Source organism: Aphelocoma coerulescens, chromosome 3 (genome assembly GCF_041296385.1).
Source record: "Aphelocoma coerulescens isolate FSJ_1873_10779 chromosome 3, UR_Acoe_1.0, whole genome shotgun sequence".
Taxonomy (NCBI): domain Eukaryota; kingdom Metazoa; phylum Chordata; class Aves; order Passeriformes; family Corvidae; genus Aphelocoma; species Aphelocoma coerulescens.
In genome coordinates this window covers 7,950,811-8,003,219 of record NC_091016.1, presented here as the reverse complement: position 1 = coordinate 8,003,219, position 52,409 = coordinate 7,950,811, and the positions used below count along the sequence as shown (strand labels likewise).

The 52,409-nt window shown below is 38.4% G+C and overlaps 2 protein-coding genes across 7 annotated transcripts; one reads left to right on the top strand and one right to left on the bottom strand.

Annotated features, from left to right (window-relative positions):
- Positions 1 to 1,681: 1,681 nt before the first annotated feature.
- On the bottom strand, positions 1,682 to 19,243 carry NDUFAF5 (NADH:ubiquinone oxidoreductase complex assembly factor 5). 4 transcript variants are annotated; one of them, XR_011149631.1, is made up of 14 exons: positions 18,995 to 19,243; positions 18,409 to 18,449; positions 18,121 to 18,184; positions 17,398 to 17,445; positions 17,193 to 17,296; positions 16,648 to 16,687; positions 14,731 to 14,928; positions 14,075 to 14,135; positions 12,759 to 12,842; positions 12,303 to 12,385; positions 11,099 to 12,167; positions 9,914 to 10,013; positions 8,079 to 9,157; positions 1,682 to 6,352 (listed from the first exon to the last, which is right to left on the bottom strand). XR_011149631.1 is itself a non-coding variant. In XM_069009012.1 (11 exons), exons 1-11 carry the CDS (start codon positions 19,241 to 19,243, stop codon positions 12,081 to 12,083), a joined length of 1,059 nt encoding a protein of 352 aa, XP_068865113.1. In that variant the 3' UTR covers positions 10,045 to 12,080. The 4 variants fall into 4 exon arrangements, 1 of the variants encoding a protein (XP_068865113.1); XR_011149632.1 differs by having other exon boundaries at positions 1,682 to 8,160; positions 8,990 to 9,157; XR_011149630.1 differs by having other exon boundaries at positions 1,682 to 9,157.
- Positions 19,244 to 19,295: 52 nt separating this feature from the next.
- On the top strand, positions 19,296 to 51,927 carry ESF1 (ESF1 nucleolar pre-rRNA processing protein homolog). 3 transcript variants are annotated; one of them, XM_069009009.1, is made up of 14 exons: positions 19,296 to 19,366; positions 21,027 to 21,717; positions 22,478 to 22,806; positions 23,568 to 23,681; positions 24,370 to 24,470; positions 25,579 to 25,731; positions 27,224 to 27,338; positions 28,273 to 28,411; positions 35,017 to 35,178; positions 41,759 to 41,880; positions 43,040 to 43,130; positions 47,841 to 47,908; positions 48,577 to 48,723; positions 48,875 to 51,927. In XM_069009009.1, exons 2-14 carry the CDS (start codon positions 21,027 to 21,029, stop codon positions 49,172 to 49,174), a joined length of 2,532 nt encoding a protein of 843 aa, XP_068865110.1. In that variant the 5' UTR covers positions 19,296 to 19,366; the 3' UTR covers positions 49,175 to 51,927. The 3 variants fall into 3 exon arrangements, with proteins under 3 accessions (XP_068865110.1, XP_068865111.1, XP_068865112.1); XM_069009010.1 differs by lacking the exon at positions 19,296 to 19,366 and adding an exon at positions 19,436 to 19,502; XM_069009011.1 differs by lacking the exon at positions 19,296 to 19,366 and adding an exon at positions 19,500 to 19,529.
- The last annotated feature ends 482 nt before the right edge of the window (positions 51,928 to 52,409 follow it).

The following is a 52,409-nucleotide window of genomic DNA, read 5'->3' as shown; positions in this document are numbered from 1 at the left end:
GATCTAAATACCTGCTGGCTGTACTCCAAGCTCCCATTTTTAGCACCAGAAATGAAGGTGTGCCTTGTCACCTCCAGCTAACTAACAAAAAGAAAGTTTCAAGTTTGTCAGATCCCTTTCCCCTCAAACTTGTTCTTCTTTCCCATCATTAGAACACTCAAACCTATTTCTCCTTTAGCAAAGCTGTTGCTAAATCCTATCTTTCATGCTGTTCTATAAACCTCTTTTCCTCTCTCTCTCTGATCCTGAAACCATAGTAGATACTTTTGACAGTACCCCTTTTCCTGCTTGTCACCCTGAGTTCTTCGGTGTATTGGGGATCCAGCTGCTGACCACCCCACCCTTGACAAGCTGCTTTTACCATTCCTTTACCTTTGACACTTAGGCTTTTCATTTTCAGGTTTGAAAGTCTCTGACTCTTATGTGAACTGGTATCTCAGGCTTTAGCTTAGCCTGTGGTGCCCTCTGAGCTCTCCTCTCCAAAGGCCCCGTGTTTCCGAGTCCTTTTCCTAGTGTTCTCTGTCAATACTCTGTGCAATCACATGGAAGCAATACAGCTTCCCTGGCATAGCTGCAAACACCATTAGCTTAGTAATGCTTTTTATTTTTGGTAACAACAAGAGGAAGCAAAAATGCTTTCTTGAGTCAGGTTCCAAAACAAGGGTTTTGCCCTCAGAAGTCCTTCTATGTTCCAACTGAACACAGAACTATAACAAATGTGCTGCTCTGAACTGCTTTTATTCCACTTGGGAAAAAAAAAAAAATCTCAGAAACATTCAAGCCACTTAGCAACCTTGGCACTTCAGAGCCTGAGCAACAAGGAGCAGACAGAAAGTACGATTAAGATTTGTTCCTCAATTCTTTGTGCCTTCTGCCTTTCCTTTGTAGAGGCTCCCTCAGGAGCCTAAACTTCCATCCCTGCAACTATCTTGGACCACTTAGAACATATTTACATATTGGCCACAGTTTCACTGTTTGTAGCTATACCCTTTGCTCCCTTTCAGAGCAGCTTTAAAAAATGCTAACAAATGCCTGCAGCAAAGGAAAACACCAACTGCAGTAACATGGCAATCCGGACGTCAAAGTTCCAGACCTGTTCCAGCCGAACTGCTGTGTAACCTGCTGTCAGATTATACATGCAACTAATTTCTGCATAAGCAATAAAAATACCTGAGCTCAAGCAGGATACAAGGCTTATCTCCATGTCTAATCACACTCGAGATCTGCAGCCATATATCTTCACTTTGCACCCTTTCCCTTCTTATATTTTTCAGTAGTTTTGATCTAATGATATCTGGGCACTTCTTGCATTTACTTTCCAGGAGTGCTCAAACAATTGAGTTTTCCTGACATAAATGGCTGTGAAGAAGGAATTAATGTCAAGGTCTTAAGCCTAAGCATTTGTGGTAACCTAACATATGAATCAATGCAGAAATGATATGCACTCTGTCATTCAGGAAATGGAAAGAAAGACACCATTGTGATAAGTAATTGAGTAACCTCTAAGTAGCCGAGCTTGGAAATGAAAAACTAGCAGAGTTGTCTACAGTATATAAAGGGGAAGGCAGGGCATGAAAAGGTGAAATGAAAAAACACATATGCAATCTAAATTATTACAGAAAGTTAATGAAAAATATGATACTTTACTTTTTAAAATCTTGAGCTGGTAATCTCTCTCATTAGTTTTGAGTGTGAATTTAAACATTTAGGTTATAAGCTATCTTTCTTTCTTCAGTTTCCTTCCCTTGTCTTCACTATTCCAGTTCTCAGTGAAAGAGGCAGGTCTTCATGGCTATCACACACATTCCTCTATTAGAGCTGTACCTTTGCAAATTACATTTCCTTTCCACCATAGACTTCATTCTCCTGTGGTCAGTTTATATTGTGTTGCTGAGCAAACTTTACCAGAACAGGGATTTTAATAATTTTTAAAATAAATAATTATGCCTTTTAATAAAACAGTTGATTATAGACAGCAACATACAGTTAATTGTATTCCACAGAGCTGGAGAAGTTGCAAAACAGCTTAATACAAGTGACAATAGCTGCAAATATAGACAAAAAAAGAGTATTTACATTCAGCATTTATGCAAAATACATTATAAAAAATGAAATGTGCATGTTTTACTAAAATACAAACCATACATGGTTAATAGCATGCTGAATTTAATGTCCTTGTTACTGTTAAGTGATTTGCTTCTCATGGTACCATTCCACAAAAATAGTCAGTTAATGGCACCATATTAGAGTTTAAATTACTATCATTTTTAAAAATGAAGCATGCTCAGAAATTCAGTTCTTCAAGAACACTGCTGAAAACATGATTACTAGGAGAACACTAGTTGGAAAGGTATCTTTCCCAAGCAGCATCTTCCTAACATCACAATCCCATTCTTAAAAGTTAAACCTCTGGATAGGATTTAGTAACTTTTCCCCATTTTAGTTTTAATTTCTGTTACATAAGAGAAGGCAAGTGGAAGACAGTACTGACACAGTACAGACCTACTTCAACAGCTAATTATTCATTTCAGAGCACAAGTGTTCTGCTTCCAATAGACAGTAAAAGCCTGTGCTGAAAAAAATTCACAGAAGAGAAAAATCAACACAATTATTTTTACAAGCAATAGTGTTGCTCTACTTACCTGACCTTGCAGCCAACTTCCAAATTTACCCATATGTTATATTTTTAACTTCTGAAACTTCCTGGGAAACAGGGGTTTGCTTTATGCTTACATCTAGCTCTATTTTGTTAATCACAAAGTATTTTATGGGAGAAATACATTATAATTTCCACTTTAGTAAGATTGCAGAATCACAGGTTTGGGTTTAAAGGCCTTTTAAAGGCCATCTAGCCCAACCTCCCTGCAATGAGCAGGGACACCTTCAACTGGATCAGGTTGCTCAGAATCCCATCCAGCTTGACCATATTTCCAGAGATGGGAACTTTCAAATTTTTTAAAAAATTTTTTTGCCTCCAGAAGTAAGGGCAGCCCTGAAACACTGCTGGGGCTCAGGAGCAGCTACCTGTGTGAGCACAGCCACAAAAATCAGCCCCTTCCTGCACTACCTGTGAATAACTTCATTCCTATAATCAGGATTAAGTGAGGTGGTTCTCACATACCAAGTCAAAGACACCCAAATTCCTACGCAGACTGACAAAATATTTTACATATTAGTTCTACTGCCAAAACACTCTTATCAGAGAATCAGGTCTTTAATCTTCAGCTACTGAAGAGAGATGCATGGATTTACCAGGTAAGATATGAATACACTCTCCCAAGAGATTTATTTAAAACTTTGACCTATCTTTTCTGTGACTCTCTCTGAACAAAAGACCTAAGAACACTTCTCCTCCATAAGAACATCTATTTTAGCAGCATACAGCTCAGTTTGAGGGAGCCCAGCAATGGACTGCTCCAGGCTTTTAGCCCCTTGCTGTGGGGTTCACATTGAGTTCAGGAACTTAAAAAAAACCAATTTTTTTCATACCTACTTTGAAATACTATTTATTGAATAAACCAAAGTTAGAAATCCCATAGGATTAACATTCTTTGGGTTTAACCTGGAACAGAATTGTTAATTATGTGTTAGTATATTTTAATAAAATAATTTACATTGCTCTGAGTTAAATCCTAGAAACATAAAGATACATCTTTTAATGGCCCTACAACCAAGTAAATTGAACACACTGCCTGTTTTTTTTTTGGCAGGCTGCTAGTCACAGAGTACACACAGTGGCCCACCAGCTCTCCAGAGCAGCCCAGAACCTCCACACTATTTCATTTGCTCAGTGATAAGGCAAAAGAGGAAGGCAGGCAAGTGCGCTGTATGAAATTATCAGACAGGGAAAAGCGTGGTAGGGCATAAATCCCTAAGAGAGTTGCTGTTGTAATGCACAAGAAATAACTTGCTATTTTCACAGTCGCAGCTATAATTTTATTCATTGTACTTAACAGAATAGTGCAATAAAAGTACCTTTAAAATGGATGCACTCCTGAAGGAATTAAAGCATTTTGATGATTGGTAAGTTTGTTTTAGAGAAAAGTCTTTTACATTTCTCTCTCTTTCCAGTAATGTCAGCTTGCACTAGGGTGAAATCAAAAATCCATCATGAAAATATACTTTGAAGAACTTGGTCCGAATCTTCAAGCCTCAAGGTTGGGTTTTTTGTTTGTTTATTCATTCTCTAGGGAACAGACAAAGCAGAAGAAACTTCATGCTCTAAGTATGTGTTCTCTCTCACAGCATTAATTTTCACCACTTTAGTCTCAGCAGGTCACCACAACTTATTCTATGTCTCAGTTTACTACACTAGATGAAAATACATTCACATAGAGAACTTCCCCTGATAAACAAATCAGCTGTAGAAGGGAGGCAAAATTATCCTTTGGGTTCCATCATCTAGAACTTCTGAAATGGCCCACAGCTGGTTACATCCAACCAACTGCACAAGTGCTGGCACCAGCCAGAATCATGATTTGAGAACCTCTGCATCAGCTGTGAGACTCCAGCACCCCTTCCACTTTCAAGAGTATTAAATATTATTTTATTATCTTTATTAGCAACTGTGTGTATATTCTGCATTTAGAACAACTGATCCAGCTGTTCCTATGAGGCTACACACACAGAACTGGCCTCATCCTCACATATACTACAAGTTTGAATTTGTAGTCAGAATACCATCTTTAAAAGGTAAAAAGCCATACTGCCAACCCAGCCAACAAAATTCTCTTATTGAAGGAACTTTTAAACCTATTGGCATGCCTGTTGGAACCAATACTTTAGAAACTCTTTGTACTGAACAGATTTGATTGATATTTTACAGTAATGCCTTCTGTCAAGGAAGCATCCAATGGGAGCAAGTTACTATATGGACTCTAATATAGCTTGCCACATTTTTACTAGTGTTTTCAATGTCCACACAAGAAATTGCCCATTAAATTTATAGACCAATTTTATGCTAATTGTACTCATTACACTCTGTGAGGAAACTAGGTAATTGGGTTGTTGTACTTCTATCTTTAGAAATAAATTAGCATTCCTGCTTAGTTAGAATAATTTAAAATGTCTGACTGTGCCTGTTCAAAGCATCTATTAACAAATGCTGGCTTCTACTCGACTTCCTACTGCATTAAACAGGCCATTTCTGCACACAAGACAAAGCAGCTAATCAACTGGAAGTTGAAAATAAATATGCAGGGAGCATGCATACAAACCACAGTGTTAAAATGCATTTGCCTTATGCCAAGATTCATTTGTAAATTCATCAAGTGTTATACTTACTAAGTCATGTTGATGTGTTTTCAAGATGGTTAACTGCTTGAAAACAAATAATATTTACAGTACAGTTAAATGGAGTTATTCAGCAATACTCAAAAACAGAGCCTGAACAAGTAGGTGCACAGAAGCCTTTGTATTGCTGCAGCACTCCGGGTGGTGCTCTAGTGGAAGGTGTCCCTCCCCATGGCAGGGAGGTTGAACTAGATGAGCTTTAAGGTCCCTTCCAACCCAAGCCATTCTGTGGTCTAACTCTCAGATCCTTTTTACAGCTAAGGGACTCTGATTTCAATTCTCAAGACTTCTAAAATTATGCACAGTCTCTATGCGACTATTCAGAGATCTAGGAGAGCCAGTATAACAAAGCCAAGCTGTCCAGCAGAAAATGCCAGAAAGGAGAGCAGGGACTGAGTAATTTTGTGTTTGTGAAGATTTACTAACTCTCTGCAGGGAAACACTTTGGAAGCCTTTGGGTTCATAAACCAGAATTCTTTCCCAAAGCAGAACAACTAAGTCTGCTCCAAACAGGCTAATAAATAATCATACCATTATCTTAATGCCATATCTTTGGGACAGAATTTAATTTAAAACTCTGTGCTTAGCTATCTTCTAAGGGATAATAAACTTTTAGGTACAAAAAAATACCAACCACCATGCTGTAAAACATCCTGAATAGAGATGCAATCACCCAACCCATTCAGTGTTCAAAGTTTCACTTTCCATACAATGAAGATTCAGTGAGTCAGGAGGGAAAAAGAACACACACAACAAAAATAAACAAAAGAAAATTGTACACTCCTACTTGGAAAGCTCACATATAAATAAAAGAACAGATGTTTTCATTTGTTTTGTGAAAGGTGGTAATCGAAGATCAGTCATCCATGCATCAAACAAGTGCTCTACATCTGCTGACTCAACAGTGCTGTGACAGCACCACAGCTCCCCCTGAGAATGCCTTCGAAGTTGAATCCTGGAGGCAAAATCATCTGAGGAATGCTTTGTTTGAGATGTGATTAACAATACCTCTTGGCAGTAGCTCCAGCTCAGCTATTCTTTTAGAATTTCAGAAACAATTCTAGGTAAAAAAAAAAAAAAATCACAGACAAAAAGTCAGGCGTGGACAAGATGCTATGCAAATCTGTGTTAAGTGGATACCGAGTTATGACTTTGGCTTATATTTTGAACTTAGCTACCTATGAAGCTCAGCATTAGTTTACCAAGTAAAGCTTACTACAGCTGCTGCCTCAGAATTGCAATACTACTCTAAGATTGGGCATCCTGCTTTTGAGTCAGAAAAGGTATTGACTGGGAACATAATCCCCAAATCTGAAGTGGTACTTAATGGGAATTACATTTTTAATTACAGAAGTGAAAGCAACTGACATTAGGAAATAACATCAAGAGTTCTGTAACAAATATAAGTTCTGCATCAAATTAAAGAAATCAATAGTTCTAGAACTGGAATAAAGTAATAGATCTTCACAAAACTAAAAATAGAATACATGGTAGAAAAAGAAATGGGAGACTTCAAAATGTTCCTTAAGTAGTTTTTGGTAAGAACTGATGCCCCAGCACCTGAATGCTACAGCAATACACATTTTGTGAAGAGATGATGGAACAGCTGAAAAAATGGGCATTACATACAACCATCAGTGTCTCAGTTTAGGGAGAAAACAACTCTGGCAGGAAAAAATTCCAGGGAGAAAAAAAACCTCAGGGAGTACAGTGATTCCACTATCAACAAAAACTTTAAGTTACTACTTCTTAGGCCTGTTAGTCAGTAGATTCCCTTAGTAAATTCTTCATTTTGGCTAGTATTTCCACAGAACAAGTGATATTTTAATATTAGGGTGCTTTACTTCACATGTAAAAAGTTCAAGGTTAGAGATTCAAACCATTTAAACGAATGCATGTACCGAGTAAAATAATAAATTCTTTTCCGCTGTTGATTTGGCTAGAAATGTGGTATTTTATACATAGGATCACAGAATGGTTTGGGTTGAGAGAAATGATAAAGCTCACCTTGTTCCCACCCTCTGCCGCTGGCAGGGAGACCTGCTTGACCAGACTGCTGCAAGCCCCATCCAATTGGCCTTGAACATTTCTCCAGGGATGGGGCATCTACAGCTCCCCTGGGCAACCTGTTCAAGGGCCTCACCACTCTCACAGAGAAAAATTTTTTTTCTATTATTTAATCTAAACCTACCCCCTTTCAGTTTAAAGCTATCACCCCATGTCACTACATGCTCTTAAGAAGTCCCTCGCCAGCTCTTTTGCAGCTCCTTTAGTACTGGAAGGCTGCTGAAATGTATCCAATGTATTTCTGTCCCTGTAGTTTTGTCATCTATGAAACCAGAAATTATATTTGACCAGAAGTATGGAATTTTTCACGGTAGATTCACAAGGGCAGTTTTATTTTCTGCTTGTACACTTGTTTTCTTAGTGTACTCACACAAACTATGGATGCACTACTAAAAGAATAAATTAATGATGAGAAGTCACACATTAATGTCCAGATCTCAACTTTTAAGTTGCTCTTCAACTTGTACAAATTGTAAGGAACGCCCACAGAATGCAGAAAAACAAATGCATGAATTGGAATTTATTAGCATGATAACAATGAAACCTCCTTATTTTCTGTATTATTATTAGAAAACTTTTAAGTTTTAATATATTCTGGCCTATCATGAACAGTTTGAGGCCAAATAAGCTTCCCTCGTATTCATCATTCACTGCTTCAAAATAAGGTTCCAAAAAGGAACAGTTTTTCTGAGGAATTTGTCTCTCCTTTATCAACATACCTTGTATCTCAGGAAACAGCTCCAAGTAATGAGGGAAACCTACATGGAGTACAATGTGGCAGAAAATCCTGGACATCAGCTGCTATGATAGAAATACAAGTGCAATGTGTGTGAACAAAATGTCCAGTACTGAGAGGGTGTTTGCTCAAAATCCACTGAGATTGTCTGAAAATGAAGATAACCATCAACCACATGAAATAGTAATCAGGCAGTTACCAAGAGACCTCAGGTGGGAAAGAAGAATCAGCTTAAAAATCAAATATAAAAAGCCCCAACATTTCCTAACAGGGAGAAAAAAAGCAGTGAAAACCTGGTCTGACACCAAGAAGCTGTCCCTGGCACCTCAAGTTCTGTGGAGGCCTGAGAGAACACCCTCCCCTGGCTGTGGGCTGAGAGCACAGGGTGCAACAAGCACAGGTCACTCCTGGGGTGTCACCTTGGGGGTCCTGCCCCAACAGCTGGGTGGATTAATGGGTGATAGGAACAGCCCAGGCAAGAATGCAGCTACAGCATCCACATCTCCTAAAATGATGGATGCACACAGGATAACATACTCTGAGAAGGGTGGGCTCATACCACTGAAACCTCCTGTTAAAGGGACAGGGGTGAGCATTTACCTGCAAATATCGGGGTGGGGGGGGTGCTATAGGAGTGTGTTTAGGTATGTGAAGGTGTTTATTAAGGCTTTGTAAAGGGTATAGTAGTCATTTATCTGTTATATTGCTGCTATTAATCCTGCATGTATAGCTCATGGACTAACAGTTAATTACAAGCTATCAATAAATCAACAAATCACTTCAATTCTAACTTGATTTAAGTAAGCCATGAGTTGTTTTTCCCCTACAAGCAGCAAATGCACTCCTTCAGTGTTTTCCACTTCACTCTGGTATGTAGCCTTCAGCTAAACTTACCTATCTCAAGTTTTTATCCTCTTTTTCCTTTTCCTTCACCTGAAGACACCCAAGATATTCAGGAAATCAAAGCACTATCTACATAGGTCACATTTGTTTCAGTACTCAGACTGATTCCAATCAAAGCACTACAAGAATTGCACTCCTCTGAAGTCATGGCTCCAAAACCTGGGCAAAAACAGATCACATATTTGAAAAGTGGATATTAAGTCTTTGGGTTAGACAAATGAAAACTTAAGAGGTTTAACATACATGCTAACTTTCTAAAACGTGGCTTCTTAAACAAGATGCTCTAATGAATTTAATCCCTGAGATCAGGTTTTTGCTTCAGGAAATTCCATTGAAACACTATGTAAAATCTTGGTGTGTTTCTCCACCTGCTCAGTGTTAGCTCCTAGTTTTTCTAGAAAACATTAGAAGAGTGTAATTCATATTTTTCTTTTTTAAACAGTGTAAAGAAATACAATTAAATTTATTTTTGTATGGTTCGCTTCTGTACTTTCTGGATGATATTTTTATAAATTAGAGGTAATGAAGAATCCTCTCTCACGTTTTAACTTCACAAATTCTTAGTCTTCAAAGTATAGGATCTCATTCCTTTATCCTAAACAGACTCAAATAAAACTATACATTGACAGATCTTGAAACCAAAGACACAAACCAAGTATACTCACTGATCTGTGACTCAAACCCTAAAATAAAAAAAAATCACGTTCATTAAGTGCAACCATGCTTCTTCTAAACTTATTTTTATTTTATTTATGGGCTCCTAGCTTCTGATTAATCAAAATAATTATCTCCTTGAATTTCTTTCTCATTCTGTAATCAGGAGAAAAAAATACTCTCTATTATGCATAAAGATTTTTTAAACTAAGCTTACAAGAGACGTTATGTCACTTTCACAATTTTTTAGAAGTTACTTACTCTGTACAAGCTGACTCTCAGCATGCACAAAGTACTAGGCTAGCAACTGGAAACCACGTTCTTCTTCATTACAATTTTAGAAAGCCATAAAGACTTGAATCTGAAAAAGAATTAAAATGTAAAATAAAACAGAGCCTCGTGACAAAAACATCTGTTCATAGTAAACGAAGTGTTTTCAAAGCTACTTAATCAAGCAACTCGTAGAAACCAGGAATAACCTAGAATTTCAAGAAGTACTACAGAAAAAAGCCCATAATTGCAGTTAAAAACCCACACAAAGGCAGTTATTCAAACATAGCCAGGGAAATGAACACCTTGCCTGCCTGTCACATGCCCCTTTATTCCAACCCACACTGCTCCAATGGCATATTTACTACACCTTACTTCTATTACTCCCCAGCCCTTCTCCAAATTAATGGAATATCTACACCTTTTTTCCCCCCAAGTACTAGGAGGAAAACTGCCCATCTTTTCACCTTGTTCAGAAGGTACGTGTCCCCACTACCAAAACACTATTTATGTATGCCATCTATGAAATGTGAAATCAAAGAACTGGAAATCCATCCTTTTCTCCATAACTTGAGTTGAAGGAGCACAGTAGGAGCACTTCTCCAATTAACATTTACCCAGCACATTCCACCTCCTCATTCCCTTAACACGTCTGAGTCACAACGACCAGCTCAAGTGACTGGAAATTAACCTACTAAAGCAATGATTTATAAAGTTACATTAATTTGATGCATAACTTCACTGTAAAACTACATCTGGGAAACCAGAGATTCCTCCAGAAACAAGGGATTTTATTTAAGCCTGAGAAGATCTGAAGAGATGCAGTATCTTGCACTGAGTCCACTGATGTATTATTAAAAAGAAAGAGGCTTTCACAGAAACAAGCTCTTGTTTTAGATTTAGTCTTTAGATGGCTTTAAAGGTTATCAGACCATTTAGAGTCTCTCCCCCTTTCTCCAGGAGCATTACTGTTCTTTTCTATGAAAACGAAAGATGAACTCATTTTCCTTGAATAATTATGGGTTAGGCTTGCTAAGCAAAAACAGCACAGAGTATTCCTGCCCTCCTTCTCATGATTTGTACCTTCTCTGCCCATTTCTTATTCAAAGTCAAAGCCTGGTAGTTAAAACAACCCCCCCAAATCAGGACCTTACAGATGGGAAGGCTTCTGCCTACCTGGCCTGTTGGGCTTGTGCCAGACACAAATTCTGTCAAACTCCACCTGGTGGATAATCTTTAAAAAGCCTAGGAAATAAGCTTAAAAAGGCTTTAGTTCCACTAGTATTGATATACCACTCAGATACTACGATAAAACTTATTGAACTGTATATTTGGTTATATAGTCTTTATTCTTTTTGTTTCTCCCCGTCTCTATGAACGCTACAATCAAGCAAAATCTCTGGGCAGATACTTTTTTCTAAACTTCTTGTATTAATGGATCATAGCTGCAATTAATATAAATTTCTGGTAATGCAGTTATAGACAGAAAAAGTCAGAGCTCCATGGCACAGCTAAGGAGGAAATTACTCCTTTTTTAGGAAATTACTGCATTTTAGCCTCTGACATAGAAAAGTGGAAAGTAATCTGTAAATGTAATTTTAAACTAGTATTTAGATAAAGTATCACTTAATTATTCAAATCTCAAACAATACTTACAATAACTTTTAACCCATACTTTCCAATCCATTAAAACCATAATTTATATCTTTGTATTTGCTGGTAGTTTCTCTTATAGGATGTCTTATAAACATACCTGCTGCCATTCTTTACTTTTATAATACACTATTATTTATTATGATCTACTATTTCAGAAATAACTCAAAAATACATTCAAGATATGTAAACTATACCTGGAGCAGCCTGTGATACTGAAATGCTGGAAGAGGCATTATTTTTGAAAATAGTAATTTAATGAAAAGTTGAGAGTTGAATTGTTTTCTCAAAGAATTGAGAGAACAAGCTGCTCCAACATTTATCTAGAAACAAAAAAATTAACACCATTTCACACAAATGATACTGTGGCACAATATAAAAACCCTCTACTGCATGTACTTTATTAGCATTTCAGGATGTCTTCACTAAACGGGCACAAGTGAAGACTGTCTGCAATTAAAAGTTTTACAGAAGTTTCAAGACAATTATTATTTCTGATGAGCAACTATTTTTTTCCTCTTTTAAGAAGTCCTTCTATTTTTGACAGATCTCCAAATGAAACTGTTGCAGAACCTCGCTGGGCTGGTTTTGCCTAAGGAAAAAAAAAAAAAAAGAAGAAAAAAATACATAAAGGGCTAATTTTAAATTAAAATGTTTTGTAAAAAGCTTTTAAAACATCACTTTTTTAAAAAGTACCGTCAAATAGAAAACAAGAGCTTCACATTACCTGTGATTCATGGTATTTCCAGCCAATCATGTAGTAGATCTGAAACGTGGCAGGTACTGAGCCATCGCTGTTTCCGTACATTTCTGTTAGGGCAGGAAGGGAGACAGAAAAGGTACAGAGTGTCAGTTCTAAGAAACACTTAGTTCTCAGCACATCAGCACTAGGCATGACATATTCATCATAATGACTCCTGGTGAAAGATTTGGGACAATAAAAATATCTCATACTGGTGCATCAATATAGTTCAAATCCTGGCATTATAATTAAGGTTAAAAATAGCTTATGACAATGGCATTTTGTTCTGAAGTATTTGGGGGTTTTGGTTTTGCTTCGGGTGTATTTTGTGTGGGTTTTGTTTGTTTGTTTGTTTTTTTCACACAAATGTCATAGAAAAAGACACAGAAAAAATGGTCTTAAAGTCATTTTAGATGAACCGATTACCTCTCAAATACTGACCTTGGTATATTGCAGCAGCTGCTAGCATTGTCTCCCTGTGTAGCAGAGGTTTTCTATTCCAAGAGCAATTACTCTCCCCCATACCTAAAAATATGTTTCAGCTTTAAGAAAAAGAAGATATAGCACATGCCATGAGTTAAGTGTCATGCACTAAGGACAGATTCTTACTAAGCCAGAGTAAGTACGGAACCCTCTGCACTTCACTGTAAGGGAGAACATACCACAAACCATTAGGTGAGTTTCTTACGTGTAAGAATCCAAAACTTTTAATTCCCATGCTTTGCAATTTACAGTTTGCATTGCTAGGAATCATTTCAAAGTATTACTTCTTCAGCCTGAGTCTTCAAACATTAAGGGTTATAACTAATTTTAAGAATGAGTACAAAGTGTTTATTCAGAGACATCACTGTATTGTTTTAACAGATAATCATTAAAAGTACTATCCCAAGAGATTTAAAATACAAAATAAAACAACCACAATTCTAATCTTTTTAATCACTTACTGCATCTGAATGTTTCTGCTGAGAATAAAAGTTGCCTTTCCATTAAGGAATTACTCCAAACAGCAGTTGATCCAGATAAGAAATGCCCTGAGTTGCTGTCAGTAACAACAGACTGCATGTGAATGACTGCTTTACAATCCATGACAAATGCAATCAGAATATTAACAAAATCGTTACTCAATTGTTTGCTGCTCCTCAGCAGACTCCAAATTAAGGATATATTTATTCTCATTCCAAAGCAGTTTGCTGAATGCCCTGGTAATTAGAAAGGCTCACAGGAAACGTCAGTGTGTGGGATACTGGCTTCTGTCTCCCTTTAAGGGCTTTCCTGCACCTTACACTGACACAGGCTCATGCAGAACAGGAACCCCAGGGAAGCAGAACATTCACAGCAGACTGAGAAGTAGCAAATCTTTGACTTGTGCTTCCCAACACAAATCTCCTGACAGGCATAATCTCCTGACTCACTAGATAGCAGGAAAAAAACTAATGTTTCCCCTGTTGCAGTAAGACTTATTAAGAAAGCAATTTTTTGTGATGATGATGGTAAAACACTGGCTCAGGTTGCTCAGAGAAGTGGTGGATGCCCCACACCTGGAAACATCCAAGACCAGGTTGGACAGAGCTCTGAGCAACCTGATCTAGTTCAAGACGTCTTTGCTCACTGCAGGGAGTTGGACTGGATGGCCTTTAAAGCTTCTTTCCCACCCACATGATTCTATGATTTGGAGATAAGAAACACACAGTAAAACTCTTCTGTGTCTGCACCACTGATATAGAAAACCTTTATGTTTCCACAAAGAATATACTTGCCTTGCAAGTCTTCCATAACCTCAAATAACCCCGGGTAGTTGACCTGGATTTCATCAGTATCCTAGAAGAATTGAGAAGTTCAGTTTTAGGGCATATCAAGCTAAACCAATAGCATTATGTCAACCTTGTACTACCAAACTATTCCCTGCCCATGGCAGGAGGGTTGGAACTAGATGATTTTTAAGGTCCCTGCCAACCCAAAGCATTCAACAATTCTATTCGTCTGCCTCTTCTGCTCAAACAATGTAGTTCTAGGAAGCATGTACTAGTCCAACATTTCTAAAAAGTTTTCCTTAGTAGCCCAAATGCAATCAAATTTTATTTTAAATGCCATTATTTTCTTCTTGGTTTTAAAAGAAAGAGCAAGTGTCTGTAGGTTTTTCATGCAGGTCTAACATTCTCTGACATTTCTCCAAGAAAACCATCCAAATTCTACTGGGCCATGAGCCAAAGATACACTTCAGTTGGTTCCATTAATCACCACAAAGCCAAAACCAGAGGAAGTCCAAGCTATTTCTGCAGCCTGTTCAGCGAGGTGCACCATACACAGAAGGAAGCAATACGTTTTTAATACATGAGCAAATAGCGATTTTTATATTCCAGCAGCTCTGATGTTCTGGATTGTTCTGCCTGATTGTTCTCTAACTCATAATTACCACAGTCAGGGTGTTAAAGCCAGCCCTGGAAAGCAGATGTCCCAAATCGGCAACGGCAGTGAAGGGCGACACGTGAGGAGAGAACCCCCCTTCCCTCTCCAGCTCTGCCAGCTGCAGGGAGCAGCGGAGCTCGTACAGAGTGTCCCCCCCAAACATGGCTCCGATGAACACCCCGTCGGGCTTGAGAACCTGGTGAATCTACAACACAGAAATACACAGGTCACAGCTTTTCTACATGAAGCCTACATAACTAAGTGCTTCTTAGACTTTTTTTCTTAGTGAACTCAAGCAATCATTTGAAGAGCTGTAACAGACTTTTAATGTTAGCTGTATTCTGTGGGACAAGCTGTGCCATGGCTTCTGGTCACACTGCAAGTAAATACTCTGTCTGAAGAGAGGCTATTTTCTATTTCTAAGAGTAAATCCTCAGAAATTACACTTACAGTTAGGAAACATGGAAGAAACTGTGGAAATTGAGGGTAAACTATTTTCAGCAGAATACTCCTAGAACAATATTCTCAATTAATTTACTCCTAAAAGGAGGGTAGATTAAGATAAGTATGCTATTTACTTTTGCTTTCTGAGAGCAAAAGCACTTTTTAATGGCTTGATTTAAAAGACATGGAGGCTTTAGTTTCTAATAGTGATCTCTGCACTTCTGAGACAATCAAGTAATGCCATATTTATTATGTCTACCATTACTTATTATTAACTTGCCAGAACAACAATATCATAACTCAAACACCAAGGCTGACAAGCTGCTTTCTGGTCTCCTAAGTCCTAGCCCCCTTCTTAGTGAGAAGGCCAATAAATTCATGCTTTCTTTTTTCTTTAAGAATTGGAAATGATCTCTGGTTTAGACATCCAGAAGAGCCCGATTACATAGTCAGGCTAACAAGACAGCAAAAGCTTCCAACACTTTTGAAACAAAAATATTTTCAATTATTTTTTAATTAAGTATTAACCGAGCTACCTTTTCTATGATAGTAAAAAAGCCTTTAATTGATAGGTAAGAAAATTAGGCAGTTAAAGGCAGTTTCCATTAGTTAAAGACAGTGGTACCAACACAGGAAATCATGACAGTTGGCCAAGAGGCCCAGTTCCCTCCCCATTGTGAGACAGTGTCAGTTATATTTACTGTGGGAGAAAGTATTTGACACTATATAGAATACTTAAGTTCCAGTGAAAATTGTGTATTTCTTTAGAAGTATTTTTTATAAGTACTGAATGCATTTCAATTGATTTTTATTATTTCAGTAACAGTAGGGTAGTCCTATTCCTACCAACAGGTGATAGAACAGCACTGCAATGACTGATCAATTTGAAACAAATGGAAAAAACAGCAAAATGGTTAACATGTTCCTTGTCCTTGCTCCACGTTTTTGATTTGACTAAAGTTTACACCTGCAGGGAAGAGCTGAACTAATTCAAAATGACCAAACCTGTTACTGAAAAAAAAAAAAGAAATTTCTGTCCTCTACAGGACTTTGCTTCATTTCAAAATCAAAAAGCCTTGATCAAAGCTGTATTTCAAAATAAACAGCTGAGACATAAAAATAACTCAAGCTCCATAAAGCAGTTCTGGAGAAGCTTAGTATTGTACTACAAATAGTAAGAACTAACAACAAGAAAAATCAATAGCACTGCCTCAGGTGACATTAGTTACCATGATCACAGCCGTAGAGAATCCAAAATATTACACAAACATGTTGTTTCAGCTATTTATTCCAAACTGATCTGAGGGAGCAAATGAGTAGCAATATCAACTGATGCTCCCCAAACTGCCAAAAGTATTGCAAAAAAATACTTGTGTGCAACAGGAGTTATTTCTGTGTCTCTTATTTAAAGAAGACCTGGAAATACAGAGTACAAGTAATGGCAAGTGCTGACTAACAGCATTAAAAACGAGTTTCTTACCTCTTTGAAAGCTTTAGGAAGGTCATTCACCCAATGTAAACTGAAAGAACAGAAGTGTACATTTTATAATTTCAGATTAAATCAAATTTAGGGAATTCAAGTAACTATTTAATTAGCTAAGTAAGTTTCAGGAGCCAAAGCCACAAACTGGTTTCTCAAGCTGCAATGATGCTGAAACACCTGCTTGAAACTGATACTAAACAAGAACCAAAGTTTATCCACATGGCACTTTTTTCTTTGCTTTTTTTGGTTGAGAAAATGCAAGTCCTGGAGACTAGTTTGTCAAAATGCAGGCAAGACAGAAGCTCCAAGTGTTTTGAAGGAAAGTAAACAAACAAAACAGGAAGAATCACCAGGATAGCAGTTTTTCCTAATGCATGCTCATATTAACTAATATTAACTATGCAAGTAGTTTGCTAACCTATGACATTCTCTTATCGCTTTTTAATGGACAAGTAATCTTTGTGGGATTTATTTTCTTAAAGCTACTCTGAAAAGAACATTCTTAAGAATTTAAACAAAACAAATAAATTATTAATACATACCTTAAGCTGCTAACAACAAGATCAAATGTATCTTCTTTGAAAGGAAGGAATTCCTCATCAGCTACGACCCTGACCGTCGGGATTTCAGATTCTACAGCGTTTTTCTAGTGTTGGGTTAGAAGGCAAACAACTCATCAGAAACTCACTTCTTTTGATTTCCTGTATTACAGAATTGAAGCACTGTAGCATTCAAAAAGCTACTTACTAAAGCATTCTCTGCGATATCAACTTGAATGAGTTTTTCAACTGTTTCCTGAAATAAAATTTTAGAAGTCTATGAAATATTTAAGTTGTTTTGTAAATGGACATAAGGCATTTTTTGGCACTTACACCTATTTATAACAAGTTAGAAAGAGTCTTCTCAGCTTCTGATAAAAGCTTTATATAAAGCAGAAAGCACTTTTCCCCACCCAACATGGCACCTGTTCCCGGGGAGAACAGCTGAGGCAGAAATGGTGACAGAAAACACATTTTGCAATTTTAGCCATAAATTTAGTTAAATATAAACCATGGATTAACAGCCAAGGAAGCACCTCTACTTACAGTGTGGCTCATGAAGGGTAAATTGTTAATGGCTTTAAAGTCTCCATAATGACACCTCTCTTTAACAATTAACTGTGGCCAATAAATTCACCAAAAACCCACACATATTCCTACATAAACTAATTCCTACATTCCTACATAAAACTAAAAGTTAACTGTTATATAGCAGATAACTTCCCTTGCACTACCATTTGTCAAGCTTTCAGTGGCAATAAATTAAGAATAGCCTGCACAACTCAGAGCTTTGAACTATAGGTATTGGGGGGGGAGATTTACCTCATATAAAGACTCAGATGATTGTTTTAAGTTGTAACAGAGCTCTTTGTGAAAGGGAGGAACACATATGAACTCCCTTTAAACACCTTTAAGTATGAAGAGAGAGTACCTTGGTTAAGTGCTGAGCTATGTAACCTCTTCCAGAGCCAACATCCAAAGCGAGAGGAAACGTTCTAAAGGATAAGATTAGCAATACATAGCATAACCAAGTCTTAAAACATTTTTAATTTTAGATTATATCAAGTTTCACTACTAATCTCTGCGGGCCTTACTGAACTCAGCCCATCGAGCATCCTTCTGTGGCACCGCGGGGAAAGGCGCTCCGCACCCAGCGGTTCTCCCCGAGGGTCCCGTCCCCTGGGGCTGAGGGGAGGGTGCGGGACACGGCGGGGCTCACCTGGTGATGTCAAACACCCGGTCCGCGATCCTGCCGCCGACCTGGGGGAAGAGCCGGCGGTCAGAAACACAGGATCAATGAGGCTGGAAAAGACCTCTGAGATCATCAAGTCCAACCTATGAGTAAAGACCACCTGGTCAACTAAACCATGGCACTGAGTGCCACGTCCAGTCTTTCCTTAAACACCTTCAGGGACGGCGACTCCACCACCTCCCTGGGAAGCCCATTGCAATGTCTGATCACTCCTTTCTGTGAAGAAATTCCTAATGTCCAACCTAAACTTCCCCTGGCACAGCTTGAGACGATGTCCTCTTATGCTGTCCCTGGCTGGTTGGGACAAGAGACCGACCCCCACCTGGCTACATCCTGCTGTCAGTGAGTTGTAGAGTGGTAAGACCACCCCCGAGCTTTCTTTTCTCCACGCTGAACACCCCACCTCCCTCAGAGGACTTGTGCTCCAGCCCCTTCACCAGCCCCGCTGCCCTTCTCTGGACCCGCTCCAGCTCCTCAATATCCCCCCTAAACTGCGGGGCCCAGAACTGGCAACAGCACTCAAGGCGACCCCGCCAGCCCCCCGGCCCCGCACCTCTTCCCGCAGGTAATCGCACTTGGCGGGCTCGGCCTGCAGCGCCGCCCAGTTCTTCTGCTTCCGCTTCAGCCGACGGTCGAACGGGTTCAGCGCACCCGAGCCCGGCGAGGCTCCGGTGGGAAGAGAAGGCGAAGCGGCGGCGGCGGCCCGCGCCGGCAGCGCCCAGAGCCGGCGGCACCATCGCGCCCTCAGCGCCGGCCGGGCCAGGCCCCTCATCGGCTCGGCCTCGCACGCCCCTCTGCGCATGCGCCGCGCGAGCGGGGGAGCCGTGTCCCGCCGCGGCCGCCGTAGCGCCGCCGGAAGTGGCGGTGCAGTGGCGGCGTGCAGCGTGCGGGCAGCGCTTTGAGGGAGCGGCGGGCCGCGGGCACGGTCGGTGCGAGCGGGGCTTCCTCTGGGCTCCTCCCTGCGGCCGCGTCCGTCGCTGGGGTCGGGGACGGAGCGGGTGCGGGGGCTGCAGCCGCAGCCGACTCGGCGCACCTGGTGCTGCTGGTGGGCTGTAGCTGAGGTGGACGCCGGGCTAAGCTCGCCAAAGGTCCTGTGTGTGGGTCTGGTGGGGAGTCACGGAGGGATGTGTCTGCAGACCACGTGTATCCGTTATCGCAGAATCATAGAATGGCCTGGGTTGAAAGGAATCTCAAACACTATCTCGTTGGAAACCCTCTCCATGGGCAGGGGCACCTTCCACCAGACCACGTTGCTCAGAGCTCCATCCAACCTGGCCGTGAACATTTCCAGGGATGAGGCATCCACAGCTTCGCTGGGTATACTGTGCCAGTGCCTCACCATCCTCACACTGAAGAATTTTTTCCTCCTATCTAATCTAAACCTACCTTCTAATAGTTGAAAGCCATTCCCCTTTGTCCTGTTACTCCAGACCCCTGTAAATCGTCCTTCTCTATCTTTCTTGTAGGCTCCTTTCAAATGCTGGAAGGCCACAGTTAGGTCTTCTGAAGCCTTCTCTTCTCCAAGTTGAACAATCCCAATTCTCTCAGTCTTTTCACATAGGAGAGGAGCTCCATCCCTCTAATTATCTTGGTGGTCTCTGGACTTGCTCCAACAGCTCCATGTTCTTCCTGTGCTGAGACCCCAGATCTGGACACAGCACTGCAGGTGGGGTCTCACTTGAGCAGAGCAGAGGGGCAGAATTCCCTTCCTTGCCTGCTGCCCATGGAGCTTTGGATGCAGCCCAGGGCACAGGGGGTTTCTGGGCTGCCAGCGCAGCTGACAAAGCAAAGATTTGTGGCTGAGACTGTGGTAGGTACAGGATTATTTGTGACTTGTTTAAATCTGCTGCTGCAGCAAAGCCAACAGGGCGCTGAGTTCCGTCAACCAGACGTCACCAGCAGAGATAAAGAAATCATTATCCCACTTGGTGCTTGTCAGGTCACGTCGGGAATTCTGTGTTCAGTTTTGGTTCCTGCCCTACAAAAAAGATGTGGGCAGACTGGGGAGGGTCCAGAGAAGGGCCACAAGGATGACCAATGGACTGGGAAGCTGCCATGTGAGGAAAGGCGGAGAGAGCTGGGTTTGTTCAGCCTTGAGGAAAGAAAGCTCAGGGGAGACCTTATCCTCATGTTCCAGTATTTAAAAGGTGGCTACAGAGATGATGGAGACTCTCATCCTACAGGGAGTCACAAGCAAGGCACAGGGGGTAATGGGTATAAGTTATTCCTTGGGAGATTCCACTTAGATACAAGAGGAACATTTTCCTCAATGAGAACATTCAGCCATTGGAATAATCTCCACAGGGAAGCGGTGGATTCGCACGTACAAGATTTGGCTGGACAGAGTGCTGGGCCATCTTGTATATACAATGCTTTTGCCAAGAAATGTTCTTTGAGGTCCCTTCCAGCCAGGTGGTGTGTGATGCTCTGCAATTGTCATATATGCTTTTGGAAAGAACTTTTTAGGTATAGGTTAGAAATCCAACTTTGTTTAATCCTTGTTTTTTTCAGTCACATATCTAAATCTGTGTTAATTGGTTGAGGTTTTTTTAATCAGAAATGATTGGGTTTTTTCCATATTGTAGATGTCCAAGTCTTCAATGGCATCAAAAATGTCATCCCAGGAGGAAATACTGAGCGATGGCCGGTTCAGCTGCGTCGCAAGGGATCCCAGGTTTTGGGAGATGCCTGAAAAGGAACGTAAAGTCAAGATTGACAAGCGATTCCGAGCGATGTTTCATGACAAGAAGTTCAAGCTGAGATACACAGTGGATAAAAGAGGTCGCCCTGTTAACTATACCTCTACAGAGAACCTCAGAAAGTTTTATGCCTTGTCGGAATCTGACTCTGATCTTTCAGAAAGTGATAGTAAAGAACTCACTGTAAAGAAAAAAAAGAAAAAGAAAGCTAAAGGTAAAGGAGAAGCGGATTCTGCAAAGGCCATTACTGGTGGCCTCCCAAAGGAGGAGAGCAAAAAATCCAAACAAGGGGTGGACCAAACATGTGAAGCGGTGACTAAACTAAATGACCTTAAAAAAGAAGGACAAAAAAGTAATTCTAAGTTCAGCTTGAAAGAGGATTCACAGAAAACAGCAATGGATCGCTCTCAGGGAAACAAGGGCCTTTTACCCAGAGGGGAAAACAGACAAGGAGGTGCATCAGGGGGAAGATCCATTTCAATTCAAAACAAGGAAAAGTCTTCACAAGCAAGTGGTACTAAGTCAGTCAAAGCTCCCACGAGGGACCACTCCCTAGGAGAGAAAATAAAAGAATCAGGTTAGTTGTTCAAATAAGGAGGAGAATTCAGCTGTGTTTATTTGTATGTTGTTGCTTTCGTTTTGTCCATGGAAGATATTTTGCAAGATCAGTTATAAAATAGCTGACTAACTCAGATTCAGTGTTCCTGGAAGACTGGAGTTGGTCAGCTCTGTATAGAATCAGTTCTGATTCTTCAGTAAGATTGTCAACATCCCTGTCCTTTTAATTGTTGGTGCTGAAATTGTTGGTTAGTTAGGAAAGTAAAATTTATAATAGCATATACGCTGCTGTATTTATCAAACTGAACAGCAGATATATGAACTGATACCATGAAGGCACATCACAACTTGTGGACTGAAATTGTAAACATGGCAGCATTGAGCCATTAATATTAAAGGAGATGAGAAAGAACAGGTAACTTGAAGAAAAGTTTGAAGAAAAACTTTATTTATATTGCTTGTACATATGTATAGCCTTCATTATTAAACTGATTTCTACCTGTTGGTTCTGTAAGATAAATGAAATAGCAGTATATTTAATTACAGTTGAGATTGATAATGCAATTGTGAGCCTAAAGAGTATTTACATTAGATTAGACCAGACTAGACAAACAAAAGAGGCAACACCAATGTTTTCTGTTATTTGCTCCTGCATCATTACACCTTTTGGGGGTCCTGTAAATAGGTATGAAAAAGCCCTGAAGTTTTCCTTTTTGTAAAGGGTCATATGTAATTCTAACATAAAAATAGGTGTGTAATGTTTATCTTTCTGTGCTCAGATGTCTGTGACCAAAGTATAAAATGTAAAAGCCAGTTAGAGGAAGAAACTTCTGCTAGTGAGGATGCAGAATCGGAAGAAGAGGAATCAGAAGATGGTGGAGAAACAGGCGGGGAAGAGGAGCCAGAAGACGATGGGGAAATGGGTGAAGATGACAGTGATTCAGAAGGTGATGAAGAAAGTGATAGTGGGCCTGATCTAGCCAGAGGTATAGGGAACATTGAAACGAGCTCAGAGGATGATGAGGATTTGAATGAGCTGTTTCCAAAGGAGCCAGAGATCGAGCACTTGTGGCGCGAGTTGGATAAAGATGCCCCTCGTGGAGATGAGGTAACAATACTTTGCGTGTGAAAAGTTGCTACATGACAAACTCAGAAATGTTATGAGTTCATACAGTTTGTGGAAGTATTTTTTGTAAAGGTTTTTCAGCCTTTTAGTGACAGAATGGAAGTGATGGTGAAATTGTCTGACAATGAGAGACTTGCAGTTTTCACTGGTATCTCCTCTTCCCCCTAAGCACACTTACCTATGCCTATAGATAAGCTGTCTGCAGGTGAAAGGACAAACAAAATCGAGCCTTTCAGAAATTCCAAAATTTAGATAGTGCTGCTTTTGTTCACTACTGATTTTTTTCACTTTTCAAAAATTTGGTTATTTAACTCACACTTTAAGAAATTAAGATATCATTAGACAGCGAAATGGGACTTCACAACTAGCACAATCAGTGTGTAAGAAATCACAGTACTCTAGTGCTGTCACAATACAGGGGTAGTGATTGTTCTTGAAACTAACAATGTTTGATAACAAAATCCTAAGTGATTATGTTGTCGCTGCAGTTCTAAATCTGTGATTGGTGCAGTCCATTCTGTGGTGCTTCACTATTTATGTCCTTTTTACCTGCTTTGGTAATTGCTGCTTCTGATCTTTGCTAGTTTAAGTGATAAAAAGCCATGAAGACAATGCTGCTTTTATTTTTTTCAGGAAAATTTATTGCTGACTTTGATTTTTACCACTGAGTTCTGCAAGAGAATTGTGTATTCCTCACAACAGTCAAGAATTAAACCTATGAATTTTACGTTCTTTTCTTTCAGATTACAAGCAGATTGGCAGTTTGTAATATGGATTGGGATAGGTTGAAGGCTAAGGATTTGCTGGCTCTATTTAATTCTTTCACACCCAAAGGAGGAACAGTGTTTTCTGTTAAGGTAAGACTTGATCTCTAAAAAGAGAACTGACTTTTACTGATAAAAGAAATAGACTACAAAATAAGAAGTAAGACAGTGCTGTAGAGAACCAAAAGAAATATTAATGTGTTTAAAGAGAAACTGTGTTGCAATTTAACTCGATGTAACAGGCATGTATTTGGCAGAGTTAGAGGCCGAAGCCATTGACTTCTCATGTTTATGAGGTTGGCTCTCAGTGCTGGTTCTCTGACACTAATAGTGAAGTTCTCAGTTCTAGTAGGAGGAGACTACATTTCCTTGACTAGTTTAATTTTCAGTGGTCTGCATGGCAGATAACCCAGCCTTAGACCTTACTAATAAATTGGTTGCATTCTGGCCAATTAAGTTATATTTTTCCATTTAGTGTCTGCCTCAGCTCTCTGAGAAATTTTAATCAGATACCTCTTCCTGAAAAGGGCCACAGTAGAATGAGCAAAGTCAGGGTTCCTGTTGTTCTTCATCTGTCTCAAGATTCCTGGCAGGCAGTTTGGTTATTCTGCTGTCTTTTCCACACATTAAAATTAGGAAGGTAATAAATTTGATGGAATTGATCCCTTAACTGATCTTAAATAAAAACTGCAAAGTGTAAAAGCCTGGAGAGAAATTTTTTCTTAGTTAGTGTACATTGTGTCACAGTTTAAGCTTTAGTTTTGTGTTATTGTATTTGTAGATTTATCCTTCGGAGTTTGGAAAAGAGAGATTGAAAGAGGAAGAACAAAAAGGACCTGTGGAACTGTTCGATCTTCCAGAGAATACCACAGAGGATGATGGGTATTAATTTTAATTTTGTCTTCAAATAAGAGAATAATATGTTTAATTCTTAGTGAAAATGCCAATCAACTCCTGTTTCCAGGAGTTCATATGTGGAAATGTCCTGTGGACAGCTTAATTTTTCAGTTTTTTTCAAGGGTTGTTTTACAATCCTTGGTTCATTATCATGCATTTAATAAATGCATTATGATGAAACTTGAGAAGATTTGCTTGTTGATGTGAGCTCAAAATTTTATGATGTAGCTCATTGGAATAATCAATGGAACAAATATATGGGGAGCTTAAAAAACAGCATTTCTCTTCTACAAATTGCCATTTGTGCAGTAAACTCCCCTTAGTGCCCACTGTCAAAATTCTTACCTGTGAATCAACAGGGACCTTCACTTAGTCCAAGAATTCCCAGATGGAGATTTCTTGAGTGCCACCAGCAGCAGCCCTGGCTTCCTGGGCTGAGCTCCTCAGTCCTACCATTGTCCTGACTTCTTCGGGCATGTCTTTCTTGCTTTTTTTAAACTTTTGTTAAAGATTTTGCTTTGATATTTTTCCAGAATTCCCAGATGTTTGGTAGCCTGATTGGGGCCGTATTTGTATAATGCATCCTGCTGGACTGCCCTGTATTTAGAAAAGCTAGATGCTTCTGACATAAGGGCAGATCCCTTTGAAGGCATTCTCTAGTGCATCAGGGGAGGGTAAGGTGGACTCAGAGCATGTTCTGAGGTCCCCTTCACTGTGTGCATCAAGGTGCATCCTGAAGCGTTAGATTTACTGCTCAGTGGGCTTGAGAGCATCTGCAATCCAACAAACAAACCCAGGTATCCCAGAGGTACCTCAGTGATACCTGTGCCCTTCAGATTCACAGAACCTCATCCTTGTGATCTTTCAATGGAGTCATATACAGATTTTACACTTAATAAAACTGTGTGAAATAGTCTTTTTACTTGAGCAAAACTGAATACTGGTGGAACTTTGTGCTGTTTAATGTCGAGCCTTACAAGATTAGGAGAGTGGTTGGTTGGCGCATGTTTTTAATGAGTTGAATTAAAATATTTTGCAAATAACAAGATGTTACAGCCAGCTCACCTGACTGGTCTTTTCTCCACTTTTGCAGGATTTATAGGGAAAAACTGCGAGAATACCAGTTTAAGCGACTGAAATACTTCTATGCAGTTGTAGAATGTGATTCTCCTGAAACAGCCAATAAAATTTATGAGGAATGTGATGGACTGGAATTTGAAAGTAGCTGCTCTTTCATAGACCTGAGGTAACTCCACTGGTGATATTTTTACATGTTCGGCCAGGGAGGGCGAATTAAAGGCAGTTTATAATAATTTGGAGTAAACTTTATTGACTTTACTCTGTAAGCAAAACAAGATATGAAGATAAATTGGGCATCCAGTGAGTTGTTAGGCTTCCCTTTGGTTCTTCTTTCTTCTTTTTGACCATTTTTATTGTAATATGGGATGTTCAAGAGGATGTCTGCGTAGAGAGATTATTTTCAGAAAAGCCAGATAAAATGTTCTCATTACATCTTCAAGCTTTTGGTACAATTAAGTAAAGTGATAGGATTCAGGAAATGAAACAATGCACTGTTGCTTTTTTCTTTTTCTCTCCCCAAGGGTCCAGAAGTGGCTCTTTTTCAGGATTCCGAATCTTGCCCGCAGGGCAAGATTATTGCTGCTGTTGTCACAAAGCTGCAATAGATGTGTTAGCCCCTGTGAATGAGCTGGATGCTCTGATATTTCCAAAGTCATGTTCGGGGAAGAAAGGATTTTAAATTGTGGTTTGCTTTATTGTTAGTATTTCCTTTTGTTGCAAAAAACTCCTTTCAGTCTAAACAGAAAAGTTACTAAATCATAAAAAGTTGTGGCAGAAGCCCTGTTTGTCTGCTGGGGCCTCTGTTATGGACACTCTTGGAAATCAGTGAAAGTCAAGGTTTTTTTTGCTTTGAATAATTTTCTAGGGGAACTTAGTTAATTTGATTTGAACCATTTTGGAAAAGACATCTTTGCTAAGTGAACATGTAAACTTGTGAACATGTGTGAACATGTAAACATGTAAAATGTGTGAACGTTTTAAACACTGGTAATGTTTTACAACAAACACAGGTGTTTGAAATTCTCTAATGATTTTCCTAATCTTCTGCTTTGTTAAATTTTAATGTAGACTACTATTTATCGTATTACGTTTGCAAAGATTTAAAAAAAATCACAAGTAATTCCTCATGTAGTATACCAAGGTTTTTGGTTTTTTTATACTAAGTTCTTCAGTTGTTACTCATGACTTTGGTCTTTTAAACTTTTTTTTTCCTTATTCATTATAATTTTCAAGATGTACCAGGCTTTCCTAAAAGGTTTGGAATTTTTTTTTCATCTGTTTCCAAATCCTCTTTTATTCACTTTTTTCTTTTTAATTTTTAATATTAAACTTTCTGAAAAGATGGTTCTTAAAACAAAGAAAAACACCCAAAAAACCACCCGCAACCCTGTTTATACCAGACTGAAAATTGAAATACTTCCCAAACAGGGCATTGTTATACACTGAAAACCTGTGGAACAGACCTGCAGAAGCCAGGCAATGAATCTAGCATATGTGGAGTACTTGTCCATTTCTTTTGTTCCCTTTTCAGACTTACCCCCTTTTTATTTTAGCTAATTCTTTCATGCTGATGTACCATACTCATGAAAGCTTAGACTGTTTATACTATGCAATTTCCCAATGTATTTGAAGAATAACACGCTTTATTTGCCTTTAAGATTTATTCCAGATAATGTTACATTTGATGATAAGCCAAAAGATGTAGCCTCAGAAGTGAACATAGCTGCTTATAAGCCAAAGTACTTCACATCTGCTGCTATGGGAACATCAAAGGTATCTTTACAGTGTTTTTGTAATGTTTTTCTTATTTGTTTAGTTTTGCTGTCAGCTTATGAATGATATATGTACTGGGGAAAAGATTCCTGATTATCTTCAGCATTTCAAAATAAAGACATCAAATGTATTAAAAGATTTAAGCATGTTGTGGACCCACAAGTTGCAACCCTGGTTTGGATTTTAAAAGAGATTGGGCTTCATTATATCTCTATGACAAGTTGCACATGAAATTACTTTATTATTTACAGTTAAATCTTTTAATTTGCCTAAAATGGATGTTAGTGTATTAATTGGTAAGAGCCGTTTTGGTGGTAATGCCAGGCTTCAACAGTTGCTTCCCCTCCTTGTAGCAATTCATTCCTATTCTTTCCTACTGACAGCCAAAATTTCCATCTGGCCATGAAGTGAACCAGATTGGAGGAGTGATTAGTTGAGAAATAAGTACTTTCTGCTGGATCATTTTTCAGCCAGATCTGTTTCACGTTCTGGTTGAGGGTGCAGTTGCGCAAACACTTTCATTGTCCCCATTGCAATCTGCATGTGATTCCACCAGTGAATTGCTGCTGGAAGAGGAAAAGAGAGGGGTTGGTGGCTGCTTCAACACCAGTATCTGTTGTAACAAAGGAAATTTGGCTTACAGAGGTTTTGTGTTGTGGGACCTGCTCTTACAGAACCGTTCAGTGCATGAGGAGATCACTTCAGTTCTTCTTGTAGTTCAAATTCATTGAAACTGGCTGTAGAATAAATTCCAAAATGTTATAATTAAATTCCTGTTACTAAATTGTTATTATAGTGAGTTATTGTAGAGAACATGACTAACAGGTTTATATTGTGCCTTGAATGGAAGGTATAAAATAATTTTCCCTAAAAAGACATTACAGTGTTTAGTTTTAGTGTTCCAGCTTCTACAACTGGCATTCTTATTTTTAAGGTAGATATCACATGGGATGAGACAGATCATGAGCGAGTAACATCACTCAGCAGAACTTTTAACAAAGAGGAGCTTCTTGACATGGATTTTCAAGCTTATTTGGCTTCATCAAGTGAAGAAGAGGAGGAACAGCAGCAAGGTACTTTGGTGATAAATCTTGTACACAAAGTCATTAGCTGCAGGGTTTTGAACACAAATTATTTAAATATTTAAATGTCATATTTATAGAAAATGCTTTGAATATCATCTTTTACAAGGGCAATATTATATTTGTTGTATAGTGATTGAGTCCCTGAGCAGAATCACTAAATGGTTCAGACTGGAAGGGACCTAAAAGACCAACTAGCTCCAACACCCTGCCACTGGCAGGGACACCTTTCACTGGACTACAGTAGTTGCTTTCTGAATAGGAGCTTGCACCTCTGTGTGGAAAATAATTTTCTTGCTTTTTTATTTCTCCTCCTAGCCCCTTTTTTCTTTTTTTTCAGGGTACCTTGACATCTCTTTGTCAAGTTTGGCAGTATCTGCTTCTAATCTGTCCATTTCTGAGATAAATTACAGACTCATAGAACTTGAAGTGTTTCCTTTTCAGAGGAAAAGTCCTAGTTTGAAATGCAAGGTGGTTAATGACTAAATGAACAGGGACATCTTTCAAATGCTTTTTGATTCATGTACTTCTTAAGAATATAAAGAGAATTTCATCTAACTTTGCAAGGTACTTGAGTCTTCTGCATATGGTGCACCAGTGTTTAAATTCCTTATTAAATTGCTTGTTTTCATTCTGAAATGAGTCCTACTCTTAATATCTACAGCCTAGATTACAAGGCAAATAAAATTTCATTAAGCCTTAATTAGGCCTTTCAAACATGTTAAAATTGATTTATACCACATTAAAGCAGGTTGCTTCAAGCAGAGATGAGCTTGGAGCATGCAAAAAAAATTGCAGGATTTTTTTGGTTGTAGAGTTGGGAAATCTTGTGGCGGAAAACTCAGCTTGGCAATATCTTGGCAGGGATAATGTCCATTTGTTTCTCATCTTACATAAAAACTCACAAACTGCACCATTGTGAGCTTTAGTTGCTCTAGCAATGCTTAGTGAAGTCTAAAGGGGAGCAGGGGATGAGGAGTAAAGCATTTCCATCTCCTCTCACGTACAAGGCTACCATGATGTTAAAGAACAGCATCTGTGATAGGGTGGTGATGAAAGCAAATATCCATGGGAGCAACACTTCAGAAATTTTAAAGAGTAAAATTCCATTTCTGGGAAGGAAAAAAAAATGACCTTAAATAATCTTATCACACGAATAAATTTTAAACCTGGAAATGTCTAGATACAAATGATGTTTTGAAAAGTAAGTTATTAAGAGAGGAATTATGTTGTCATGTCTTTAATGTGTTCCTGACATTTTATCCATTCAGTTATGTGATACAAAACAGGATTCCATCTGTCAGGGTTCCGTCCAGCAGAATTATGTGGTGCTATGCACAAATGGGAAAAATCAATGTCAGCTGCATGAATGGAAATGTAGGAGTCTGATAAGGAGGGAAAAAATGTCCTGGACTTCTATTTGTACTTTTCAAACTTATTAAAATGTTTTATTTATAAACAGGTTTTTGTTGGCCTGTTCTAATTTTTTTTTTCCATGGAATTTTTTCAACTTAAAATATGTGCATCATGAATGTTAGTATTACTGTTAAACAACAGTTCTGTAACATCAAGGATTTCAGTGACCTGGAATGTTGTGGTTCACAGCACAAAATTTCTCCTTTACATTGCTTCTGAATTTTCTGTTACTTGGGTACATTTATCCCAATTAGGAAGTGTTTGTGGCATTCATTAAATCCAGCCCATAATTGCTATTTTGACAATGAGCACCAGTGACTTAGTGTATGGCATTTTAAATATGCTTCAAATTAAGCATTATGGGGTTTATGTCTAAGCTTTTCATCTGGGGTTTTTTTTTGTTTTTATCTTTGCAAGAGCAACATCTTTTCTGCTGTTCTGCTTTGCACAGCACACGAATACTGAAGCAGAAGATATGATAAAATACTTTTATAGGATTTTTTTTAATTAGCTGGTCTTGATGAATCATGGAGTCACAGAATATCCTGAGTTGGAAGGGACCCATGAGGACCACTGGGTCCAAGTTGTGACTCCACAAAGGGCAACCTAAAAGCTAAATCTAAGAGTTGTCCAAACATTTACTGAACACCACCAGGCTTGTAGGAAACTCTGTGTAGATCCCTGCTCTCCTCAGTAGGAATCTGAGCAGGAAGCCCAGCTTCCTGTGGTATTTGACTTCCAATATAAGACTCTGCAAACCCAGTAGGTCTTTGTTTTGTGCTGCTGCCCTGATGCCAGAGGTGCACAAGTGCAGAGAAAGGAAATGTAGTGGTTGGGAGGGAGGAGTTTTTGTTCAAATAATGCTGCTGAATCTTATTTTCAATAATTAAGGTTAAATAGAATCAGACCAGATATTAAATCTTTTTACAATTCTGAGAACTATTTGCTGCAATAACTCATGACTACATACATAAATTTAAATGCATAATATAGCATTTTATTAGATAACAATACAGCCTTTTTCTCTTAAAGATGAACAGTATCCACATGTGTTTATATTTGCTAGAGCTATTACAGAAGACTAAGAAATGGAGGGTGACAGAAGTAGAACATGCAGTTATTTGTTACTGTCTCTGGAAAGAAGAAGCAAGAGGATTTAGCAGTTTATGAGTTGGCCAAGCCTGGGTGGAATATCAAGGGAAATTCAGAATACAAATACCACAACCTGGTTATTTTCTTTCTGTGAAGCATCAGAAACTGGATACAACTAATGCACGTGTTGGATACTTTTCCAAAGCATGCTTGCAGGAACTGTTGTGTTGGGTTTGTTTTGTAATTAAAGGTGCTTGGAAGGCCAAGAAGGGTCATGTCAGCATTCCTTCCAGGAAGTTCGTATAAACTGTGGGAGGTGTCCAGTAACTTGGAGTTGAAGAGCACATCTCTGTGTGTTTTTGCAGGCCAGTGAGTCCCTACTCAGGACTGACTCTGATTGCCAGCGTTAACCTTGGCTTAGGTCTGGCTGGCTCAGAGGCATGGCTCTACTGATGCCAGGTCACCTCTGCACAGACAGGTGCTGAAAGGCTGCAGCTACAACGCTCACCTGGTCTGCAAGGGGAGGTTTAAACACCTGGTGCACATCCCTCAATGGTTAGACTACAAAGACCTGAAGGAAAATGCAAAAAAAAATCTAAGAAAATGCCATAAATTAGTGTTTACCCTTCATTTACTGTTATCTGTGTTTGCATTCTCTTCTTCCAGTATCTTTTCTTCCTGAAAAATCTTACAAAAAGGCATCACTCTGACAGGCTTTGAATAAACTTCTTTTCATATTCTAAATTTTTCCGTTTTTTTATTAGCATTGGGATGACCTAATGGGATTTGCACAACTCCTTGTTCAGGAAGTGCTTGGAATGTGGGAAGATGGGTTTAAATCCCAGTGTTTCCTTTGTCATTATTTTCTGGCTCAAGACTGAGTTCAGCACATTTAATTTTTCATAGCATGCTGTAGTGCAGTGCAAAAACCCCTACCTCAGACTTGATTCTTGAACACTGGAGTGTGAAGCATTTAGTTCTAATTCTGTGGGTCTACATGCATTGTAGGTATTTTGGTTTTTATTTTTTATCTATCTGAATTTGAATAACTACCCTGGATAGAATTGAGACATTTAAGGCAATTTTTATGGTATGGCCATCAGCATCCAAGTCATTAGCTGAGTTTTCTGCTTTGCCATTACATCATGGAAAGAAAATTCGCCCTCATCTTTAAAAAAATTCAGCCTTGCAGCAGACCTCTTCTCAAATGTTATATCTGCTACAAGTTTTCTACTGCCTTTAATTTCTAAGGCTGAGGTTTTTTTAAAAAAGGAATCATCTACTCAGCTATTGCAAGATGATCTTAAACTACGAACACAATCTCTTCACAACCCTGTGATTACAAGAACGTGATCTCAGCTGCCAATCACCAATTTAACATATTGAACCTCTGCATGTGGTTATATTTTGTATTAATGTCACCTTTTAAAAACAAATTGTTGTATTGGAATGTTTATGACCAGCCTCATGATTTGAAATTTATTCTTTTTAAATCTTTTAGCATTTCTATTACTTCTTTCTTTTGAAAACAATAAGAATATACCTTTTTTTATACTCTAGATTTCATCAGTTTTTGCCTTTTTCTCCTTCCCAGGTTGATTGTATTTCTCTTGCAGTGCAGCGGTTAATGCCCCAGAACTTTTTGGTTTGTGTGTTTTCTTCAAAAAGCCTTTGAACAAGCTGTTGGCAGAAAGCATTGCTGCCTTAATATCCATCAGAAAGTGGTTCCTGATGTTGTGCAATACAGCGTGATACTTGAAAGCCGCTGACAAGGTTATTTGAACTCTGAGCAAACTTTGAGAACATACTCAGCTCACTTTCCTTTCTTGCATCTGTTGTCAAATGTGCTTTATTTGCTTACAGATTTAAAAGCTCCTACAGTTCTTTTGAAGGCAATGTTGAACATTTGTTTTAAAACTGTTAGTTTTGACAGAAGAAAGACAACTTTTATCTAAATGAGAAAGAATGACAATATGCATTGGCATTTAAATTTCTCCTAGCAAAATGAGTGATAAATACAAACTGGTAGTCCCTTGCCTATCCAGGTTCTAGGGATCCTCTTTTGGCTCAAAGATTTCTTCAGTTCCCATCCAGTAGAGCTTCTTTCTCAGGACACTAGGAAGAAGAAACAACCAAATGTCTTCTTTTTCTACTTGTCTTCAAAACAGAGTTGCCTTTTGCTTTCTGAATGAGCAGATGCTTCCTTCTTAGATCTCAGCTTCTGATGAGGAAAGTGGAAAAGCAGCTGCAGCTGACTGTCCCCATGTGCCGTGTGAAAGATGAGCCAGCAGGGAATGAGCCCAGGCTGGCTGAACAGAGAGCTTTGGCTGGAACTTAGGAAAGAAAGGAAGGTTTATGAACTTTGGAAGATGGGGCAGGCAATTCAGGGGGACTACAAGGGTGCTGTGAGGTTATGCAGGGAGAAAATTAGAAGGGTCACAGCCAATCTAGAACTTAACCTGGTTACTGCCGTGAAAGACAAAAATTGTTTCTATAAATACATTAACAATAAGAGGAGAGCTAAGGAGAATCTCCATCCTTTACTGGATGCAGAGGGAGGCACAGTGACAAAGGATGAGGGAAAGACTGCAGTACGTAATGCCTCCTTTGCCCTCAGTCTTACATAGTAACACCAGTTCTCTGGGTACCTGAACTGGGAGACGGGAACAGGGAGCAGAAAGAAGCCCCCTTAACCCAAAGGGAAATGGTCAGTGACCTGCTACACCACTTAGAGACACACAAGTCTCTGGGGCCACATGGGATCCCCCCAAGGGTACTGAGGGAGCTGGCAGATACGATATGCTCATTTAGCCACTTTCCATCATTTTTCAGCAGTCCTGGATAATCAGAGAAGTCCCAGTTGACTGGAAGTTAGCAAATGTAATGCCCATCTACACAAAGTGGTGGAAGGAGAGTGCAGGGAATTACAGGCCTGTCAGCCTGACATCAATGCTGGGCAGGTCACGGAGTGGGTCATCTTGAGGGCCATCATGTGGCACCTACAGGACAACCAGAGGCTCAGGCCAGTCAGCACAGGTTTGTGCAGGGCAGGTTCCTGCTTGACTAAATCTCCTCTTATGGCAGGGTAGCCCTCTTAGTGAATGAGGGAAGGGCTGTGGGTATTGGAACAGGCTGCCCAGGAAAGTGGCTCGATCACCATCCCCAGAGGTGTTTAAAAGCCATGTAGATGTGGCACTTGTGGACATGATGCAGTGGTGGCTTAGCCATGCTGGGCTAGCAGTTGGATTCAATGATCTTAAAGGTCTTTTCCAGCCTAAATGATTCTGTGATTCTATGAGCAGTAAAGATTTCTGCCTCCAGCCAACAACCAGCTTCTTGCAGCGATGGAATGAGGCGAGAACACTGCCACACCTCAGTTTTAGCCAAAGACCAGACTTGGAACTGGGACACATTTCTGGACACCAGTTATGCTGTCCACGCAATTCAGTACTGTAGGAAGCACAGCTTTACTGCTCATCCAGAGAAAAAGAAAAGATGACCCTGCCCCAAACCTAGGTTTCTACAGTTAAAGGAGTTGCAGCATTTTTCAAGTCTGTTTTCACTGAAATACTCATTTAAAAGCTTATTGTAAGTAACATTTTAGTTGATTTTTTCCTAAAAAAATGGAAAAAAGAAGTCCTCTTTTCTGTCTTGCTTCATTTGTTCATTCAACAAGTCACTGAAGATTAAGGCATTGAATAATTATCTCTTTTACAGACTCTTGCAGTTTATCAAAAAGCAGCATTTTATTTTCAAAATGCTTTACACCACTGGTTTCAGAGATTTAGGTACTACTCTGCTGGAAAGGACTCTAAAACTAATAATTTAAAATTACAGTAAAGGATGCTGTGCCCAGTCAGTGATTTCCTTTACTGCACAAATTCTCTTTTGTCTTTTCAGATACTATTTTTATTCCATCTAAATAAGGGAATTCTTAAACTGGTTGTTCTGTGGGGTAATAACAGATGAAAATATTTTATATTATCTTTTAGAAGTAATGTGTGTGTCTTAGGTTTGTTTCCTAAAGATTAACTTCAGTTGCTCACTTTCTTGAGGCTCTCTGTGATAACTTTGTTCTCTCCTCCTAGATGGTGATGTAGTTAATGAAATGGAAGATGACAAACCGAGGAAAAGCCAAAAAGATGATGAAGAGCAAATTGCCAAGTACAGAGAACTTTTGCAAAGTATCCAAGAAAAAGAGAAAAAACAGGAAGAAAAGGATATAGGAATGGAGATTAAATGGGTTCCAGGTAAGGTTTATTTTTTTTTTTTCCTGCCTTGGAGGATATGCAATATTGGTCTGCTGACAGGGATATAGTGTAAGGTGCTGAATTTATAGTAGGAGAAACGAACCCTTTTTTTCCCCATAAATTGAAATCCAGATTGTTTACAGTGAGGGAAATAGAAGAAATAACATGTCTGAACTCAGTTCCTCGGCTGTAAGTTTCTCTTTATAGATTATTTTTTCGCCAGGATTTTTTGTACTTGCTTTTTCAATTATCACTTTATAGACTTTTTTTTAAAGTAGAATTCATGTCTTTGCTATAGAGTCATAAAACATACTTGCACTTTTAAAAATGAAAACCAGTATGATTTGGAAACATAGTGTATAATTAGAGGAGAGTGGTTTGGAAATGTTGCCTGCATAATGCTTAAGATTTGGGGGAGCAGGAAAGGGAGAAGTCTGACCTTCCAGTGAAACTGCTCTGGGAAAAAGCAAAGTACCAGGGAAGGTTGGGGAATAGTGACATCCAGATTGACATCTGGAAATGAATGAAAGGTAACTTCACCATATAGCATCCCAGCAGAACTCATCCTGACAGCCAAAAACCAGTGTCTAGTTCTTTTTTTTCTTTATGACAAAAAAACCCACTCAAACTGAATGCTTTCCCTGAGGTGTAATGAGCCAGTTTAACAGCTCCCTATATCCACAAAGGGAAAGGTTTTCACTGTGGCATCACCTTGATCCTGGCCCAGAGCTCATTCTGACTGCCTCTACCAGCCCTGGCACTTGGTAGGTCTCCTTGCAAGCCTAATTTTGTTTGCTAAAATAACAGAACTACTCTGGAAAAGAAAAAATCTGGATCTTTTCCACTGAGTTAGCATGTCAGATAGGCAGATGTTCAGAGGATTAAATGGTGCAGCTGAAAGACTAAGGAAGTATGACATTCCCTTCTTGGGAGCAGCAAGGTGCAGCAGGTGTGGGACTGCAGCCTGTGTCAGGACACAGCCCTGATCTGTTACTGCAAGTAGCAAGACCAGACACATACCAGAATCTAGGCCCTTCACTGCTGATGGGAATTCCCAGCTAGGAATGCATATCTAATGATATGATTTACACAAATATTATTCTGAGTTCACTCAGATAACTTCTGCTGAACAGAAGTTCTGCTCAGTTTGAAATACTCTGGTCTGTAGCAGTTCACTAAAATGGACTAAACTGAACGGAACAATTTTATTCCTGTTTCTTGATAAGATCTGTGTTCTAGAGGATACACGGGCATTAAAAATAGTTGTGTGCTTTCAATCGTGCTTTTATAATTCCAGTAATTTCTGTCATGAATTCTGTCAAAACCGTTTTGGAAAAGCATGTATCATGCAGCCAGGACAAGTGCTCGCTGACACAGCGTCGTACTCCATCTGTCCACTGTGTGTCAGTGCTTGCATTCACGATGTTGCTCACTCAGTAGTTAATTCATTGTGTCACTCGCATTCAAGGCCAAGGAGTTTTCATACATACGCTTTGTAAGATTTCTACAGAGATTTGTTGCCACCTTTCAGATTGAAGGTGGAAACCACAGATGAACCAGTTGCTGCTAGGGGTGTGTTTTGTATTTATATCTATTTGTATTTATATTTATTTATGTGTTGTTTAAAGCAACCATTTTTTCTGTTGGTTTTGAAAAACACGTTCAGAGGTTTTTTTGTTTGTTGTGCATTTTTTGAAGAATTTTGCAAATTGTATGAAAGAAGTTCTGTAAATTTAAAAAAGTTTGGGCACCTTAATGTGGTAACATAGTCAGGAATCTAAAGCAAACCATTCATTTTAGGAGATGGAAAATTGTTTTAATGGAGACCAAAGGAAACTCTTTAGCCTTGCTTGCCCTGGGAGAACAAGAAGTTTTCTAAGAGGCTGTCTTTAAGACTGTGCCTTGCATGTTACGAGTAAACTGCATTGACATTTAGTAGAAATGGAGTTTTAACTATAGTAGAGATGGAATCCAGTTCCTTAATGCGTGGGCTCCCTGTTTCTTTGCTATGGAACTTGACTTCAGAAAATTGGATTTGTTGCATACTTACACCTAGTCCAACCCCTTCCTGACTGCATCTTCTTGTAGGACTCCTAGACTTTTGCCATGTCCTCATCTCTTTTGAGAGAGGGATGGTAAAAAAAACCAAACAAGCAAACAAAAACCCCCTATCTTGATGAATTTGACTGCCTTTGTCTAAATTTAGCTGGATGTCCGTGCACAGGGTCAGGTTTGTTCATATAATTTTGGGTTCAATGTGCATGTGTGCGCAATGAATTTTACATGGGTAGTTTATAATATTTAATGTTACTTTAGCAACTATGATTTTACAGGATATGTTAACATTTCCTCATTTTTTACCCTGAAAAAGTGAGAGGATTATTGAAGAGCAGAGGTTCTGGAAATCATAGACTTGTTCACTTGCCTTTGTTAGAGACAGTTCACCTCCACAAGGTCAACAGTGCCACTTCTGGCTATTGACCCTGTCTGAAACCCAAGTCCTAAAAGTGAAAATGGGTGTCTTGAGTTTGCTTTTGAGTCAAAAATTCAGCCATTACTGATTTCAGGCAGCATTTGGAGAAGAGGTCCTGCACACCTGAAGGGGATACTCTTTTATGTATGTTTTTTTATATGGTGGAGCACAGGCAGCACATGCCTACAGTAAACAGTAGTTTATAGCTCTGGCAATATATACATGCTTGAGGCTGTGCTTCCTTATGGGAGGGAGGAGCATTAGTTGTTATGTTATTTTTTCTTGAACAAATGTGCTTATTTAAATTTCAAAACCACTTATGTTCAGTTGGAGCATTCTGGGCATTCAAAAATAGTTTTTGTTGTAATCTCTGAAGACTCCTAATTTTTTTCAGAACTAGTTTATGTCTGTTGAAATATTTTTATTACTGAGTTCTGCCTTAATGTGCTTGACTTATTGCAAAATATTTTCCTGCCCAAATGTTTAATACATGGAAGAATTATAACAGTTAACTCTAGGAAGTTTTTCAATTGAAAGGCAGATATTTGAATTAATTTAAAATTTTGAGTTTTGGCACAGTCATTTACACATTGTTATAGAAAGCATATTTTGTCAATGATTCAGTTATTCTTGAATCATAATAGTTTTAAATAAACCACAGTGCCAGCAAAAATAAATGTGATGTAGTTCCAACTCTCTTTGGTCTGTTCTTCTAGGCACAAAATCAGTGTTATATTTAAGCATCCATCTGTTTTCTTAATCATATCTGATTTAAGCAACAATTACTATGAATCCTTATCCAGTTCCCAAAGCTCCCCTTAGAAAGTGAAGAGAGAGAAGACCACAACTGCATTTCTTGATGATATTCAGCCAGGTTTTTTTTTGGACCTAAAAATTTTTCCTTTGGGAAGAATGAGATGTAAATATTTAGCTAGGCTTGGAGGAAAATTTCAAATTTGTTTTCATCAGAAGTAGAACAGAAGAACAGTAGAACAGAAGGCTGTGGTGTCTGTAAAGTGCATAGTGAAGCCCAGCTGTACAGTCAGAGATTATGCAGAGCACAGAAATGCTCCTATGGAACATGTATCTCCATCTGGATCACTGCTGAGTGTGTCCCCTGACGGGAGTGGCCTCACCGTGCTGAGCTGTGGGGGGGCTCACACCTGACAGCTGCAATGTGTGCTGGGTTCTCACAGGCACTTTTACCGTCTTAGGAAGGACTTGTTGACTTAACATATTTGATCTTTGGGGGTGACAAATTCTAATGTTATCAGAGCATTTCTATTTGCCGTTCCTTTCAGCTACCTGCAACAAGGAGTTTCATTTTTCTGGTGAGGCATTACATGCAAGATGCACTTGCTCGTTTAGGTTTCCTGAGAACAGAAATGTATCTTTCTGGCCTCTAATAACAGTGACAGTTGCAGGCTGTTAAACTTCTGCAAGTTTTCAAAACTAAGTGTTTGGAGAAGTAAAAATTCTGGCCTGCCCCTCTCTCTTGCTGTCCCAGCAGTGTGACAGCAGTGTATGTAGGTTTGCTGTAGTATTTGCCATAGATGACCTTTTTCCTCTCTTTTCTTGCCCTCGTTTGTGAAGATTAAATGAAACCATTGTGATTAATTTATTCTAAAAAAAATTTATTTCAATAAGGGTGTATAAGTTAGACCTTTCAATGGCCAGCTAATATTTCTACCTAAAGTAGACAATTCCTTTCCCCTGCTGCAATCCAAATCCTTTTGACCACTTAAATACACTCTTATTCTCGGGAAGTGGTCTGGACAGTAGTTTCTAAGCCATTCTAATCTGTGGAGAAACTCTGATGCCTTTCATGAGACTGCCAAATACCACAAGAAAGGGCTGGATTTTCCTCCAAGTTCTTCAGTGCCAGATGGATCAAATGATTCCATTTTCCAGGCAAATAAATCAGAAATATTGTAACTTCCTTTCAGATTTTGGGTTTCTCTTTTGCTGGAGATGTGACATATATTTTTAAAATTCTGTATTTACTATCTTCAAAGAGAATCTGCAAGGCTGTTACCTGACCAGTAATTTTTTCCATAAAAGTACTACAAAGTATCCAAAGTCATAGTGGTTCCATTTCAAGGAAGCTGATGATTCCGCCTTCATGGACTTTGAAGATAACTAAATATTTGTTCTTGTTGTATGAGAGTTTCTTAATGGCCTGTTTTTAGTGAACCTATGCAAAGTCATTCCTTTATTGTGGTTCTGATTTGTTTGCTGGTTGAGTACCCAATTTTTTTGGCTGTAACAGTTTGCCCCTTACTGATCATTCTGGCACCTTTCCAGAGTAGTAGAAGGATCCTTTATCTTGTTTTTGCTCCACTCTTTTCCTCCTATGGTTCTATGGTTTAATATGATTTTAGATCTTGTCCACACTTCGTATTTCAGACAAGTTGTAACTAGCTCCCCAGCCTTGGAATTAGTTTTGGAGTGTCAACAAGCACAAAACCAGGGATTAGTGTTTGCAGTTTTTCAGAAAAATGTTCTGCCTGCTCTTCTGGGGATAGGTAGAACTGTCCATGAAAGCTGCCCGCTTCTTCCATCAGGATCACTGTTTTCAGTTCCTCCATACTGAGGAGAGCTGGAAGGAATAATGAGGAATGGGGACTTGGCAACTGGGAAATCAGGGAGAAAGAATGGGATCTGATCTAGGACATCTGGAGAGGTCTGACTGATTTCTAAGCAGTAAAACTGGAATGAAGGGTGGGAGAGTACGATGTGGTCTGGTCAGGTCAGGGCTGGACTGGGGTGGCGGAAGAGAATGCTGAAGAGAGACCACTAGAGGTAGGACTGGGGAAGAGACAACAAATACCAGGCTTGGAGGGTGAAGCAGAAACAAGATTCCTACAAACTCCCAAGATAATTTAATCAGATTGTGGGAGATGATGTTACCTATAGGATATCTGACTGATTTGTGACAGAAGTTAAAAAAAAAGCATGTAGTGAATGAAGCAAGGAATTGCAGGCAGGAGAAAAATACTTCATTGCCCAGGTTGTTACCTCTGACCAGGGAAGTGGATTCTGTTTCTGCCACTGAAGTGTGATCCAGTGCATTGCAAGGCAAGTCAGTTAATCTCCTTAGATCATGAAATTTTGTTTTTGCAAGTGCCCATCTTGTGAAGAACAGGCTGAAAGTGTATAAGGTGCATCTGAAATCAGTTTACATCCTCATACAATCCAAGTGCTCTGTGATGTAGTGAATTTTGGAAAAGTATTCCTGATGTGTATGGAATTTTTTACCAAAATTAGAAGATTGCTTTTAAATGAAGTGCTTATTCTGGATTTAATTATTCTACATGTAAAATAGGAATGCTCCTGTTATTTGATGGATTTATTTTTAAGGTGATACTCTTACATCATTGAATATTCTAATGATGCATATTATAGAAAACTTCATTCTGTTTATTTACAAAAAGCTTAAATGTTAGGACACACTTGTCTATACAGGTGCAAGTGCTGGGCAGTGAAACTTGGGTGTCCCTGCTAAATTACAGAATTTAATGTAAACCTAATTAACACATCCAGATTTAACTGTCTGATCCTGTTAGGCCAGAATTATTAAGAACCAGACATGTTGCACTTCTATGGGGTTTACTTTTCTAGAATGAAAAATACAGTGGTCAGCAGAGATCCTGCAGCATTGTCAGAGTATTGTCACAGAGGCAAAGTTTCAGCAACTGAACTAATTCAGAATCTTAACTAATGATAGTGTGGTGCATTAGACATAAGGGCTCTGTGTACATCTGTTTGTTTTACTGTGTTGCTCATTCTGGTATCTGTAGACTGCACAGTTGAATGTCTGGAAAAGAGACCTTTCTGAGGAACAGCAGGAGTGGGAATCAGATACCACACAGCAAGCTCTTCTTCTGACTCTTGTACAGTTTTTACTGAAGGAATGTTTTATTTGGAAAAACACATCCTGTGAAGCGATCTTCTTTATAAAGATGGTTTTTAAAGCAATATTTATGTTGTTTCCACAGACTTGTTGAAGAAAAGCTAGATTGTTCTTTTACAAATGAGAAAACAGTTGATTTTTAAAAATTCAGATTCATCACATTTTTTAAATTTACTCTGTTTTTTTTTTCCTAGGCCTCAAAGAAACTGCTGAAGAAATGGTCAAAAACAGGTTGGAAGGAAAGGATAACCTGACTCCATGGCAAAAATACCTAGAGAAGAAGAAAGAAAAAAGAATTCTCAAGAAAAAGAGAAAGGTAATGTTTATACTGGCCATTTGAGGGGGAGTTGTTTGTTTGTTTACTTAATTCGTTGTTAATGTTTGTTTCAGATAAACAAAATAATAAATTGCCCAGTTGCCAGTGCTATTTTAAGGTTAGAATATGCAGTGTTCACTCGTGTGGAAGTACTGAGAGTACTTCGTCAAACCTACAGAGCAAAAGGATATTCAGCATACTGCTGACCATACATATGCTTACACAAAACATCTTTTATCTACTTGTGCTGCTGTGAAGATAAATGAGTCATAATAATAATTGGCTTTGATTTGCATTTTTAATGCATTAGAAGTGGTCTTTTTGCTACTGTGTGCATATCAATTCGAAGTTGTTATGACAATGGTAATTGTAGTTTTGGAAATTTTGGGGCTAAAATAATACAGACTTGTTTCCCAAAGCTGTAATGGCAAAGAATTAATAGCTACAAAGAACTATTCAAATTTCAAATTGCAAGGGGAAAAAAAAAAAAACATGTGGCACGCAGAATCTAGGTTCTCTAAAGTCTTAAATTACTCTCAATATAACTCACATTGCTGAATTACACTTCTAAGAGTAAGCTCTACACCTTGAGTTACTCTGTGTATGTCAGTTTTAACTGGCACTTGATGAGAAACTTCTTTAAGCTGATGAGTGCTCAAAATGGAGTCAGTAGCACTGTTCAGTAGCAGAGCAACTTTGTCTAGCATAACATTCTTGTTCAGTTTGATAAATTAAGTCAAGGAGTATGGTGTATTACACACTACTGCCAGTAAGAAATTTTTTTCTTTTAAATCCAAACTCCAGCTTTTTGAAATTTGCTCCACAAAATGAACTTTCTTACTCAAGTTTGTCCCCAAGCAGAGCTTTTGTGGAACATAAAGTAAGGAGACAACGGTGCTGATCCTGTAATTTGTTGGAATGGTTGTCTGGTGCATCATAATTTGGGGATATGCCTAATAAAAATGTGTGAAAGAGGGTTGAAATTCTTGATTTGTCTTTACTATCAATTTTTAGTGTACTCTGCTGTTATGATGTTCCACGTACAGTATTTCAGTTTTCATCTTCATAGCTAGCTACTCACAGAACATCTCATTCCAGTGAAACTTAAGTGGTAGTTATATGTTGAAATAATTGAAATAATGCTTGTGCTTTGTTACAGGCTAATGCTGAGAGAGAAGAGAGTGAAGATGAACTTCCACCTGATGTTGATCTCAATGACCCGTATTTTGCTGAAGAATTGGAGAAAACAGGTCAGTCAAGACAGGCGACTTCTAAAGTAAATCTGCCCTTTTGTTAAATACTGACTCGTGAAAACAAAGTCAGGCTGGACTAAACACAGAGATAGAATGTTCAGAATTAAATTAAGTATGTGTCATTTGCTTAAAATTGCTGTTCCTGTAAAATTATGCCTATTGTAATACATGGAGTGGTAGGGAATATTCTCTTGGCTTTCACCAGAGACCATTAGTTATCCGGTTTCTGGGGGTGGCTGCTAAAAACAAGCTGCTCCCCGAAGTATTCCAGAGAAAAGAACTCCATTGCCTTTGAAGTCTTTTTCTTTTTATATAGGAAGAGCCAGATATACATAGGTCCCTTTGAAGCTTGGGTCAAGTACAAAAACATCAAATGTTTTTGCATCATAAACAAAGTTGTCTTTCAGAAGAAATCACTTTTCTCTTAGTCTGATACACGTTTTTACTGGTGTACTCTTGGTGGCTTAGAAACTCGAATAGTGAAATGTAATATTTTAGAAAATAACTTGCCCAGTTTAGATTTTTAAGATACCTTTTTTACAAGCTTTTTATTCTGATTTTTAAATTAGCTTTTGCCATGGTAACAGCAAATTTGAGTGTGATTTTGCTGAGCAAAATCAATAAAGGTAAGTTTTTGATGTTCCATAATTCTAGGAGCTAGATCCTAAGGGTGGCTTACACATGTATATTAAAAGAAGAAAAATGACATAAAAACAAAAGAAGAAAACAAGCATAAAGAATATAGCATCAGATTTACTAATATTGCCAGTCTGTTGTTTGGTTGGGGTTTTTTTGAGCATAGCAATGCAGATCCAGGTTCCATTTAAAAAGGGTAAGTTACTTTTAATTTGATACTTGCCAGCACAGGCTTCTGTCCTGATTGTTAAAATCTATCTTAGGATAAAATAAATAACTAAACCCCAAAATCTGGATGATTTTGTGCTTAGTACTCTGAAATACAGAACAGTAGACTGAGTCCTGTCCATGTTTTAGAAACAAACACCACAGTCCAATGTGTCGTGCAGTGCTGTTTTCTACCATGCTTTCCAGGTGGTTTGTGTATAGGTTGAAGTAACTAATTGTAAAGATAACCATTCCTTCCACCAAATTGTTTAATTTTTCTTTAATAGGAAGATTACATAGGTACTCTCATAGAATGTGTGATGTTCTCTGTGAAATCTCTGAAAAAATGTTTTTTGCTGCATTATGTGAGAAGTTCTTTGTGTCCTAGAGGGGCTCACCAGAGAATAAGCTTATCTGCACATCTTTAAGCCTTGTCCATAACATGGAGAATAGACTTTAATGTTTGTGGAGTCTTAGAAGATAGTAAAATACACATAAAGGTTAAGAAAGTGAAGCTTTTGTCTTCAAGATTACTGATAATTACTGAGATACAGGAGAAAACCAGGATGTGGTTAGCCCTGGAGAGGTTCTAAAGGGACAGTACAGTGGCTGGCTGCAAGCCAGTTTACATTTTAATGGTAATTACATGGCACAGCTTTGGCTTTCACCAAGTTTACCCAGAACAACCTCTGTCTCATAGTTGGGGTTGCTTTTAAGCACAATTTATCCAGTGAGGGAAAATGGGTTACAGTCATCTTTGAACTTGGCTATAATTCTGCCAACTTTGTATTTAGGGTACAGGCAACTTAAATGACCATCTTTTTTCACAAGCCTTCCACAATTCCCCTGAATGATTGAAATTTCACCCTTAAATTGACTGTCAGATTATTTTAGATTATGCTGAAAAAGCATATGATGGGGTTTATTTGCAGACTTATGTGGACCAGTGCAGAAACTGGGGATGCAGTAGTGCTGGATTCACTTGCTGGCTGTAACATGCATGAGTCTTGTGTAGCTTGGTTTCTTTCAAGCTGAGGCAATTGAAGGGAAGCCAAGAGTGTAAGGAGCTGTTGGACCAAGGGCCTAAAACCTGAGTGCTTTGAAAGGAAAATTGGAAATTATGGGAAATCTACTAAAGCGTATGTTCCTCGGGTACGTCTTTGTTCCTGATAACTGTTTGTAAAGCAGGCAGTGATTCTTACAGTGTGAGTGCTTCATCTTGGGAGAGGCAAGGTAGAACAAATTCTTTGTGCCTGCTGTGCCCCCCCCCCAAAGCTGTCTGTTCAGGGCTCATGGTAGTACTTGCTTTGCACAGTTTTCATATGACTTTTTAATAGTACCATGGGCTAAAATGTCAGATGCTGCAGATACATGAGCCTTGATGATGCATTCTAGAAGCTTAACTCTAGTTTCATATTGTCAAGAAAGAAATAATTTGTCACTTTTGTTCTACACTGATGCCCATACTGTTTCAAAAAGCCTTGTAAAACTTGGGTTTGGCTTGGCCAGTTTCACTGTTACTGCATCAGCTTCTGTGGGGTCTTAGAAAAGGGAGACAGAATGACTCTTTTAGCCTAAACTATTAATAACTGAAAAATTAATAGCTGAATAGTGTTAATTAATAGCTTATTAACATGAGAGCAAGGTCCTGCTTTTGGAGATCACCGAACAGTTTCAGAACGCATTAGACTATTAAATGTAGCTTCTGTTGAGCCTTTGAGGAATTCTTCACACATTATTGTAACTTCTATTAGTTCCAAACCATTAGATGCTTTCTCATGATGTAACTTATGATGTATGTAGGAATTGATGGCTTTTTAAAGCCAGAAGGGAGCAGTACGAGTGCAGGGACCTAAGAGCGTAACAACAAAATCAGAGTATACTTGCAGAACCTGTATTTGGAAGATAAAGTAGGTGAAAAGATTCATTTACTGTGTCTTTGCAAGGCTTTTGAGCCTGACTCATGTTTCTGACTAAGGCAGATAAGAGGTCTAGTGAGGGGATTTTTTGATTTGGGGTCAGTTTCTGTGTCTGAAGTCTCAAAGTTATGATTAGCTTTTACCGTCAGCACTGGAAAGTTGTTGATGAGCAAAGTTAATATTGCAAACAAAATTCTTGAGCTGAGAAAGAGTCGAATGGCAGCTTGAGTGGGGATTACAGCAGAAACTGGATGCTTTTTATGCTGGCTGGTGGCAGCTACCAATTGGTTCTGCGTAACACTGAAGTACCTGCTGCTGTAGGTGGGACAGATCTGATTAAAAGATGGCAGTGGGGATGAGGTGCTAGGAAAAATATGAGGGTATGCAATCAGTTTGCAACAAGTGTGTGTGGTGGGGCTTCCAGAATGTATGTGGGAATATGGACTGTGGCAGGAGTATGTTAAAAATACAGAAAATTAGGCATTTGTGAATTTTTAAACAGAACTATTTTCAGTATGATACAAATTTTTGAATCCCTAGGGTGATTTGATGTCCCAAGCTGGTTTTATTAGCTGCATAGTATCAAAGTAAGAAATAAAGGTTTTATTAATTTATTTATTTTCATGTAGAAGAGCTCAGTTTGATACTAACTCCTGGTTCGGCCCCATCTGCAGCCGCAGAAAACACTGAAGACATAAGGATCACTTCTGTGATTCCCTATATAGAGAAAGATGAGGGAAGGTGACTTGAATGACTTTCCCTTGGGAAATGTGTGGAAAGAAAAGAAATTTACTGATCTGACTTCTCATATAATTGTCTCCAGTTGTATCTCTGTGCTCCTTTTCTGTAGTTTAGCCACTTCTGAAAGATGGAAAAGGTTCCATAATTGTTGAAGTCTTACAGAAGACATTTATTTCTCCCTTCTACACATTAACATAAATTGTGTAGAGTTTCGGTAACACATTATATCTGAATCTGATTTTCCTGCACATTTTCTGGAACTACTAAATCAACAGTTCAGTTTTGGAGCTGATGACACTGTGCATCTGGATAGTTTATTTTTTGGTGGTGGTGGTTTGTTTCTTCTGGAAATCCATTTCCAGTTTGGAATCCATGTAGAAATAGTCAAGGGAATAGTCAAGGCAGAAAAAAAATATTCCTCAAGAAATATGTCCTGTTCCTTAGTGATATAATTTGATATGTGTCTGGCATGTCTGTATTTCTAGTCTGAGTAGAAACCTGTCTTGACAAAATGAAGCAAAATATCTTCCTTAAGAGTACCCCCAGTGGACTGTAGTAAATTGCCTGGGAATGTCATTCCAAGCTCAAAGGTCAGAGTGTGTGGTTCAGGTCAGGAAACCTTCTGCTTTTCCTCCTTCTTCTTGATCAAGATCTACAGGCATTCCAAAGAGAATAATTTGATTTTGTAGGATTTATAAACAGGTCTGTTTTTATTAGAAGTTATGTTTGACTAATATTTTATGCTGTTTCTGTTCATTATGTCTGTCTAATCAGCACTGTGTATCTGAATGCTAAGGGAGTAGGGGAGCTTCCTCAGAACAATATTCAGTCTGAGCAGAGTCAATCATATTTTAATTTCCACTATAAAACATCCTGGGAGTGGTGTGATGTCATGGGTTTGCCTGCACTATTGTGATACTTCTCTCTACTGCCCTTTGAAAAATACATTAAAACCATGTTTTTGACTTGTTTATGCCACTCGAATGTTGCTGCCTCCTTAAACTGAACAACTATTCAGTGAACAACTATTTTTATTGCTTTACATCTTCCTGGTTTTTCTTAACTTTGCAGCCTTTTTCCACATCTGACATTTAGATACTGACTGCAAGAAAATTAGATGTACTTAGAAGTTCTAGCTGTAGGTAAATTATGCCCCCATGTGTAAGCTTGGATAAATGTGTTCATGCCCTGTATTTGCACTTAGATTTAAAGAAGAAGCCAGAATCAGTAGAAAGTGCCTCAGAAGATGAAGATGAAGTTGAAAAACAGAAGGTAAAATGATGTAAAATGTTGCATTGCATGAATTCTGCAAGTATTTGGTATGTGTTTGTGAGTGGAACTGCAGAATTTCATAGGATGCCAGTAGAATAAAACTATACAATTTTAATAGTGAGAGCTTTTGGAACAAAAACTACCAAGAAGAAGTTTGTGTGTTGGGCAGTGCCGAGTTTTAATTTTTTGACATCAGTATTATATGAAACATTTGTGAGTTCAAACTTTGTCCTGTATATTTTTGTCCTTGAAGATGAGTTGCTTGCCAGTTTCTTTTCATTCTTTCTCAGAACAAGTTAACTAGAAATTACTTAAATCCAGATATGTTAGTTTTTATTTTGCTATATGAATACCTGTATTAAATGGTATTCATTAGTTATTTCTAAACGGTGGTGTACAATTTTCAGATGAGATTATTACTGTGTTTGAAAATTGAATGTGGGTATTTGCATTTTTTTAATGTCTAATAAGAAGGAAATCAACTAATATTAATACTACACCTCAAAATGTTAAAAAGAATGTTGTTATGGCTGAAATAATACTGCCCTGATGACCTTATTTGAACTCATTTATGTAAATGTAGGCTCATACAGGCTTTATTAATGAGATGCTGATTTTTTTCATAGAAAACTTTCATTGTGTACATGGACTTTATTATTTTGTAACAGGCTGAAATGGCCCTACTGATGATGGATGATGAGGAGGACACTAGAAAACATTTTAATTATAAAAAGATTGTAGAACAACAGAATTTGAGCAAAAAGAAGAAGAAACTTCTTATGAAAAAGAAAGAATTACTAGAAGATGACTTCCAGGTAATTGTGTACTCCTTGATTTTGTGACTGGAGCAGTTCCAGGAATCTCATGAGCTGTGACTTCTGAAGCAGCTCATGTTTCATTGGGCTTAAAAGCTTTGCTGTCATGGGAAAAGTTTACCTAAAATAAATGCTTCTTTTCTCCCTTCAGGTAAATGTTGCTGATACAAGATTCCAAGCCATGTTTACTTCTCCCCTGTTTAATCTGGATCCTTCAGATCCAAATTTCAAGAAGACAAAAGCAGTAGAAAAGATCCTGGAAGAGAAAGCTCGCCGAAGAGAAGAAAAGGAGCAAGATCTTAAGGAGGCAAACAAGGGCCTGGAGAGCAAGATGGCAAAGAAAGGAGATGTTGCTAAGAAAGTCATAGATCCTGCCCTATCAATGCTGATAAAGTCTGTCAAAAATAAAACAGAAGAGTTTCAGGCAAGGAAAAAGCAGAGATTCAAATAACTGAACTTTGTTTTTACTTGGACTTTAGTCTCAGCCCTTCTAACTGGAGACATCTGTTAAAGTTACTGCAGCCTGCTCTGATTCCTGTGCACCTAAAATGTCCTGAAAAGTCATTTAACTATGCTGGTGAATTTTGAAGTGTTCAGAGTAATAATCACTCTTTTCTTCTGCCACAACAAATACTGTTTTGCACATATGTAAGGAAATGATGGTTTTGGGGTGGTTTGTTTTGTATTATGTCATCTCTGAAAAATAATAGAAGTACTGAAGATGGCTACAAAAATCATAATTATGGGTTTATTGATAAATAATTAAAACAGTTCTGCAGAGGTTTATTGCTGAGACTAAGTGGTCTTAAAGTTTTTAATTCCACAGAAGTCTGTAAAACATACCTGTCTTGATAAAGAAGGTAATAATATAACTACAAATGGAAGAAATTTTGTATAAAAGTCTTTTGTAGATTTTTAAAAGATTGCATAAATGCTTTATTAATTTCTCCTTTAAATACATGAAGGTAATAGAACTAATTAATGGAAATACTGCCATTTAGAAGTGTTTCATTAGCATACTTTGGAAATAAATAGTTGGCCCAGAAGAATTTTGGGTACTAGTTGTGTTTTTTTCTTTCATGCCTAAATGAAATTACATCAAAATTAAACTTTTTGCTACTGTTACTACATTTCCATGAATATGATACTTATACAAAGTCTTCCAATATTGTAAGTGTTAAAAAATAAGGGGGCAGGGAAGGGGAGGAAAAAATCAAAGGCAGATCTAGATGATGCAATTTTAGAAACCGTCTTGTTTGGCCATGTTAGTGTTGATGATGAAGATATCAAAGGTGCAGGGAGAATACAGTAAGTAGAAAATGATCAGTCGTCCCTGGAGTGTGGCCATTGATTTGTCTTAAGTTTTGGTGTGGGTTGGGGTGCTGTGATTTTTTAAAGGTTTACTGTATCAGCTCCAATGGAAATACAACATTGCATTACAAGAAAGACCGAAAACTCTAGGAGCTGAAAGGTAATTTTACATTTTAAAGACATAATTTTTAATTTCGAAGATGTTCTACTCATTTAAACAAAGACTTCTATGAAAACAGAGGTTAAAAACTATGGATAATCAAAGCTAGTGTTTATATCAAGTAAATTTATCTCAGTATGTAAAGGAAATAAGAGAGCTGGATTAGCACATGGGTGGCTGTAGAGTGGCCAAAACAGCCAAAGATGTTAAGGAACATAATACGCAAATACAGGTGGAGATGGATTTTACAATAAATAAAGAGTGTTTTGCAATGATGTGCCTGTGGAATACTTGCAGACCTCGAATGCTTTAAATGTAATTACTCTTCATAAACATTTGAACATCTCCAGAGTCACTTTGTTTTAATACTGGGTCCATAGAGAGTCTCCCATAACTTTGTGTAGTCATTTGTATGGAAAACAAATTTGTTGGGAAATGAAAAGCAACAGCAAACTGCACTCTCTTGAATCCTCTAACCCTGCTGAGTTCTACCAAATATTCTGTATTATCAGTACATTTCTTTTCAGCTTGGTGCTTTTATAACGTCACTGGAAATCAATGTGGAATCGGTGGAACTCTGCTCCTCCAGAATGCCCAGCTATGCTGAGTGACTCACTGGTACAAAACCCTCCAACAGAACTTCTGTACTCCTGCAAAGCCTCTGTCCTTGACACTAACTTTGCTGGAGGAGTCATTTGAAAAATCTGGTTATAAAACTAAAAAGTCACAAATTGTGAGGACTTCTAATTGAAATTAGGTGGTAGAAATTATGTTGTGTCTTCACATGTATGTATGCTGGCTACTTTCTCCTGTTAGGAAGCCTGGCCTCTACTTGGATTTCATAGCATGACAAAATGCATGGCAAGATGAAGGCAGACTTCACAGTGATTGTAATTATTGGTTGCAATAATTATTTTGTTGTGTGGTAACATGTACTGGGTATCCTGTAAATGCTTAATGTATGATCATTTTATGTAATCAGATGTTTTTGTTGTGTTTTGTTCTCAAGTTACCGAGTGCTGAGGGGGCATCTTAGTTGGCAAGAACTGGAGATCTTCAGGATCTGTCCTAGCATGCATCTTAGATGGGAAATTTTGTTTGTTTATAAAATTATTAGCTCTAACACCTCTTTTTCTTCTTCCCCTTAAAAAAAAGGTTTTAATTGCTAGTTAGTATCATCTAAGCTCCGTGATTCCAGATCAATGTGAACAAAATCTGACATGTTTTCTGTGTCTCCAGCAGAAGCATGTCTTGAAAGTCTGGTAAGAATCTAGAATTCCCTGCAATCCATATCCCTCGGTGTAAACAAAACAAATGATGGTTTTGACCATCTCATTCTTTTAAACGTGAAAATTGGATCTAGAAGTTCCAACCTCTGAACTTTAAAATATGATATTACTTTTGACTTTCACTAGATATCAAGTAACCAGCAAAAGTGAAGGCAGTGAAGTAAAATAACACATTAAAAACCAGGACTGTTAAAAGTGAGACAAATAATTTTTCTAGCAACTTACAGAGGTCTATTATAAAGTAATTTGTCTCCAAGTTGGCAGCCAGCAGAGCTCACATTGAATGTAAGCCAGGCCTTTAAAGCACTAATATTACAAGTGGAAATCACAAGAGGGTTTGATTTATGTAAAAACTGAGGAAGATCAGACAACAAGAGATGAACAGCCATGTATGTTTTCAATCATTCCTTCCATCTAAAAATTAAATGTATTATTTCCAATTCATAGCAGGTTGGCTTTTTGTTCTTTTCATATTTTGATAGAATCCAAAAATAACAGTAAGTTGTGCCATCACATACTTTTTTAGCAAACAAAGCAAATAACCAAAATACTGTGGGTTTTCTAAATAAGGTCTTAGAAACTTACGTTATATATGACCTATATTTAAAAGTACTAATTAGTTTGCTTTGTGTTTGTCTTAAATCATGTTAAATGCCTTAGTCAGGTTTTGTAGCTGTGATAAGAAAAACAACACTGGTACTTCTGATGGCACAGTAATTTTCATTAATTCCTAGAGTACTTTAAAGAACTGTTACTTTCTTAATGTAAAAATGGACCTTTTCCTGTAGAGGACTACGTTACTGCATTCCTGTAAGAAGCAAGACAAAGTGGCAAAAAGGTGTATTCTGAAGTCTTCTGTCCTCAACATACAGCATTATAAATGAGAGTATTTTTGTCTGGATTCTGGATCCAGTCTAGATGAATGT

What these genes read in the sequence shown, in the direction of transcription:
- NDUFAF5 (XM_069009012.1), bottom strand. Translation starts at nt 19,243, where the DNA reads ATGCGCAGAGGGGCGTGCGAGGCCGAGCCGATGAGGGGCCTGGCCCGG. An exon ending in ATATCGCAGAGAATGCTTTA is followed by an intron (nt 17,297 to 17,397) that starts GTAAGTAGCTTT and finishes ACCCAACACTAG; the next exon opens with AAAAACGCTGTAGAATCTGA. An exon ending in TTCCTAAAGCTTTCAAAGAG is followed by an intron (nt 14,929 to 16,647) that starts GTAAGAAACTCG and finishes TCTGTGTTGTAG; the next exon opens with ATTCACCAGGTTCTCAAGCC.
- ESF1 (XM_069009009.1), top strand. Translation starts at nt 21,027, where the DNA reads ATGTCCAAGTCTTCAATGGCATCAAAAATGTCATCCCAGGAGGAAATA. An exon ending in GAACAGTGTTTTCTGTTAAG is followed by an intron (nt 23,682 to 24,369) that starts GTAAGACTTGAT and finishes TTGTATTTGTAG; the next exon opens with ATTTATCCTTCGGAGTTTGG. An exon ending in TTCTCAAGAAAAAGAGAAAG is followed by an intron (nt 41,881 to 43,039) that starts GTAATGTTTATA and finishes GCTTTGTTACAG; the next exon opens with GCTAATGCTGAGAGAGAAGA.